Source organism: Nelumbo lutea, chromosome 5 (genome assembly GCF_056320005.1).
Source record: "Nelumbo lutea isolate HS-2025 chromosome 5, American lotus-T2T, whole genome shotgun sequence".
In the NCBI taxonomy this organism is placed as follows: Eukaryota; Viridiplantae; Streptophyta; class Magnoliopsida; order Proteales; family Nelumbonaceae; genus Nelumbo; species Nelumbo lutea.
In genome coordinates, this window is record NC_142688.1 from 55,624,020 (window position 1) to 55,690,543 (window position 66,524).

General features: G+C 34.2%; 2 protein-coding genes across 6 annotated transcripts; one reads left to right on the forward strand and one right to left on the reverse strand.

Moving 5' to 3' along the window:
- Window positions 1-21,060: 21,060 nt before the first annotated feature.
- On the forward strand, window positions 21,061-50,267 carry LOC148852529 (etoposide-induced protein). Of its 5 annotated transcripts, none has more exons than XM_088943061.1 (11): window positions 21,061-21,439; window positions 21,523-21,588; window positions 22,252-22,402; window positions 24,177-24,229; window positions 31,237-31,368; window positions 31,510-31,573; window positions 31,799-31,884; window positions 31,968-32,050; window positions 38,557-38,633; window positions 48,410-48,525; window positions 49,979-50,267. In XM_088943061.1, exons 1-11 carry the CDS (start codon window positions 21,321-21,323, stop codon window positions 50,016-50,018), a joined length of 987 nt encoding a protein of 328 aa, XP_088799187.1. In that variant the 5' UTR covers window positions 21,061-21,320; the 3' UTR covers window positions 50,019-50,267. The 5 variants fall into 5 exon arrangements, with proteins under 5 accessions (XP_088799187.1, XP_088799189.1, XP_088799190.1 ...); XM_088943063.1 differs by having other exon boundaries at window positions 21,137-21,439; window positions 31,799-31,863; XM_088943064.1 differs by lacking the exon at window positions 49,979-50,267 and having other exon boundaries at window positions 21,137-21,439; window positions 48,410-48,529.
- Window positions 50,268-53,037: 2,770 nt separating this feature from the next.
- On the reverse strand, window positions 53,038-58,321 carry RPL21C (Ribosomal protein L21). The gene is made up of 5 exons (XM_088944487.1): window positions 57,918-58,321; window positions 57,733-57,813; window positions 54,860-54,961; window positions 54,709-54,783; window positions 53,038-53,266 (listed from the first exon to the last, which is right to left on the reverse strand). The coding sequence occupies exons 1-5, from the start codon at window positions 58,245-58,247 to the stop codon at window positions 53,195-53,197; spliced, it is 660 nt and encodes a 219-aa protein (XP_088800613.1). The 5' UTR covers window positions 58,248-58,321; the 3' UTR covers window positions 53,038-53,194.
- Window positions 58,322-66,524: the final 8,203 nt, after the last annotated feature.

Here is a 66,524-nt window from a genome sequence, read left to right on the forward strand (position 1 = left end):
AAATAACAATAATAATAATTCTTCGACCCCAATAACATCATTACCCATCAAAGAGTCAAAAGTATTATTTATATTTTCCATTGATTTTTCTGATGTGGCTTTGGCTCCATAGGTCTACAGGACTTGGGGGTAGGGACAGTGAAAGGTGAATATGGGGCCCAATGGTCATCCATGTCACAAAGAGCTACAGTTTTCATAGGTCGCTCTTGCACTTCTTTAGTTCCATTTTGGGAGTAATATCTGAGGCCCACTAGTCTTGTATTGCCATTGAGGCCCACCAAAATACCAAGTTCAAGCTTTAAAAATAAGAAATGGCAGAGAGCCCCTGTGCTTGTTCACATGACTAATCAGTGATATTATCACATACATCTGTGCCAAACCATCAATGCCACAATGTATGATTCATGAATAAACTCGGATGGGCTCCCCCACGTATTGCTGCCACTTGAGATGTTCCCATTTCACGGGAGGGATGGACTGTGGGGCGTGCTCTATGGGGGAACTCATCCTGTCTCGGGATCAGCTGCTAGCAAAAGCATATTAGCACGCTTTTGATGAAACAATTCAGCCGTGCACCAGAAAACATATATCTTATTTGTCATTAAAGGGGAGATGTTTTCTCTATGTATGATTAAAATGCTTTGTTAGAGATATCAATGGGTCGGATTAAATGGTAAATCTAACTTGACCTGACTCTATAGGATTGGGTTAGGATCAATATATTCGGCTTTAGGGTTGGATTAGGGTTTTGATTCTTCAATAGCAATATATATATATATATATATATATATATATATATCAAGGCGGGTTAGGGAATTCACTTCCCATCCCCTTTCTTATTCTCGATCAAATATCACTATCAATCCTCGTCCCAACATGGGCTTCTCCATTGGGTCGAAGAAGTTCGGTACCCTGTAGGGATTGGGAAATTTTCCACCGCTACCCCAAACATAATGGTAAATTAGTAAAATACTACTATGTTTAATATTAATTTTTAAAATATCCTTAAGTTTCTTCCAAATTCCTAAAAACCTAGGATCCCATAATTCTATTTCTAAAATACTCCCAAGTTTCCATATCCAATTCCTAAAATACCTCTAAATCCCCGTAATCCTATTTCTAAAATACCCTTAAATTAGATGTATTTTAGGTGGTTGCCTCAATACAAGGGAAAATTAGGGATTTCCTATTCCCAATAGAGAGTAGATGCTCTGCCCAACTACCCCGATGAAGGTTTTTTTGGTAGCACCCTGTTGTTCTGACTACTTCCTAGTGTCTGATGACTTAGAGGTCGAGTTGGAGTATTTCTACTAGATAAAGGCTTGGATGTTGAACTGACTAGATTGAATTAGGAGGCTACTCGGGTGCTGAGTTGAGTAGCTCTTCGAAGAGACCTGTAAGGAAATAGTGTCAGAGGACTCGGGGTGGCTAACCCAGCAAGGTCGCTTTGATGCTTAAGTTAGTACTCTTGTAGTAGATTGCGAGCTAAAAATCAGAAAGTATGAGAAATAAAATGTACTTAATCGTGTGTCCCCTCCCATGTCATTGGGGTTGGTGCCTTTATATAGGCTTTGTTTGGTGTGGGTTTCACGCAACACATCCGAGATTTCTGAGAAGTCGCCTAACTGGTCCGAGATCCTCGAAGGTAACTGCCACGCACGTTGACCATCCTCCAGAACACTCGGTACGTGGGCCAACTTTCGAGAAAATTGGGAGTGTCGGGATATGCATATCGAATTTGTCGGTGAGCACAACTATCAGGTCGCCTCCTGGACCTTAATCAGGTCGGCAAGCCCTTGAGGGAGGTCACATCAGTTAGTGACGAGGTGCTAAAAGTTGGCCCTAGACAAAGTGCTCCTAGCCGGCCTAAGTTGTGGTCAAAGCCGTTAGGTCGGATTAAAGACGAACCACGATCTAGGACTCCAAATCATCGCTTAGGTGGCGTCCATGTGTCATCCAGTTGTTCCAAGGTGCCATGTGTCACAATGTGGCTGGAGGGCCAAATCCACCCTCATCAATTGCCCCCCACTCCCAAGTTGAGGGCAGCTCAGCGAAGGGAGTAGATTGTTCCTTTTGGCCCGAAATGATTGCTTAATGAGTTCATAGTCGTAAGCGTCAGTCCAATTTGCTTCTCAGGTCAAAAGAGTTCAAGTGTTTGCAGCCTTACGCAGGACATTGCCATCTTGATTTTCAGGGCATGAGAGCGAATTCATTTGCTCAAGGAAAGGTGGAGTAGGTACCCCAAGGACATCTACCTTATTAGGGATGTGACCATCAAGGGGTTCTGCAATTCAGCTAAGTACCTCAAGAGCAAAGCTTATCATACCATCCTCAAGAAGGGGTTCTTACTGCATGATTGCTTTATTAGGTCACTCCACCTAGGTAGACTTCAACACAATGTCACTCTAACTTCCAATGAGTTTGACATAGAACCTGAAACCGAAGTTAAGAGATCAGCCAAGTTTGCATCCGTTATGATGTTGAGAGCAAATTATTCTTTCCTTTGTTCTCTTTCTCGTGTTGAATGTGAACTACTTTTTATTTCGCCCATGCAAAAGAGGTGACTGGGTCATATGTGGTGCCAAGGTCTTTTATAAACTCGGCACCTAGTTCTTAGGCTCTGGGAGTGACTCACGGTCCACTCTCCTTATCCTTGATTTTGTCGATGTTGAAGGGGCGGCTGGGTCTCATGTGGTGCCGAGGTCCTTTATCAGCTCGACACCATAGTCCTTAGGCTCTGGGAGCAATTCATAGTCCATTCTCTATAATATTATTTAGCCAACGTGTGGCCTAACCAGTTCGTTTAAGTGGGTGATCATTCTGTTGTACCCGTAGATGTGGCTACTTCTACATCATCACTTGAGATTGGCTTCCTCGGGAAGGTGCTTGCAAGATCATGGCATACTACTCCTGGAACTACTGATTGTTTGCTTCTATTGGAGTCATGGGAGGCTCACCCTAAGGGGGCAACTCTACTGTCTACAGGTTGCCTACTCTCACGGGAACCATAAGGGGCTTGACCTACGAGGGTTGTTCCGCTTCCAGCTTGCTTCCAACTCTCAAGGGGTTATAAAAGCTCGATCTATAGTGAGGCTTCGTAGTTCGGGCTAGAGATAGTCCGAGTTAGATTGTTGAAGCTTGCCTAGGTTGGTTACTTGTTTATGTTATGTTTGTAGGTTTTGTCATTACTTTTAACATTAAATGATAAGTTGATGCCGCGGATGCACTGCATCAGCCCTCGGAGACGTTGGTCATCAACTCCTATGAGAAGTCATAGGGAGCTCGATCTGTAGGAGCAGCTTGACTAGCTGTAGGTTGCCCACTTGCGCAGGAGCCTTGAAAGGCTCAACCAGGAAGAGCATCCGCACAGTTTATAGGCCGCTAACTCCCGCGGGAGCCACGAAGGGTTCAACCTATAGGGGAGACCTCGCAAAGAAGGCTAACAAGGCTCACCCGAGCTGAAATGAGGTTGGCAGAGCTGCTTAATTGGTTGGCCATCAACTCCTACGAGAACCGTGAATGGCTTGACCTGCATGGGCGACCTTACTCCGAGGTGCTTGTCACTAGACTACTGGTTATTGAGGTCATTTTGCTGCTAATTGCTCGAATGCACTAATCTTCTTGATTGTCATGGAGGAGGGTTCTCATGTTCTTGCCCCCCAGTAATTGATTCTTTGTTCTCAATGTTTGTGCTGCTTAAAAATGACTTTGAGTTAGTAAAAAATGGAAATTAGAGAGTGAGAACTTAAATTTTTAAAAGGTGAGATCTTAGCTTTCTGGAAGAAGAGGCCTTAACCTTTTAGAATGTGAGAACTTAGTTTCTTGTAGCGTATTCCCACAGACGGCGCCAATTGATGAAGGATTTTTTGGCAACACCCTGTTGTTCTGACTACTTCATGGTGTATGATGACTCTGAGGTCGAGCTAGAGTATTTTTGCTAGATAAAGGCTTGGGTGCCGAATTGACTAGATTGAATTAGGGGGCTGCTCAGGTGCTGAGCTGAGTAGCTCTTAGAAGAGACTTGCAAGGAAACAGTATCAAAGGACCCTGGGTGGTTAACCCGATGGAGGTTGCTCCAATGCTTAAGTTAGTACTCTTGTAGTAAATTGTGAGCTAAAAATCGGAAAGTAAGAGAGCTAGAATGTACTTAATCGTGTGTCCCCTCCTATGTCATTGGGGTTGGTGTGTTTATATAGGCTTTGTTTGGCGTGGGCTTCACGCACCGCATCCGAGATTTTTTGGAGGTCACCTAACCGGTCTGAGATCCCCGAAGGTTACCGCTACGCATGTTGACCATCCTTCGGAACACTCGGTATGTGGGCTAACTTCCAAGAAAATTGGGAGTGTCGGGATATGCATACCGAATTTGTTGGCGAGCACAACTCACAAGTCGCCTCCTGGACCTTAGTCAGGTCAGCAAGCCCTCGGAGGAAGTCGCTCCTTGCATCGAGGCCACATCAGCTAGTGACGAGGTGCTAAAGGTCGGCCCTAGACGAGGTACTCCTAGCCGGCCTAAGTTGTGGTCGAAGTCACTAGGTCAGAGTGAAGACGAACCACAATCTAGGACTCCAAATCATCACTTAAGTGGTGTCCATGTGTCATCTGACCGTTCGAAGATGCCATGTATCACGATGTGACTGAAGGGCCAAATCCGCCCTCATCATACCCCAAACCCACCCTACCACTCAAGCCAGTGTAGGAGTAGGGTATCTTGGCTATGGGGTAAGGACAAAGAAGGGGTGCCCCGCCCAATTTCCAATCATACTTTAGATAATTATTGTTTAAGGATATTTAATAATCACTATTAATTTATTAACAAAAATTATTACCATTAAAAAATAGAAGTTATTAAGAAAATAATATTTAATAGAAATTATTGTTAATTAAAAGAAATAACTTAGATTAATGGGTATACTATTTAAGCCTCCCCTATAATCTAGCCTCAACAAAACCTCTATTGACATTTAGTGTAAAATTATTAAAATGCCTATATTGATTAAAATGCATCTCTTTAATTGGACTAAGAATTGTTCTACCTAAGGGTGTAAACGGATGGAATTCGAATTCGAATCAAGCAATGTTCCAAATTCAAATCCGATTAAAAATTTTGATATTCATATTCAGTTGGATATCTGACAGATATTGAAAGTCAATGTTCAAATTCGAATTTGATTAAATATTCAAATATTTGAATTGACATGAATCCAATTGATTAATTATTTTAGGTAATTAATAAATATACAAAATAAATTTTATTTATATAAAGCATATAAATATATAAATTATTTATATAACTTAAGTACGTGATATAAATTATATAAAATATTCAAATATTTTATATATTATATATAAGAATTAAATAATTGGTCAAATTCATATATTTATTGAATTGAATCAAGTAATATCCAAATTCAATTTGATTACTGAAACTGTATGAATAGGATAGTCAGATTTGACCGGTTATGATATTCAAATTATCTAAATTCAATTCAATTATATCGAATCTCGAATTCAATATCATATTTTCAAATACCGTTGGCACCCCTAGTTCTACCTAGTCTAAATGTCCAATAACTCCTTTTGCTTCATATTTGCTAAACAAATACAGTGCATCATACATGTTCAAACTAATTTTTTTTTAATCTACTTGCCGATTCCATCTTCTCGGATCAGCTTCTTAGCTTTCTTATTAATATCTACTAAAAGCTCTTCATCTCAATTCTATATCATATTGCATTTTTCATTCCATGCAACATTCACCCATGCAATTATTTTTTTGTCGTAAAACCCAAAATATTTATTTATTTATTTTTGTGAGTAGGCTAAAAAAGACTTCTACCTTCAATTCACTTCCAAGTATAATAAACGTTACATCTCTTCCTAGTGTTTGGTTGTTGGTTGGGACAAATGTTTAAATGTACAAATAGTTGACCCTTCTCTTTATTATGTATTTGCTAAAGCTTGAGTTGGCGTTGTTTTATGGAATGCATGGTACTATTGCTTCTTCTACCTTTATCCCACATAAGAGGGAAGACAAAAATTCTTTAATATTCTTCTTGTTTGTAATACATCTATTACTGTTCCTACGTGTGTCGCGAACAATTTTAACTACATCACTAGGGAAATGTGAGGAGCGATCACCCTGTTCTTTGTCTCACATGTTGAGATTTTAAGACATCATTTTATAAGAGTTTGAATCTGCTGATCACAATACATTGCTGGCCATATGATCACAATACATTGCTGATCACAAGACATCATTTTAATGTGTAGCTGGATGAATGCAGCCAACAATACTGCATTGTGGTCAACAGACCCCAACTCATTTTAAAGTGTAGATTGATTGATATGGGTCACTTGGTGTAACGATTGAGAAGTCAATCCTGTTAAAATGAAGTTGGATTTCTTATCATTTGTAGATCGGGTATCTTTTGTATCCAAATGATGTTATTCACCACTTAGAAGCAATTGCCAGTTTCCTTTTTTTTTTTTTTTTGAGAAATGCAATTACAATTACATTTTTTTTTAATAAGTACTCCCAAACATGGCCTTAGAATTAATATTGGCTTGATAAGGAAGAGACTTATTGGCTGCAACAAGCTTGAGTCCAATGGAAAAAAAGTGGCGATCATAATACAATGTACTTTCATGTCCTTGCCTCTGACAAATGCCAAAGAAATTCAATACACTGGCTCAGATAGATAGTCAATGGACTTCCTCACAAATAGAAAATTAATTTCTACTCCTCCCATTAATTATTTTGAGCTATTGTTCTATTTTTTTTTTTGTTCTTATATTGATTTTGAAGGTCTCCCATATGTGATTATTAAGAGTGGTAACATTTGGCTTTTCCATGTATCAAATGCAAAAGCGTTAAATGTTGTATTCATTATAGGCATTTTCAAAGCCCCAGGACTAGGATGATGTACACATTACAAAAAATATAACTTTTAACCATGGACAAAACCGTGGCTATATGTCAGAAAAACCGTAACTATATCTCTATAGCTATGGATAAAAAACCGTAGCCTATGTTCATGTGGTTATCACTATGGTAATTGTCCATAGTTAAAGGATGGATGCAAACCGCATGATCTTTTAGCCATAGAATAAAATGTATATAACTATGATTATAAGTTATTTGTAGCTATTATTCAAATCTATAACCATAGATTTTTCTTAAATTGTAGCTAAAGTCTTTGAAAAACCATAGCTAAATGCACCATCTATAATCACGTTTTTTTTTGTAAAACTAAAGCTAAATGCTTCAACCTATAGAAATGATTTTTTAAAAATCATGGCTAAAATGTGCAATACATAGCCACAATTTGTTGTAGAATCATAGCTAAATGCGCCACTCAAAGATTAAAATATCAGTAGTGATTAACGTATTGGACGACTCGGATACGCTTTGGAAACGCATGAATACGAATGAAAAATATGAAAATGCATGAAAACCCTAGGAAAATACCACAAATACAATAATCTCATTAAATTTAATATCAAAATAATCACAAATAGTATATAAATACATAGCAAATGTATATTTTAGTAATATATATGAAGAAATATATTATAATTAATATATATAAATGCATAGATATCATACAATTTATTTACAATGCATCAATCAAGAGTCTAAGGCACTAAACATATGCACCTATTATATTTTAATTATTATATAAATTATTTTTATTTTACTTTTTAATTTATAACATTAACAAAAAGTCAACTAAATATTAAATTCTCAAATATAAATTAAAATATTATTTAATCATTTATATAAAAAAAATCTTAACTTAAAGTATATAAAATTTGTTAAAATTTATAATATACATATCATATAAAAATTCATAATTTTTAATTATTAAAATAATTATTCATTTATCAATATTATATTTATATAACTTTTTTAATATAAAAATTAATTTTTTGAAATAAATGTAGATTAATGGATTTGATAAATTCAATTTAATGTTATATTCTTAAATATTTTATAAACAATATATTTCTTTTTTATAAATAATAAATATATTCTTATTACTTATCAATATTAATTAATAATTTGTAAAAATATATAATAATTTTAATATGCATATCATTTGCAAATTTATAAATTTTAAATTTTAAAGTAATTATTCTATTCTTAATTTTTTATTTGTATAATTTTCTTGATATTAAAAATCATCTTTTTAAATAAACATGGATTTAACATATTATTTATACTATTTTTGAATATTATTCTTTTGAAATTTTAGTTTTTTTGTATTCATTTTGAAATTTTAGTTAGAGTTTTTCCGGTAATAGATTTTGAAAAATCTTATATAGAAACAGAAGTTAATAAATTTTATTTTATTTTATTTAGCAAAAGGATAAATATGGATTAGTGACTTAGAATTGCATTTAAAGTGCATGACGTTAGGCATGTTCTATTGATTTGAGTTCAAATCACCTTGCTTTTACTTTTATAGAGAAACATTGTGTATACTTGGCGCATCTGTCAAGTATGACCACATATAAATCGTGTTTGTGTTTAAATCCGTGGCACCACCAATAACCACATTTTTTTGTAGAACTTTATCTAAATAATTCAACCTATAGTTATAGTTTTTGACAAATCATGACTAAAATGTGTGATATATGACCATGTTTTATTGTAAAACCATATTTACATCTATTGAATTAGTTTTAATAAAGCCGAAGCTAAAAGCATCAACATATAACTATGGTTTTTGATAAACTATAGCTAAAAGCTGAAATCTATTTAATCTATATCCACGTTTTTTTTGAAAAAAATGATAAAATACAAATTTCATTCATACATATTCCATAGCTAATTGTTCAAAAATAAAATAATAAATTAGTAGCAATTGAGACCACCAACTTAAAGTATTACTTGTTTCATTCATACATATTCTATAGCTAATTATTCAAATTAAAATAATAAATTAATAACAATTATTTAAAGTATTACTTGTCTTGTTCATACATCACACGTAAATTATATAATAATATTTAACAAATAATTATTTTATTATAATAACAAATTATATGCAATATATAATTTGAATACATTCATCATTCTACAAAACCATATATATTCATTGTTTAAAATGTATTACAAATATCAAATTTTCCTTAATACATGTTAAAGTTTATAATACAAAAGAAGTATCAACTATCTCCAATAAGCTTTAATATTGTTTGTTGCATGTTTAACCTATAAGGATAAACAAACAAAAGTCAAAACAAAAATTATTTTGATGATCTAATTAAATATACAATATACAATGAAAAAAGTGAAGAAAACTAGGTAATAAAATTTATTAGTAATTTGGCAATATAAAATAAATTTTGAAATTATAATTAAATGAATTTGGTGCACTTGTTTAACTACTTCCTCATGAGAAATGAGGAAAATAGATTGCATGGAAGTTATAATATTAATTTCAAGTTTCTTTAATTTCAGGTGTGTTCTACTTCAAATTTAAATATTTCTTTATAATTTAATAAATTTTAAAAAAGATGACATACACAAGACTCAAATGAAATGAAATGCAAATGTGATTGTTGGGAGAGTGAAAGGTAAAAAGATGGAAAATTTGAAAATTTTGTGGATGTGAAATAGGTTAAGGATAAAGTAAAAAATGATAGAGAAGAGAAGAGAGAAAGGTTGGTGGAAAGTAGAATTAAAAAGGTTTTAAGAAAAAATAACATTGACAAATGAAAGTGAATATTGATCAACTTGTATATTGACTATTGGCAATGGAGAAGTCTTTCGGTCTTATCTTTTTTTGGAGGGAATGGGTGGTAAAGAAGGCAATTGCTTTGAAAAAAAATATTATGAAATAATATAACAAAAGAAAATAAAATAGTTGTTTGGGCATCGTCTATTGTTGATTTTTTTAAATTTTGTCAAGTTTTTAATTAGGGTATTTAAAATATCCTTGAGAAAGTTTAGGATTTTAAAGTTATATTTTGGTTAGTTTATATTGAATTGTATTTAGGAGAATTATAGTTTCTTAGCTTGCCATAAAGCATTACCTTAATACTTGTTTAGGTTGTATCTTGTTTTCCTTTTAATGAATTTTATTTTACTATAAAAAGACTTATATGAAGTGGTTTTATTTTCTTATAATTTAGGATTGATTTTAAGGTTGATATGGGTTGGCTTATTATTTTATATTTTTAGACTAATTAGGTAACTTTCTTGATTATAAAAGTTTGGGTAAGATTAAACTAATTATGTATTTAGTCATAAGATTAATTGTAAGGGTATTTTGAGTTAGATCTTAAATTATAAGGGTTTGGTGAAAATAATCTAATTTTGGTTTAGGTTTTTGGCTGAAAGGCTTAGTGTAATCATATATATATCTATATATATATATGAAGTATAAAATCTTTAAAAAGAATAAATAAATAAATAAATATGAAATGCTAAAGATATTGGATTTTCAAGTACCTAAAACATTAAATTGTATACATTTTCATTCCAACTCGATTGCCTTTCAATCTATAAAAATTATCAAAAGAACTAAATCAAAAATAAAATACTATTATAATATTAAGTTAGAAGTATGTAAATAAATATATGTGCATATAAAAAGGTAACCTAAAGAATGTTGTAGTTTTGTACATCTCCTAAGGTCTTCAAATTTGCATGTCTTTTCATCAACAAGCAATTATTCTTTATAACTTTCTTTACCACTACCTCGCACCATCCATAACCTAATTCTGCCTAGAATTAAGAGATTAACTTGTGCCAAAGACTACACATGATAATCATTAAATTTTAATCATAATAAATTTATTCATAGATAAAATAGAATGATTAAAAAAACATGATAAATTTGAACTTCAAATGCAATACCTCAAATAATCTGACATGTTTTGTGTATTGGCATAATATAAAAGGAGTGACATTTATACCCTGTATATCTTATCAATTGGATAATTAATAACATTTATTTCTTAAAAATTATATTTATTAAATTATAATTTTAATATATTTTATCTCATGTGAATGTTCAACAAAAGGTGTTACTTAGCTGTCAACTGAAGAGTATAGTCGATTTGGGGTATTTGAAGGGATATTATCATTTTGACCTTATATAAAGCAAATTGGTTGAACTATCAATTTTATATATTCTTAATTAATATCTGATGTTACTTAATAAGTAATTAATAATAACATTTACCTGTTTTTCTAATAGCATATCTTTTAATTGGTCAAATTCTTTACCATGCTCTAAAACTAAGAAAACTCATATATCATGTTTCTAAACTAGGAGAGCTCTTTAGATGGATAATGTTCTTAGTTTCTCTTTTATGTTTATTATATTCTGTTGATTCTTTATCAAACAGATTGCCTTTGGCAAACTGTAAAAAGTGTAAGTTTGGGTCCTTATTTTAGAAACAAACTATATTATTTGTTTTTTTTATTGTTTTATTTAATAAAATTTCTCATTATTGAACAAAAAATGTATATTTGCATGATATATCAACCATTCAATGGCATTACAACATAAAAGAGAATATCAAATACAACATTAACAATAAGCTTCTGAATTCATAAATGAAAAAATATATATATTTACAAGAGTGCAAAATAAGGAAATGAATAATAGAGTATTTTCTGAAAAATAGTAATATTTTGAAAAGTTAATTGGATCCAAACCACGAATAACCAAAAATTAAGAGATATATCCATCAAATGGTATAGTTAAAGGATAGCATCATATTATTTTTGACGAAAGTATAATATCATTAAAATAAAGAACAACTATGTATAATAAGTTGTTGAAGAATTTACATTGAATGACCATATAAAATAATAGAAATATAGCTAATTTTTTTTTAAAATAAAAATTTTCATGCTTAGTTAAAACAGTGCTTAAATTTAAAGGATGACTAGTAGTTTCCCTAATTTAACAAACAATTTTTTTACTGATATCATCAAACTTGTATTAAAAATATAGCACCGTGAATGTACAAATTTGATAAATACAAGGTGTAAATGGTAAATACGACAATGAGAGACCAAATCTCTCTGCATACTCAACAATAATTAGTTTCTAAAAGTTTTCACACCTATTTCAAACCTTACAACACAAGAAACATATATTTTAGGAGCATGAGAATTATATCTAAAATAATTTACCGAATGACATAACAAAAGATTCTAACTAAATTTGAAATTGGTCTAGCTCTGAAAAAATTCTTTAAATTAAATTGACAACCACAGGAAAAAGGGATGGAATTATGTAACCTTTAGATGACATTGTGGGAATACAGTAGGTTGACCTAAGAAAATAATAAACCAAGCCAACATTTCCATAATATAGTGACATGGAAATAGAAACATTGTGGAACTATGTGTCCCCCAATACCGTTACATTGAATCCAAAGCAATAATAAATAAAATCAGCATTTTCATGGTAGGGGACCATTCTAACAAGAATCTGAATAAATTCTCTTCTTTAAACCAATTAAAAAGCATAAAAAACACAAAAAATCAATTAAACTAATAGAAATAGATCACCTTGTCTTTCCAGTATTTATAAATAAATTTGCTTTCAACTTAACATGTTCAAACACAATAACACAATTAATTGATTCTGAACAATAAGAAACATAAAATACACTACTAATATTGATTCTACAACTTTGTCTAGCTCTACAACTTAATACACAATACGGTGAAAGATTGACCTAGTTTAGATATCGTTTGGCATATCAAAATAAAAAAAAAAATCCCGAAATAATACACACTACAGTCTACAACGGTTGTCATCTTACTAGAAATCTTTTTGTTTGTTTCGCAATAAAGAGAAACTGTGTAGGAATCTTGACAATTATCTTATTTTTCCGGGTGTAGGGTTCTTGCGTAGACTGGAGGATAAAAAAAAATCATGGCATAGAATAAGACTGCAAGATAGAGAGAAGTATATTTTCTTGATAGAATGAAGGCAAAGAAAATTAGTGAAAGTGGGGATTGTTATAGTCTTTCGTTATAGAGTGAAAGAGGGGAGATGGAGAGACACTATGGTAGAAGAGAAAATTTGATGTAGAGGGATATTTTTGCGGTAAGCCTAGGGGTGATAATGAATCAGGCCTGGTTGGGTTTTGGACCTATAATAAGGGCTATGGCTTAAGGTTGGATCAGGTTCAAGCTTGAAACATAAGAATTGTCCGATTTTTGTCTGTGTGTGTATATTTATACTACTTTAAAAACATGGATAACCTAAAAAATATTTCTAAAATTTTTTAAGGACAAAATTTACCTCTCTACATTTAAATTTATTGATAAAAATGAGGGCAAATATGGTAATTGATTATTGCTATTAAATGAGTTGAAAATATGTAATTTCAAGATATTCAATGCATTCAATTCCCTCTCGTTAAATCAAACATTTAAGTTATTAACGTGCATTCATGTTCATTAAATCATATATTTAAGCCATTTTTGTTTCTTCTCATCATGAAGTCCTATTTATTAAATCCATACTTAATAAATTAATAATTTCAATAACATAAAAGTTTATACTTTTAAAATCTACCTAAAAAAATAGTATTTTCGTCTAGGTGGTGGTAGAGAATTAAACCATTTTGGGTCAAAAAGGGTTAAACCTTGTTTCCACAATTAAATAAATTAATTAAAAAATAGATAAAATTAAAAAAAAAATTGGAACATTTTTTACACACATATTGAACAATAACAATTATGCATGATAAATAAGAAATGTTTTTACTAATAATGGAAATGGAATGTTGTTGCCATGATTAAATAATAACATTCAAAAATAGACAAAATGGAAAAATAGAAATTAAAAAAATGTAAACATTTTTAAAATACATATTGAACAATAATAAGTATGAAAAATAAGAAATGTTTTTATTAATGATGGAAATGGAAGGTAAAATTTAAAACCAACTGGAAATAAAAGTATTTCCTTATTCTCTCTCATTAAAACCTATATTTAAAATATGTTATTCACATCACTAAATTCTTGCAATTAAATCAATAATATTATTTTTAATAGTATAAAATAAATATTTTGAAAACAAAACCATTTATTTCCTCCCCGTTGTGGACAAGCAATTCAACCATTAAATAATAAAAAATAAAATAAAATAAGTATGAAATGTGAGAAGTACTTTTATTAATGATGAAAATAGAATGCCAAATTTAAAATCTACATAGAAACGAAATAGTGTCATAATCAAATAATAAATTTTTTAAAACTAGAAAATATAAAGAATCACAAAAAAAGATAGAGAAAATTTTGGGCACATATCTAATGTTATATATGTATAATAATAATAATAATAATAATAATAATAATAATAATAATAATAATAATAATAATAATAAAATATTGGGTACATCTCTAATATTATGCATTCATTATATTGAACAAAAAATAAGTATTATACATAAGAAATAATTTTATCAATGATGGAAATGTAATACAAAATGTAATGTCAACCTAGAAGTAAAACTATTTTTCTTTCTAAGTGGTGGATTAGTGGTTTGGGTCAAATGATATCATAGACAAACAAAAATTAAATAAAAATAAAAATTTATTTTATATAATGTAAATGAAATATACAATTTAAAGAGAAATTATAGTCAAAGCCGGTTGTACATTTAAAATTAGGTTGCAGGGTGGTTTAGAAACCAATAAAACTTTGACAACTAGCTCTACATTTCAAATTATAAAAGCCCTTACCATGTCATTGAATGCTTATGTGGCTATTGTCAACATGGGACTCTTAATGCATATTGGACACAACAAAAGCCTATATTGAAAAGGTTTTCAGTTTCTCTACCATTCCCTTTGTCTCTTGACCTTCTTCCCTTCTCTCTCACTCTCATAGTCATCTCTCCATCTCCCACTCTCTCAACTTTGGTTTGTAGTTAAATCAAAACATCTCTCTTTCTCTCTCAATCTATCGTTCTCCTTTAGTCTTTCTCTTACTTTCTCTTTCGTTATTTTTTATTTATTTTCCTTATAAACTTATACAATATTAACCAGACCGTATAAAAGATCTAAAGGGACCAACTATTTGTACAATCAAATTATAAATTTCTACCAAATTGGTGTAAATTTCATAGCCAAGAGTTCTTGTAATTTTTTACCAAATTGCTGTAATGATTTTTTAATTACACCAAGTTGGACTCATGTTCTTTTATATGATCTAATTAATACCTTATAAGTGTGTAAGAAAAAAAAAAGAACGAGAAACGGAGTAGGAGAGAAAGAAATAATGGAAAAGATTGGGGAAAATGATATGTAGAGAGAGAATAAGAGAAATTGATATAAAGAACGTAAAAACATAAACAAAAAAACCATTTTTATTTATTTTCAAATTATACAGTCATTGAGCAGATAGAGACGACTATGAGAATGAAAGAGTGGGGGAGATTGAAGGAGGGAGGGAGGGTTCGTAAGATAAACTAAAACCCCTTTTTTTTTTCCAACCATCCAACATTAAATGACAATTTCGGTATAAGCTTTTTGTTGTGTCCAACATGGATTAAGAGTCCCATGTTGCCAATAGCCACATAAGTCCTCGATGACATGGTGGGAGTTTTTATAATTTGAAATATAGAGCCGATTGTTAGATTTTGTTGGTTTTTGAACCAACTTGTAGCCTAATTTTAAATGTACAACTGATTCTAACTATAATTTTTCCTAATTTAAAACTAATCCGAAAATAAAACTAATTTCTTATCTAGATGGTGGGTTAATGATCAAACTTTTCAAAGAGACCCATGGTGTCATAATTGAATATTAAATATTTAAAATAAGATAGAACACAAAAAATGAAAGTGTACATAATTTTGTCAAAAATATATTAGAACATTTCTAATGTTATATATTCATCATATTAAATAAAAATAATTGTTAAAATAGAAGTTATTTTTATTTATGATAGAAATGGTCTACAAGCATTTGAGTTTATTTTTAATAATATTGCTACTTTTATTTTCAAGTTATTAATATAAAGAAATATTTCTCATGTGCAATGCATGTGCTTTATTACTAGTATATATATATATATATATTCAAAGGCAAATTTAAAGCACTATACTTATACCCGGCCCCAATTTGTAGTTCTTATGAGGGCTAATGCCCTAGCCTACGCCTAAACATAAAACCTAGGTCAAGTATGAAAATTTTCAAATGGCTAATATGATCACCTTTATTTTGAGCATGGCTTTATACAATATTCAAAGAACTAGATTGGGCATTAACTCATAAAAGGGAGAGGTTCATACAGGCCAAGAGGCAAAGGCTGAACTATTTTTGCCTCTAGGTCGCTGGTCGCCAGTTCGATTGTACAGGTCAAATGGGTCAGACCATCCCACGTGTATTTAATGTATATATACATATATGTATATAAATATAACATATATATGTATAAATATATATTATCAATAAATAACATAAAAATATGTTTTAGATATGTTATATATATTTTATATTTAACTTATGTTTTTTAATTCAGTTTTTAATTTATAAAAATATTAAGAATTGCAATTTAAGGCAAAAAAAATAGTTTTTTCACAAAAAAATCAGGGTGAGGTGCCTACCACACCTTGGGATGCATAAATCTCAAAAAGTTACTCCAAAAAAAATCACCCTAGTCAGACATCGAAGTGCAAAGTTATGGCCTCCGAAAGTTTGCATGCATCGAGTGTGCAACCTGCGACATAGTGACCGAGTTGAACAAGTCAATGGTTAAACCATCAAGTGGTTTTTTATCAAGTCAACCTACAACCCACCTTTCCTAAATTATCTTTAATCATATTTATTTGCTAAATTATCTCTCATTTCTATTTATCCTCTTCCCCACTTTTCATCTATATTTATCTAGATAAAGTATAAAATAAAAAAATACAAAAATTATTTAAATAGAACAACAAAATTATGTAATAACATTAATACAAATTATAATTTTATGGATCATTTAGTTTAATAGCTAAGGGCCTATTTGTTTGCTATGACGTTTGACATCTAAAAGTGTAATAATTATATTTTGAGGTATATTAGTATTGGTGAACTTTTCTTTCCTTTGAACTCTAAATGAAAAAAACATTGTTTTGAATTTTAAAAATTGTATAATATCCATTTTAACCCATATATGAGAATTTTTGTTTGTTTATGTAATTCAATGAAAAATAAAATAAAAAATTATTATAATGATTAATAATTAATTAATAACAATTATTAATTATTAATAAATAATTGTTACTAATTAATTATTAATTATTAATAATTAATAATTAATAATTATAATTAGTAAATATGAATAAATACTATATTAATTAGTATTAACAATAGTTATTATTAATTAATTATTATTTTTTTTGTAATTTAATTAAGAACTGATATTGAAAACTGTTATAATGATTAATATTAATGAATAATTAACAATGATGATTATAATAATTAATAAATAATCATTAATTATTATAACAATTATTATTAGTTAATTATTAATTAGTATTAGTTAACTTTTAATAATAATAATAGTAAATTATTGTTATTTTTGCATTATAAAAAATATTAAATGTAGTATACAAAAATAAATGATTATTAATTGTTTAAAAAGTTGCCCCTTATGTGTTTCTATTTTTTAAATTTTGCTTATCAAAGCCCATGTATTGCGTGGGTGCCTGCTAGTTTTTGTCTATTTATTAAATATCTTTAAATTAAAAATTTTAATATATTTATCAATTTATAATATTTTCAAATAAATTTATAGCTACAAATAACTAAAATACATGGTTGTAGTTGTACATAGGTTTTAGCCACGAATAAAATATGGGGCTATAGTTGTAAATAGCTTTTACCTAAGCGAAAAAGATCTTTAGCCACACATTAAATGACTGTAGCTAAAGTTGAACTTTTATTGTTGTAACTTATAGGCACTAATAGCTTAAAACCATGGTTACATGTATCTTTTAGCCATGGACAAACAATTTGTAGCCATGGCCAAAACTGATGGTGGGCTCCGTTTGGGCTTTTGCAACTCGTGTGAATTAAGATGTCTAAGAGCCCAACTAGATTTATTCTACGAATGGTTTAGCTAGTCAAGAGATCATTTATAAAAAATCAATGGTGTTCTTCAACCATAACACTCATAGATGTCTAAGAGAGTAGGTTTCTTCTTATTTGGATATGAAACCCATGCAAGATAATGGAAATAAGTGGGTGTACCCCTACTAATGGGCCACTCCAAATGTGCACAATAGCAACTCCTTTTATAAGAACGAGGAAAACGCTAAATGGTTGGAAAATTTATCTTCTCTCTCAAGCAGGAAGGATAGTTTGATCAAAATATTTTCTTGAGACTGTACTAATCTACTACATGCAAACAAATCTTCTCCCAAATGACATTTGTAATAAGTTAGATGTCGTTTATAGAAACTTTTGGTGGGGTGATGCAAAGGAAAAATCAAAAGTTCATCTCACACCTTAGTCGACCATGATTAACTTAAAATAAGAATGTGGTTTTGGGCTTTATGCAACTAAACACTGAAATCAAGTATTACTAGCAAAAATTTGTTAGCATTTTCCAACAATTGTTGATTCACTATGGGCCTAGATTCTTGCATCAAAATATTTGAAGGATAAAAACTTCTAAGAGTTTGCTAACAAGTAGTTCTACAACTTGGATTGGGATGATGAAAATTAAAGCAATTCTCTAACATGGTACACACTTGTTATTGGGTAATGACTAGTTCATAGATTTCTTACATGACCCTTGGTTTGGCTAAGGGCAATCTCCATTCCCTGTCCCCAATTAAGTATTCCTATTAATCCCATGCCCACTTTGTCCTTGCTAAGGCAATCTCCATTCCCATCTTTGCCTGCTTAGGGAGGCTGGGTACTCTATGGGGATAGGGAAAATTGCCATTCCTATCCTTGCGTTGTGTAGTCCCACAGAGCAATAAGTTTTAAGCCAAATAAGCCCTAACATCTTTTGAGATTCCATGCATCGCACGGGGCCTTGGGAGGGAAAATGGTTCATCCTCCAAGTTAGTTTTTATTTTTGTTTTTGGTATTTAACCGCACGCCTTGTGGTCCCATATGGGCTATGATTCATTTTTCTTGAGCATAATGCGACACTTTTAGCGTCAATCCAATAAATCTTCTCCAAAGCCAATGGGAGACCCTATTGGGGTTCAAATCTATATCTCTTATGGGACTACCCAATTTACATACCAATTGAGCCACCACTTCGTTGGCCTCTAGGTTGGTTTTTAAGACATTAGTCAAAAACTTAAAATTAATAAAAAAGTGCAGCTAAGGGTAGCCTGAGCATTCTTGAAACGAAATGCTTATGTGGCACATTTTTATGGGGTGTTAACCTGAGGTGAAAAGTAAGAAACGTTTAAAGTAATGCCCAACCAAACAACAAAAGTAAGAAATGTTTAAAGTAAAGTTTTACAAATAAACATTTTAGGCAATAAATGACCCATCTATAAACTTCCAAGGAACCAAACCTATACTATATCTACTAACAATTTGGCTAAACTTTGTGGTATATATGAAGATTTTCAAAACTGAACCAGACAATGTATCAGTCAGGGGTCTAGTTCTCGGGTCAAGCGGTTTGACCATTCGAACCGAACGGACGGTCCGTTCTAACAAAAGAAGTTAAAAAAAAATGGTCAAAACCATTGGATGGTTCGAATGGTTTGAACAGTTCAACCACCTGGGTCAGCGGTTTGCTAGCCAAATCAACAGTTTTTGGCGAAATAGCTGTTTTGGGGTAAAACAGAACCAGTCACCTGAATGGTTCCTGGTTTTTCCGGTCCAACTGTCTGGTCCAGTCGGGTTTTGAAAACCATGGTATATATCATGGTCTTTGCTCTTGCCTTTTTTGGGAGAAAGGTTACCAGAAAGTTATCCTCAAATCAAATTCCCACTCATCATCTATCCAAGCCATAACTAATCGGCACATTGTTCAACCGGAAAATACTCTCCTATTTAGAAAAATCACCTCCCTCCTTGATAGAAGCTGATGTGTGCAACCTCAGTACTTCTATTGGAAAGCAATAAAGGTGCAGATATTCTTACACAGGTTTTGTCAATGTTCAGACTTCAATTAGATGGGTTTGAAGTTAGATAAATTTATCAATATGAAGAATCTTGTATTGGTCAGTGATAGTTTGACTCTCTTTGAGAGGCTTATCCATCCAAAACATCATGATGTCTGGTTCCTTCTTGGTGAGGTTAAAAGGAGAGAGATGAAGTACTTTGAACCAGTTTGTTTCTCTCATGCATGTAGATTTGAGAACAGGGTGGCCTAGCTCTGACTTCTGAGCTGTCCTCTGAACTCAATGCAGCTTTGATGGGTTTGAAATTGAAAAAAGGTTACTCTTATATTGGCCAGTGATAGTTTGACTCTCTTTTGAGAGGCTTTGCCATCTAAACAATCTTGTACATCATAATGTCTGGTTCCAACTCAGTGATGTTAAAGCATAAATGAAGCCCTTTGATCAATCAGTTTGTTTGTCTCATGTATGTAGATTTGAGAACAGGGTGGCCCATTTTTTGTCTACTAGCATGTGTAGAGAGAGAGAGAGAAGACTCTGGTTTCACCACCATCCAATTTGGTTGAAAGAGAGCACTGGAATGGCTGTACTCCTCTTCAGTCTGCCCTCTCTCTGTGATTTCTTAATCAAAGTTCATTTTCACCAAAAAAGAGGTTGCAAGGACTATCCCAGATTTTTTCTCATCAGAGCTTGTCTTCTCTCACAGTTGAGCTGTTTTTCAACAGGTTGACTCACATTTTTTATTCTCCGATCTCAGAAACAAAAAAAAAGAAAATATAGCTTGTGTAAGGAAGCTGAACAAGAAAGCGCCATTATAAATTCCCAAGCAGGTTGAGCATCCAATGCATGTCGTGGATCTGTCATTGGAGATTCCTCCACATGACAAAACTAGGTGGGTCCCACACTCAGTCTCTCTCTCCTTAGTCGGGAGTTAGGACCAGACACGTGTCGTTAGCATAAAGGTGGCAAGCTATGGAAGACTGAGAGGGCCCAGCGACAACTACCAATCCTGCGGCTCATGGTCCCGGCCAAAGAGCAGTTTCCCTTGTAAAATACTCTTCTATTCTGCCTTTTTTCTTTCTCTGATGGAAGAACACGGGACTGTAGATGTGATTTCTGATGGATGTGTATGATGCACCAAACCAAACCAAACCTCATACATCCCACAGGGTCACAACGATAATAAACGAAAATCCTGTTCTGTCGACACCCAGTTGGTTCCTTTCCATCTCTCTCTTCTGCTTTGATGGCAACTATGCCGTCCATGGATTCGTTAACGGGAAAGGTCAAGCAAGCCCTGCTACTCTATTTTGATGGTTTCAGGGAGGCCTGTTGTCTTCATAGGGTCGTCATCTTCTGCCGCAAGTTATTCCTCTTCCTTTCTTCTTCTTATTCTTCTTCTTCCGTTGCTGTTTGTTTGATTGAATTCGTGGGTTCTTTTCGGGTAGGTCGAGAATGCTTTTTATCCGAACTGGGCAGTGCTTTCTCTTGAATGGCTTGATTTTTTTAGGAAGGTAATTCTACTCCTCTCTGTTGATCCTTCAGTTTGTTTTCTCCCTCGATCCCAAGACATTATCTTGAACTTTTTTTCTTTTGGTATTTTATCCGATGAACCATGGATCATCATCATCATCATCAAATTGTTTGTAATTGCCATCTCGGTAAATTATGCTGGGCTAGTCAATAAGGGGCATTTTTCTTAACAATATAGGAAAAAATTAGGAATCATCTCCCAGCGCATTTGGCTATATATTCTGAAAATTATTTTCTCCAGGCACTTTACCAGTACAAGTAAAACTAAAACAATCTTTCACAATTGGGTACTTGAGTTGTGCACTGCCATATCTATATTCTTCTTTTTCTGGTGCTTCTGTAGATTAATCTCTGTAAGTTGGATAATGCTGTCTATATTTCAGTGCGTATGAGTGAAGCATGACAATAAACGGATTATGGTTGTTATCTTTATCTTTTCCTATTTAGTCCCTTTCTTCTTTTACTGAATGCTATTCAGTTTTCTTTTGGAACCCTATGCACAAATTCCATTACTTGTATAGATTTTTAATTCTTTTGGTCATTATTCAGTTGTATGTAAAGTTTATTGCACATGAAGTATCTTGGTTAAGTTAATCACAGTTGCAACCAATTTACTTAAAATTTTCAATTTATCTCTGTTGCAGCTTGTTTATTCTAAACTCAGTTGTCATCCCAACGATACAATGGATTTTGCCTGATGAATGCCAAAACTTTGGTTCACAAGATCTTTGCCCCCTTGGTGGTATTGTAAAACTATATTCCTTTTTACGTAATGGACTTATCCAACTATTCTATGTAAGTATGCATTGTTTTTCAAAAAGCTGCTTGAGTCATTTTATGATTTATCTCGTATTTCTTTTCACTATACATGGTATGTGCACATGGCAATGTGTGTTTGTAGGGCCTATTGGTTACAATCAGAACTTGTTTCAAAATTGCATTTCAATTAATCATTCTACAGTTTAGTCAGATTTTTATAGCTCAACTTTAACCAGCCAGTAGAAATTCTGGCTGCTTCTGGATCATAAGATATCTGAATAGTCCATTTGTTGCCTCAATTTCTTATTATTTTAATATATGAATTTCTTGTGATTATACAATTCTATAATATAGATGAGATAGTGAACATTTCTATGTTAGAGAAGGAATACCATGTAATTGGTCCTAATAGCTCATAATTAGCATTGCAGCTAATCAATGAAAAAAAAAATAAAAAATAAAAACAAAACAGTTTCAAAGGATTGCATCTGCATTAAAAGAAAATGGATATCAAAGATTTACCTAGCTTCATTACAGGGAGGCTAACCATCACAAGTCAAAGGTATATTGCTTCATAGTTGTTAGATAAGCTTAAGAAAAGGAAGAATTGTCACATACATTGTATTGATTTAGAAAAAGAATATAATAGAGTGCGTAGAGATTAATTTTCTGGCCATTGGTTAAAAAATTAACTCTTTAGCAGATACCTAGCAATCTGCTAGGTATAAATTCCCATTAAAAGAAATGGTACATGTTGTTGCGTTAGAGATAAACCACATATTAAGAGTGAGATGATAGTATTTTCAATGATAAGACTTAAGAGTAGGACCCAAGCAGAAATCCTCGAGTTAGTTAAGATTAAAACTGCAAATTGGGTGAAAACTTTGGATGATTTCAAAGTCTTTTCACTGAATGATAATTTGAGAACCTGGAAAGAGGTGGCACTATCGGCTATAGACAAGGCAAGGGCAGTGATGGAATGGTGGGGTGTCTTCAAAGATAAAGAAGGCAGAGTGGTGGCTCAATATTCAGGACCCTTGGAGCATAGCGATGCATTGACAGCTGAACTGGTTAGTCTACTGCAGGGGTTAAGGCTTGCGAAACAACTAGGCTTTCACAATATAGAGGTGCAAGGGGATTCCCAAGTAGTCATCTCATGGACCAGAAATAGCTCCCAGATTCCTTGGGTATTCAGGTATAAATTCAGGGAGATTGTAAGCCTAACAAGGGAACTAAATGCTTCCTTTAAGTGGGTAAGAAGAACAGCAAATGGAATGGCAGATTCTCTGGCCAAACAAGGGGCTGTGAGACGGCAAATGTTTTGGGAAAATCTGTAATCTTTGCTGATTTGGGATGGAACTTACACCCCAGATCTTGTAATTCCTAATCTTTCATTAATAAAATTCCTTTTCTGCTGATCAAAAATAAAAAAGGATTGTATTTGCATCTACATCTCTTTATATATAGTATGGTGGGACTCATCATCATTATCTAAGCCTTATCCCAACTATATGGGGTTGGCTACATGTGTCCTGTTTCACCATTCCATTCTATTTAGTGCAATATAGTATATTGGGGTCAAATAAGATTATTTGGTTTTTACCACTGACTAATTCTTTTCACTACATTTAAATTGTTGTCGTGATGAATTTTCCATGTAAGGTAGGTAGTGATTTTTGTGGTATTTCTAAGGTGTCCTTTTTCTTTCTTTATTGTATTTGTTTAGTTATGTTTTTGTATATGCATTCTCTTCCGATCTATTTTGATTTTTTGGCATTCTGATTCTGTATGATTGGCCTTTCCCTTGCAGATCTTTTGGTTTTACCCACTATACGTTTTCAGCTTTGTTCTGAGCAGCATCTGGTATTGATTGTTTCTTTTATCCACTGTTTCATGCCATGTAGCAATTTTTTTGCAATTAGTGTTTCTGTAATATTATTAAATCATTATTTTGGTATCAATCCTCACTTGTAAATATAATGCCTTTGTTCTTGATGTATTGTTTAATTGAAATATTGCTATGTTGTTGCAAGTTGCAAATCAGCTGATACATGAACCTCTTTCCAACTTGTAACCAAATTTTTAGCTACCACAGAATTGGTTATGTGCATTGGCTTATTTTTTAGCTAGTTTTTTTGGAATTAAATTCTCATAAAAGAAAAATATATGCCCATCCATTTGTCTAATAGTCCAAGGTAAGTTGCATGTAATTATCAAAAACGAAGATGATATAGGTAGGGGTTAACCGAACTGTGGGGCTTTTTTTAGGACCGAACCGGTACTACCAGTTTTCCAAAAGCCGGTAACCGAAACTGAACCAAAACCAGTCGGTTAACTGGTTGACTGGTTTGGTTAACCATCGGTTCGGTTTGTCGGTTTTTCAAATTTTTATAATAAAAAATTATAAATATATATAAAGTATTATATTTTAATTAATAAATAATATATCATATATTATAAATATATATATATATATTTATATACAATGCATATTTATTAATTTATAATATATAAAAATATAAAAAATATATGTAATATACATAAATATATAAAATATATATAATATATGTATACCGGTTGGTTCGGTTAACCGCCGGTTTTTTATATTGTTTAACCGAAACTGAACCAGTACCTTTGGTTTTTTAAAAACACCGAACCGAAATCGAACCGGTCGGTTCGGTTAACCGATTTTTCGGTTCAGTTTTGGTCTTTTTGGTTTTTCGGTTTTTTTTGCTTACCCCTAGATATAGGTATGGAAGCAAGGAGAGAAACCATGGAAGAAGCAAGGTGATTAAAATTTTGGTATTTTTGAGTTTTTCAAATTTAATTTCTAGTTTTTTTATTGTTGTATAAGTTAAAGATGCACCCAACCCCTATCCCCAAGCACATTACAATGTAAAAAACTACCCCCACCCCAACCCAAGAAACAGAAATTGTTTCTTAATAACATCTGACACCCAATAGTATCCCCCCTAATCCAATCTATTAAAATTATTTTATTCATAAGATGCTCATTAAACCTCACAGTTGTAGACCCAAAACACCTCTTTCTACTTACACTCAGATGAAGGAAAATGTTTTCTTACAAGAATGAGAGAGAGAAGAGAGAGGAGAGAAGAGAAGGGGGGGGGGGGAGATGTGTGATAGTCAAAAGATTAGGCTAGCGGTGCCCAACTTCTCTTTTATATTAATATGATGTAAAAATATAAAAAAAGAAAATTACAAGTAGGTCCCTAGCGGCCACCCTAAACATAAAACTTAAGTAAAGAAAAGAACATGCTGACAACAGTCTACGCTGACAACAATCTAACAACAAGAATAGACACTCAATCCAACAACACTCCCCCTCAAGTTGGGCAGAATATATCTATCATGCGCAGCTTGTCGCATAGTTCATTGTGCCTCAAGTATGGAAGCCCTTTTGTGAGAACATCAGCAAGTTGCTCCTTGTATTTGACATAAGGAGTACAAAATTCTCCCTTTTCCAATTTTTCTCTTATGAAGTGCTTGTCTACTTCAATGTGTTTGGTCCTATCATGTAGGATAGGATTGCTAGCAATGTTAATAGCTACCTTATTGTCACAGTAGAGGGACATAGGATTGTGAACAATAACCCCAAGTTCCCCTAACAGGGTTCTTCAGCCACCCCATGCGCCATAGCCCTATACTCCGCCCGCTTCAGCACTTGACCTTGCAACTACACTTTGTTTCTTACTTCTCCATGTCACTAGATTTCCTTCTACAAAAGTACAGTACCCACTTATGGATTTTCTATCATTCACAACACCTGCCCAATCAGCATCTATATAGGCTTCCACTCTCAGATGATTATGTTTGCTGAATAGCAATCCTATTCCTGGATACTTCTTCAAATACCTAAGAATCCTCTCTGCTGCCTCCATGTGTGGTCTCTTGGGGGAATGCATGAATTGGCTCAGGACCCCAACTGAATAAGCAATGTCTAGACGTGTCATGGACAAATAAAACAACCTTCCCACTAACCTTTGAAACTGTTTTACATCTTCTAGTGGTTCACCATCACAATCTCCTAGTTTATGATCAACATCACATCCATAGGGGTATCTGCTGGTTTTGCACCTAACTTGCCTGTGTCCTGTAACAGATCAAGGATATACTTCCTCTGAGAAATGAAGATGCCCCTTTTTAAGCATGCAACTTCAATTCCTAGAAAGTAGTTTAGGGGATCCAGGTCTTTTACTTCAAATTGAGAGGTAAGGAATTCCTTCAACTTTTGCATTTTTGTGCTTCGGTTTCCTGTAATGATGATATCATCCACGTACACTATCAACACAATCACTTGTTCCTGACATCTCTTCATAAAGAGAGTGTAATCAGACTGACATTGTTTGAACCCTACTTGCTAAACTGCCATATGAAATTTATTGAACCATGCTCTAGGAGATTGTTTTAAACCATAGAGAGACTATCTTAGCTCGCATTACCTTATTTTCACTTCCTTTGGCACAGAAACCTAGGGATTGAACCATGTAGACCTCCTCTTCTAGATCACCATTTAAAAAGGCATTCTTTATATCCAATTGATGCAATTCCTAGTCAAGGTTTGCAGCTAATGATAAAAGAACTCGAATTGAGTTCATCTTAGCTACTGGAGCAAACGTTTCATCATAGTCAACACCATATACTTGAGTGTACCCTTTAGCTACCAGCCTTGTTTTTGTACCTTTCAATTGTCTTGTCTGCCTTGTGTTTCACTGTAAACACCCATTTACACCCCCATTGGGTCTTTCCCTTTTGGAAGATCCACCAACTCCCATGTTTGATTCTTATGGAGGGCATTAATTTCCTCCTTCATTGCATCTATCCATTCAGGGTATTTTAAAGCCTCTACTACATTTCTGGGCGTGGGGATGCTATCAATTGCAGATAGGAAGGCATAGTGAGAAGGGGAAATGTGATAATAGGAAACATACTAGGTAATGGGGTGTTTGATAGTGCATGACCTGACTCCCTTTCTGTGAGCAATAGGAATGTCAAGGTCATCCACAACCGGAATGGGAGCTAGGGTATCAACAGGTGAAATGGAAGGTGCTGGACTTACCTCTTGGGAATCTGACATTGTTAGTTGCTTAGTGTTTGGTGGTTCCACATCTTTCACATTGCTAATCTCTATGGCGTTTACGTTGAAAGACACGAAAGGGAGCAGGATCCGAAATAGAAGGCAGGGAGACTTGACAGACCTACTTATCCTCTTCCACATTACTCTCCCCTCGAGGAGAAGCAGGGAAGAACGATTTGGACTCAAAAAACGAGACATCCATGGAGACAAAGAACTTATGACCAACAGGATCAAAGCACCGGTAACCCTTTTGTGAGGAGGGATACCCCAAAAAGATACAAGGAATAGACTGAGGATCCAATTTACCACGCGATGGAGATAAGTCATGGACAAAGGCACAACAACCAAACACCCTCATAGGAATGGAGAACAAAGGAGATTGAGGAAACAATAAGTGATAAGGGGCCTCATACTTTAACACTCTAGAGGGCATGCGGTTTATGACATAAGCAGCAACTAGTACAACCTCAACCCAAAAGCGTTTGGGAACATTCATATGTAGCATCATCCCTCGGGCTACCTCAAGGAGGTGTTTGTTCTTTCTTTCTGCCACACCGTTTTGTTTTGGTGTTCTTGCATACGAGCTCCTATGAATGGATCCATGAGAAGCAAAGAACTCGTTGAGCTCTCCATGGAAATATTCTTTTGCATTGTTTGATTAAAAGATCTAAATTTCAACATGAAATTGTGTAAACACCATCCTTTGAAAATCTCTCACAATCTTTGGGACTTCATCTCTGCTACTCATAGGAAATACCCATGTATAATGAGAGAAATCATCAACCAATGTGATAAAGTATTTATACCTACCCTCCGAAGTTATTGTAGTAGGCCCCCAAACATCAGAATAACACAATATGGAAAGGAAAACTGGATCTTTTATTACTTGAATGAAATATTGTTCTATATTGTTTACTTAATTGACACGTTTGACAATGGAAATCTAACACCGAACAACACTTAAATAAAAAAGGAAACAAAGACTTCACTATTTCAAAAGACACATGACCTAGCTGATTATGCCACAGAAAATTGACTCATTTGATTGACTATGTGACTCTAACAATGACACCGAGAAACCAGCCTTGTTATCGAGAGTGTAGAGACCATCCACTAAGCTTCCTCTACAAATCGTCCTCGCAGAAGTTAGATCCTAGAAAACACATGAATCAGGAAAAAAAGTTACATTGCAGTTTAATGAGTTTGTGATGCTACCAATAAACAGAAGATTAATGGGAAGCTAAGGAACATGCAAAATGTTATTCAGGTTAAGTCCATGAGGGAGGAATATTGATCCTTGGCCTGCAACGGAGGAGAATGATCCATCTACAAGTCTCACTTTATCCCTTCTTGACAAAAGGTTATAAGACTGGAATAGGTTTGGCTTACTGGTTACGTGATTAGAGGCCCCTGAGTCAATGATCTAGGGGGAATTAGTGGCAGTGGATACATGGAAGGTAGAGCTTGTATTACCTGATGTAGATGCAAATGAAGTAGAAGGGTTACCAGTAGTTAAACTATCCATCTGGCGCAAGGTCCTACCATATGATTCCAAATGACTACGGAAGGAGTTCATGATATCTTCCTTGGGGTCAAAACCAGTGAAGTGCTCCTGAGTAGTATCAGCTGACACCCCAGTAGACCGAGTTTCTTGGGTTGCCACATTTGCTGCATTGTGTGTTGTATTAGGCTTCTTTTGACCCTGTACCTTATCCTATTCTTGGTTCTTTACAGCCCACTTTGGCCTCCCATGGATCTCCCAGCATGTGTCATGTGTATGTCTTGAACGTCGGCAATGGGTACAGAATAGCTTGTCCTTATCATCAACTTTCCTGGAGTCATTTTTCTTTCCCATATTATTACCACCCATTGCAACTAATGCTATCTGTTGCTTCCCCTCAGTTGTAATCATCACACTCCACCTACTTTCCTCGGACTGAACAAGGGCATATACTTCTTGGAGTGAAAGCAGCTCTTTACTTCCTAAGATCTGAACTCTAAGTGGTTCATATACGGGGTTTAGTCCCAACAAGAAGGCAAAAACCCGCTGCTGAGAAACCAGCTTCTTATAAGCTTTAGCATCATCATCATATTTCCATTCTATAGCCTTATAGTGATTCAATTCCTTCCATACTGAAGTAAGGGCTGAATAATAGGCTGATAAGCTATGGTTCTCCTGTTTACAGGTTGAGGATTCAGCTTGTAGCTGGTAGATCTTGGCATAGTGCCTTTGCTTAGAATAGGTGGTTTTGGCCTGTTCCAAAATCTCACTTGCAGTGTCTGCCCACATAAAGTTCTTCTTCACATCAGATTCCATGGCTGCAAGAAGCCATGACATCACCATACTGTTTTCTTGTTCCCACTGATCATGTTCGGCAGTCCCACTCTTGGGTTCTTTCACCCTTCCATTTATGTAACCAGCTTTTCCCCTCACTGTTACATAGAGTTTTACACCTTTAGCCCACTTCAGGTAGTTCAGGCCGTTTAAAGGGGTGATTGGCATAGGGAACATCATACCTTCAACCCCCATACCAGCCATACTATGGGTTGATGTAACTCCAGATGAGGCAGAATCATCATTCGCCATTGGCAAAAAACAGGTCACAAGTCAAAAGACAAGGGCTGCAGGTAACAAGACCAGTCCTCACACAAGGACTACCTCTCACAGTTACACTTCTGAGGTCTACTGGCAGCAACTAAACAGTACAAAAAATTAGTCCAGAAATAGTTCAGATATAAAGAGAACACTGCTGTAATCTACTACCAGTCCAAACGAATTGAAAAATAGTCACTATTGGACTACACACTTCACACACCAATCAGTCACAGCCCATACCTGTCACAAAGGGGATCTCACACCCCTGTACAGCACCTGTACGAAGGTGCAAAAAAGAACACGACTAAGCCTTAACAGCATCAGCCAACAAGGAGAAAAAAAAGGCTTCACAGCATCAGCCTCCTCCTACTAGGGTTACCTTGGTGCTCCGACCAAGGAAGAACCCCCCCCCCCCCCCCCCCCAAAAAAAAAAAAGAGAAGAGATAGTTCTGATCAGACTATTATGGTTTCTTGTCCTTACTGTTCAGAAGATCAGAAATCTGAGTTGAAGAAAAAGCGACTCCTATTGCCCAGATTTGTGCTCTGATATCATGTTTTCTTACAAGAATAGACAGAGAGATGAGAGAGGAGAGAAGAGAAGGGGGAGAAAGATGTGTGAGAGCCAAAAGATTAGGCTGGCAGCGCCCAGCTTCTCTTTTATATTAATATGATGTAACAATATAAAAAAAGAAAATTACAAGTGGGTCCCTGGTGGCCCACCCTAAACATAAAACTTAAGTAAAGAAAAGAACATGCTGACAGCAATCTAACATCAAGAATACACTCAATCCAACAACAGAAAACAACTCTTTTCCTTCTCTCCTCTAATTCCAAGAGGATTTTTCTTGCATATTCCTCACCTCCCAAGAAGAATGCCCGTAATTTCTTGCATGCCTCAACTTCTTTTTAACCATAGTACTAATATCATTTCTCTTATCAATCTTATGCACTTAATCCATTGGAAGTATTTGAATATATAAAAAATTTGGCATTTTTATTCATTCTTCCCATTGTATCACTATTTCAGTCCTTGAAGCAATGATTCATTTCTTTTTTGCTTCAGTTTCTAGCTACTTTTGCATGGTGGGCTTAAGATGCCATGATGTGCTACTGTTTAAAATGCTGCATTTTTTTTCTTGTACAACTTTGCATCTCTGAATGTTTATTGTAATCCAGGTACAATGATATAGCTAAGCATGCTTTTGTTGCAATGGGGAAGCATCATTCTGCCATAGCAGAGCTATCTATTGAGACATTACCAAATTCACAGGATTCATTACATGCAGATAAATGTCCTGGCCTTGGGGGGTAACTATCGTAACCTCATCAGTGGTTATTATTTTATAGAACAGAGCCTTTAGTGCTTCATCCCTTGTGACGATTTCCATACAGTGAAACATTGGATTCTTAATATATGCTCAATACATGTTCTTTCTTTTGTTAAGACAGGGTAATAATTGGAATTGGAGAACAGATCTATTCAGTTCTTCTGTTGAGTTTCTTCTTCCTAGAGGTGCATTATTTTTATATAGGTTCATTCATTGTTTTTTGATGTGTGTGTTGTATTTTTTTTTTTTTTTTTAATATCATGGATTCATTTTCATTTAGTGGTATGAATAGGTAACAAATGTACTGAGGTTTTATAAGAAGGCATGATGTAAATGTGAATGAACTCATCATAAAACAATTGTTGTTGTACAAATACTGCCTTTGATGGTATTTGGGTATTATAATGCAGGTTTTTGCTGCAGGGTTGATACCCTACATTGGGAAAGTTCTCAACTTTCTTCTTCTTTCCTGGATGTATGCCTATTACTGTTTCGAGTATGTGGAGAACTTTCATATTCTGTTGCATGTCACCTTTATGCTTTCCTAGGTGACAAGTTTTTTTCTCTTTTACTGCTTAGGTACAAATGGAATCTTGCTGATGTTGCTTTGGATAAAAGGCTTGACTTCTTTGAATCAAACTGGGCCTTTTTTGCGGGTTTTGGTAATAAAAATATCTTCTCTGGAATCTCTTTTACTGCTTAGGTACAATGGAATCCTGCTGATGTTGCTTTGGATAAAAGGCTTGACTTCTTTGAATCAAACTGGGCCTTTTTTGCGGGTTTTGGTAATAAAAATATCTTCTCTGGAATTGACAACATGATAATCATAAACTATAAGTTTAGCAAAGTATTGTTTTCTGAAATGCTCTAGTTCTCTTTGCATGGAATTAGGTTATAAAACCCCAAGTACTTTCTACAAAATCTCCTAGGGTAGGGGCAAAAATATTAACATTGCTTAAAAATGCAAAAGGACCCCTCCCAAGCTATCTTGAACCAATATGGGTAATGGATTTTTACAAGTATAAAACTGCACAGTTTGCTTTCAGTTTAAACACTAGGATAAGCAACCAAGAAACTTGTTCTTTATTGTGGTTCTTAAGCCTCAGCAGTTTTAATCTTGTAGTTGATAATCAAAAGTTGAAGTTATTTTATGGGATCTAGAAGGATTTATTTCAGAGTTATCAGATATCCTTTTGAATGTTTATAATTATTATTTATTTATTTTCTAGAAGATACCGGCTTTTAATATTAGTTCATTATTTCTTTGTTAGATTTTTTTTCTTTCAAGAAAGACATATTTTAGTTGCTTTAAAGAGTAGTCTTGTAATGACTTATGCATACCTCTTCTAGTCCATTTTTCTTAATGAATATCTGAGTTCATTCTGCTATTCTTATAAGTTTATGTTCTTATGTGGTAGTGAGGTTCCATCTTCCTGTTGTCCTTGGCTGGTGAGACTTCAATAGATATTTGGTTTCATGGGAAGATTCTTATCAATAATTCCTGCTATAAGCCTATATATTTGTTTTTTACCAGTAACAGATCAATGAGAATTTTATTACTGAGAAAAAGAAGTCAAACAGAATACATAAAACTTGCTAAGCCAATATAGCTAGCAACAGGTATAAATGTGCTCGCCCCTATGTAAGGACTCCAGTAAGAGTCAGCCTTGTTGGTTTCTTCCCTAGCTAGGAAAATTAGCAAAGGAATTGGTCAATCTGAATACCAAAGGCCTAGGTTCCCTTATGTGGCAAATATATAACCAAGGCACCATCTTTTTATTAATCATCACTTGTTAGCCTATTTATTCCTTTTTCTCTTCCTTTTGCTGTTTTAGCATTTCATCAAAATATGCACCCTGTAAACTAACTGGAATACCCAGTAATCTGCTGCTCTTGGGATGCATCCAAACAAGGTGTTCAAACTACCAACTATTTAACTTCTTTTATGTGGTGAAGATACAACCAAGGAACAGATCCATCCCCTCTTAACAGCCAGCCATCAACCTATTTGTTCCATTTTCTTTTCTTTTTTATTCTTCTATTTTAGTGTTTCATTAAAATTTCAGCCTGTGCCCAACTGGAATATCCTGTAATCTGTGTCTCTTGCAGTTCAACCAAATGAGGTGTTCAATCTGGATGTCAAAGACATAACTATCCATATGTGGTGAAGATATAGCCAAGGAGCAGATCTGTCCCCTCTTAGCTACCACCTATCAGTCTATTTATTTCTTTTTCTTTTTGCTGTTTTAGTGTTTCATCAAATCTGCAGCCTCTACCCAGTGATAGCAAATAATGTAAGTCCATTTGCAAGATAACAGTACCTAGTTGCCTAGGTGATAACGATTTTATAAAATAAAAAACTAAATTTCAGCTAGTTCCCTAGTTTTATATACCACTCAGCATGCATATTAATTAAAAAAGAAAATAGCAATTCCTTTTAAGAACATTAAATTTCCTCTCAAAACTGGTGAATTATCATATCTAAGACAATAGTATTTTAAATATTTTAAGTTCAATATTTCAAAAATAATATTAATATAATAAGAATTTAATAAAACAATTTCATATCAAATTAGCAACCAAAGAAGGCTATAATTTTACATGATAAAATTTTCAGATAGAGAGTAAGTAAAAGAGAAAAAGGGAGAGAGAGAGAGAGAGAGAGAGAGAGAGAGAGAGAGAGAGAGAGAAGGATGAAGGACAGGGAGGGGTCCTACCAACTTAGGATCTGGTGGTGGGCTTTGTGGGGTGAATGAGGAGCTGTGGGTGCTGAGAGGGAGGGAGGGAGTGGATCTGGTGCTGGGCTTTGTGGGGGTGAATGAGGGGCTGTGGGTGGTTAGAGGTGAAGGATATGAATGGAGAAACAATTAGAATGCTTTCTGTTACCAAAGAATGAGAGAGAAATTAGAAAGAGAACTCTTGCTGTTGGGAAAGAGACAGATTGCTTAAAAGAAGAAATAAGGAGAGAGAGAGAGAGAGAGAGAGAGAGAGAGAGAGAGAGAGAGAGAGAGAGAGAGAGAGAGAGAGAGAGAGAGAGAGAGAGAGAGAGATCTGGTGGTGGGCTTTGTGGGGTGAATGAGGTGAGGGGCTGTGACTGGTTAGAGATGAAGGATATGAATGGAGAAACAATTAGAATGCTTGCTATTACCAAAGAATGAGAAAGAAATTAGAAGAAAGAGGAGAACTCTTGCTATTAGGGTAAACAACAAAGAGAAAGATTGCTTAAAAGTAGAAATAAGAGAGGGGGGGGGGGAGAAAAAACTTCTGGTAACAACCAGAAGTCACTAAACCAATCTTTATTTCATCAAATCACTCTCCTTTTAACTCAAATTACAATGACTCTATTTATAGACTCAACTTACGGATGTCCCTTTTCAAAATCTAATTTGGACTAGGAAATTGACCTAACACAACTCCTAATTGCTTTAGAACTAAGGCAAATCCATAACTAACCCATTAGAAAACTTAAAATAAGGACTCAAGCTTCTAAAAACTCAAAGTGACACTTTTCTAATCCGACTAAAACTACTTAATTTAAAGACATCAGAAATTACTAAAACTAATAAATCATGAGCTTATTAAAAATAGTAATTATGAGAATTACTGTAAATAGTATCCCCAGAGTTACCATAAATAGTAATTTTGAATTAGCAATAAAAATCTAAAAAACAGAACTCTATTCTTAACCCACAACTAGAAAATAGAAAACAGAAACAACACCAATATCCAATAACCCAAAAATAAAATTGGTTTGTTTCCCCATGAATTCTTTCCTTTCTTCTGCATATGCATTAGAGAGAGAGAAAAAAACTCTTTATACTTCATTTTTTTTTTCTTTATCTCTTCTCAAAACCCTTGGATATTTTAAATTTTGATAGTCAAACTTTAAAACAAAGTATAATTACACATATTAGTAAGATCTAGCAATATTAATGATATTATAATATGTTGCCCACTTTGTGATTTTTTGTCACCTAGGATTAATGTTTTAAAAGCGCAAGGTGCAAGGTGAGGCACACACCTTTTTAAGAAAGGCGCAAAATTACAAAAAAATGCAAAAATTTCAAAAAATATTAAACATAATGTTAATAAAAAATATAAACTTAAATTTTAAAATAAATGATTTAAAAAACCTATTATCTAAAATTAACATACATAAACATAACATGTAAAGTGTATTCAAATGAAAATTTAAAAATAAAAGCAAACATATAAAGCATTTTCAAGCATGTAAAACCCATAATCTCTTTTTTTCCTTAATTGCATTGCTTCAACTAGTTAATATGATGTAAAACATATTGCATTCTTGATTCTATGAGTCACCTTTGTATCACGCCCTTCGAGGCAGCTGTTAGACTAAAAAAAAAAAGCAAAAAGCCCAAAATTTTTAAAAGGCGCACACCTGGGCTGAGGCGCAAGGCGCATCAGGCGCACCAGGCACGCACCTTTTGAAAGGGGTGCGCCTAGTACCTAGGCGAGGCGCATAACCCAAAATGCGCCAAGGCGCACCTGAATACTATGTTTATTTTTATCAATAACAGAAAAATATCAAAGAAGTAAGTACCTTATTTCTATAAGTCAAGGTATCCAGGCAAGGTGCCCCACCAAGGGCACCAAGTCACCTAGGCAATGCCTTGAATACTATGTTTATTTTTATCAATAACAGAAACAGAATTCATTAATTATCAAAGAAGTAAGTACAAACAAATGAAAGGGAGAGATAAACTCTCTTATCTCTCCCTAAAAAGGAAATAGAATTACAACCATGCCCAAAATAATCAATTCCTTCCCACCTCTTATTTAGCCAGAGAATCAGCAAAAGAATTAGCATCTCTTTTAACCCATTTTAGAGTAACATCCATGTCTTGCATCAGCCGCTTAATTCTTCTCTTCTCATAGATGAACCCTCACCAACCCACTTCCCCTTCCTTTTACCACCATCTAATGACTAGTTTTGAGTCTCTCTCAATTGATAACCCCAAATATTCAACTCCTTTGCTTTTTGAATGCCCTCCAAGACAGCCAATATTTCAGTTCTCAAAGCATCTCTCACTCCAATAGGACCCAAGAAAGGAGCAATAACTTTCCTTTCCTCGTTCCTAAAAACTCCAATGCCTGAAGGACCTGGGTTTCCTTCACTTCTACCATCAAAGTTCAACTTAATGAAACTACTGGAAGGCGGAGACCAAAACAAGCCTTGATTGTTCCTTAGGAGGAGTGGAATCAGCAATTTCCTTCCACTTTCTCATCAAATCACCAGCTGGAATATCTTTAAACAGCTTCAAAGTCTTTACCTAATGAACCACTCTGATAGAAATGGCTTCAATTACAGCCTCCCTGTTCCTTTCCTTATCTAAAAAAGTTCTTTGATTTCTTTCTTCCTAGAGTGTCCAGCATAAAATGGCCCTTGTGCATCTCCAAAGAGTTCTTCCCCTCTTCTTTTGCCCTCCAACAAAGGTATAGGAGAACAAGCTGAACAGAAGAAGGGGGGGGGTGTTCCACCTCACCCAGACAAAGAGAAACCATTCCCAAATTGCAGAAGCAAAGGGGCAGGGTATTAATAAGTGGTAGCAAGACTCACCGTTGACTTTACAAAGAGAGCACTAGGAGGGGGAAAGACACCAATTAGGTCTTTTTCTTTGCAGTAAATCACATGTGTTAATTCTCTCCAAGTACACTTCCCAGCAGAAGCCACCAACTCTAGGCGGAATAGGATTACTAAACCTCCTTTACTGAAAAAGACCCAACCATATTAATACTCGGCTGTATTAAATGCAAAAAGAATGATGCATAGGTAAAGGAACCCGAGGCTGAAGGGATCCAAATTCTATTGTCCCTTCATGAGGGATCCAACACCACTCTATCAAGGTCTTGAAGCAAGGCCATGACACTATTTAGTTCAATCTCAGGGATGCCTCTTCTAAAACCCAAATCCCAGTTCAGACCAAAGCTAGAACTGGAAGGAGCCAAGAAAGAAGAGAAATCAGCTTCTCTCTATGGATGGAGAGGGCAAAAAAGAAGGATATTGTTCCTTTAAAGGTGAATTGCTCAGCCAAGAGTGCTCCCAAAATTTAACCAAATTACCGGAACAAGGATTATACTTGATGAGAGGCAGGAAGAAGGAAGGATGGCATGAATGGATTTCCAAGGAGAAGCTCTTGTAGACCTTGCTGAGATTCCAGAGTCCCACCCACCAGCTGCAAGCCCATGAATACTAATGACCACTTTTTCCCACAATTTACCTCTATCCAATAGCAACCTCCACATCCACTTCCCTAACAATGCATGTTCCTCTCTCGAATATTACCAAGATCTAGGGGTGGCCACAAGCCGAGCTTCTCACAAGCTATTCGAGCTCAGCTCGTGAAAGCTCGACTCGGTTTAAACTGAGCTTTAAGTCGAGCTCGAGCCTGATATATAGGCATTTGCTAATCGAGACGAGCTCGAGCCTAGTGAAGCTCAGCTTGTGAGGCTCGCGAGCCTAATTGAGCCTAATCAAATTTTCAATCCTTTTGGTAACCTCCATTGGGATCCTAAAAATAGAGAAAATAGATAGGCAGATTTGGAAGAGTTGACCTAATTAAAGTCATCCTACTGCCCAGGGAAAGATAGTTTTTCTTCCAAGAAGCCAATCTTTTTTTGTAAATCTCTCAATCACAGGGTTACAAAAATTGCTAGCTCTCAAATTGTCGCCCAAAGGTAGTCCCAAATAGGTCATAGGCCACTTGGAAATCATACAACCTAAAGCGTCTGCACCCTCTAAAATCTCCCTCTCCTCTATATTCTGCCTCACAATACAGCTTTTATCCAGACTGATCCTCAGATTGGACATTTGCGCAAAGATTTTCACAATTTTGGTTTGGTCAAATGATTTTATCTTTATTGCAGAGCTAATACAAACATGCCTCTATTGCTGTAACCAGAAGTGCATGTGATATTGTTGTGTTCATATTTTTGTCTGAGTGATTGTTCTTAACACCCTCCCAAAAAAAATTTCTGTTTTTGTTTTTATTTTTTTGGGGTGGGGGTGGGGGTGGGGCAGACACCTTATGGTGATGTCAAATGGAGGTTTCCATTACAAGCATATATTTAACCATGATCCTTTTCCTTTTGGAATGACAAGGTGATAATTTTGATATTTATACCTGATGGCTCATTACCTTTTCAGGAGGCCCTTGTGTTCTGGCAATTTTCTTTTTCCCTCCTCTTGTGAGCTATGGAGTTATGGCTATTCTGTTTCCACTGGTATGTTCTAAGCCTTGTGTTACCGCTTACATTACAGTTGCAAAAGATGGCTGTTCTTTCTATTTTTCCTATTCCTGCATCTATGTACTTGTTCTTAAATGACTCTATGCTTATTAGGGTATCCATGAATAGGTTAGGTTATTTCAACAATATGTCATTTCCCATGTGAAAGTTTGAAGCTTATTTATATTCTAGTTTAGGTAATAATTATCTGTTAAGTAGCAATTCTTAATAATTATATAGTGATCCAACCTCTCTATTTGAATGGTATTGCTATCCAAATATCTAACTCTTAAATAATCAGAATTCATGCTTGATCTGTGCACTATAATAAGCCAAACCATGAAGCCAAATTCCTGGGTAAATGTTTCCCAGGAAAATGATTTCCTGAAACGTGAACTAGGCCTTACTAGTAAATGTGCATGTGCATTGAACGTGGCAATTTAGGTAATTGAGGTATGGTATAGTGGTGCATTTGTTGCCTTTCAACCTAAAGGTCCAGTTTCAAATCTTCTTACACAGTTTATATCAATATTTTCAACCTATGGTTGAACTAGACTATTGGACTGATTGACCTGTTAGCTAGCCAGGTTTCTAGTTGTTCTTCTTCCAAACCACCTTATTGTGAAAAAAAAGACTTGGTCAAGAACCTGATAACCTGACCAATTGACCACTAACCCATTTAACTTGATCAACAGGTCATAGGTTAAATATTAATTCTATTTTTCTGTTTTTTATTTTTTGTATTTTTAGACATTTCCATCATTGATAACAATCATAGGTTGAGTGGTTTACTTGTTTGACCTGGATGGTTAAACTGCTGAGCTACCACCCAGAAGGTAATGCAATTGGTCTTTAAAACTTTGGTTTCTTGTCAGTTTTTTCAACCCATTGTCGTATTGGCTTGTCAGACCAGTCAGCTAATCATCTCACCCAGAATCCAAGTCCATTTCATTACCAAACTGCTTTCCTGGAAAAAACAGTTGACTCAGTCAACAACCTGATGACCCAGTTGATTGAATAATTGAATCATTCAACTCAGTCAATGGGGTAACCTTTTAGATATTAATTTTTTTTTTGTGTGTTCTTATATTCCATTTCCATCATTAATAGAAATGATTCTTATTTATCTCTCTTGTTTTGGTTTAGCATGATGAGTATAAAATATTATAGATGTGCCCAAAACATGCCCTAAATATAAGAACTAATGAGAGAGAATAGGATGGACAGAAAAGTTGAAATTCAAAACACACTTTCTATCTTCACATTAGAGGGGCCAAATTCAGAAATGGGTATTTTAATCAAGGAAAAGTCCAGAAACACTGAAGGTCCATTCAGTGATTTAAAAGATGCGCCTAGGCACACAAGGCACATTTCACAGTATGCCTTGCCCACGCTCAGGTGCAGCCCCTTTGAAAAGGCACACATCTAGTGTACCTAGGCATGCACCCGATGTGCCTTGTGCCAGCCCAGTTGTGCACTTTTTCAAGCACAGTGATGAACTGGTGATGCCCCCCCCCCCCCTTTTGTTGGTGTTTCCACATCCTTCTTAATACAAGAAATTCTTCATCAATTAACATTTGATTCCTAACCCTAAAATCATAAAACATCTCTTTATATATGAGGCAAAAATTTAGGACCCTTGCGTGGATTTGCTTGGGTTTGCCTCAAGGGGCGTTATGGAGGTAGAGGGCCAATTTCATTGATTTAGGAATACAAGATGCTTAACATCACATCAGCTACCTGAAGTAATGCAATTGGGACTTGGGAGAGACAAAAAAGATTGAAAGTTTGACATGCGTGAATTGTGGAGTGCTTTAACATGTTTTGTTTGATTTTATTTCTACACTGACTTTGAATATGTTTTCTATGTTATGTTTATGTATTATAATTTGATCCAATAGGTTTTTTTAAAATACTTGTTTTCTTTTAAAATTCAAGTTTGCGTTTTTCTGAATTAATATATATTTTTTTAATTTTGTTCACTTTTTTGAATGGCTTAAAAATTCTGCACCTTGCTTCAAAAAGGCGTGCACCTTGCCCTTTAAGTGTAAATATATTTTAAATATTTAAACTTTGTAGGTCCATAGGTTTGGTCTATCCCTAACTGTGCCTTGGCTAAGCCCATTATAGCAGTGCTAAGTCCAGCCTGGTCCCGCCCAGCCCATGATCAAAGGTCACCCCAATTATGACCCTAAGAATTTATCTTTTGTGCCACAATCCTCCATGGTGATTTCTCACTACCACTCCAATTTCTGTATCCCCATTCTTTCCCAAAGAAGCATCACAAGTGATTTTAATTTTATATGGCATAGAGTCTTCCATCAAACCATTTTGATACATGTCTTCTTCCTCCAACTCACATCATGAATCAACATATTGGTGCTGAGATAGTTTGTGAACATGTTAAATGCCATTTCCAATATTCTTTGAGGTCTAGGCTCTTCTTTCCCTTTGAAGATAAATTCATTTGAGACAATTTTCTGATAAAAGCAAGGCTATCTTCTCCTGATCGCCATCATAGTTGTCAAGGTGACACCTAGGCGGGTGCCTAGGTGACGCCTAGGCGAGGCGTTCTTGGAGGGTTGCCTCTCCCAAATGCCTACGTATTTATTCATATTGTGGGTTTATAGTATTAATATTGTTATTCTTATACTAGTTTCCTTTTGTCATTTTCTTATTTGTTTGGGTTCAATGAACCCTTTAGGACTTTAAAACCTGAATTGACAAGTAAAAAATAACTTGATGATTTTATCCAATTGACACACAAGAACAATCAATAGGACTTCTGCTTCTTAGGACCAAAACAAGGGCTCAACCCTTATGTTTTGTTTGTTTTTTTTTTCCTTTCTTATTTTACTACTCATAAATATGTTCACTTTCTATCTATTGATATGGGGTTTATACTTATTTCATGAGAATTATGGTTAAAGATCACTACTTATTACTATGAAACCTAGGGATCTACCCTAGGATTTATATTTTTTATTTTAAAGAACTCTTCGCCTAGGTGACTAGCTGACAAGGTGCTCCTCTATTGCCTAGCTTCGCCTTGGTGCCTTGAAAACTATGCTCACCATCCTTTCTATGGTTCCGAGTCTTCTAACTAATTTTGCTTGTTACAGAATAAGAAGTAAATAGTAGGGAGATATGATGTTACAGAATAGGAAGTAAATACTAGGGAGATATGATTTACCTTGATTGTAGGACTGATTCGTAGGAATTTAATTAGTCTTCTTTCCTAACATAGAATTTGTAACTTGTATATATACATACGAGATTGATGAATACATATAACAAATTCTTCTTCTTCCTCTGTTTACTCTTGTTTTACATGGTATCAAAGCATCTAGTCTCTACCTGCCCTTTCGTTTTTTTTCCTAAGTAAATAGTAGGTAGAGGAAAAGGAAAATTTTTGGGTGTTTCGGGTCACCTCCTTGGAGCAGTTTTTACACTCACCCCCCATCCAGGAAGAAGCGCCGCCTACCGATCGGAGGTTCTACAAAGTCCGGCAGTCAGCAGCCCTACGCATGTGTCTCACGCGCCGCCTGAAGATTCTACCACAGTAACACGCGCCAGAGCATGGAGGCGCATCTGTCGCCGGAAAAATTTTCAGTCATTGTCTTTTGGCTCGCCTCATCCTGTAATATATTTGTGCTTTGTTACGTGCATATCCATTCTGGTGTTTTCAACAGGTGTGCTTCGTTGATTTTCGGTGTTCAAAATATTCTGTTTATTTGAATTTTGAGATTATGGCAGACAAAAAATCAGTAGTTATGTCGGATGTTGTTCCAGTGATGTCAAAAATAACTGAGCATAAGCTTAATGGCTCTAATTATCTGAATTGGAGTAAAACTGTTCAACTATATTTGCTGAGTATTGCTATGGATAACCATTTGATTGATGACCCTCCTAATGATGACTCGAGAAAGTCTTAAGTAGTTGAGGGAGGATGCTCGTTTGTTCTTGCAGATACACAATTCCATTGAAAGTGAGGTGGTTGGTTTAGTCACTCACTATGGATTTGTTAAGGAATTAATGAACTATCTAGAGTTCTTGTACTCCGGAAAGGAGAATATTTCCCGCATTTATGACGTGTGCAAAGCCTTTTACAGGGTGGACAAAGGCGATATATCTCTTACAAGCTATTTCATGGATTTCAAGAAAACATATGAAGAACTTAATATGTTGCTTCCGTTTAGTACTGATGTGACTGTTCAACAAGCTCAGCGAGAAAAGATGGCTGTTATGAGTTTTTTAGCTGGCCTACCTTCTGAATTTGAGACTGCTAAATCTCAGATTCTTTCCAGTTCAGAGATCTCTTCTCTATAAGATGCTTTTAGTAGGGTCCTTCGTACAGAAAGTTCTCCACCTGTTCAGCCTAGTAGTGCCCTTGTCAGCCGCAATAATACATCTGAATCAGGGAGACAACAATACAGGAGTGGTAGTGGTAGAGGATCCAACAATTATGACAAGTCAAGTAACTATGACAGGAATACTAATACTCGTGGACAGGAGTTAGGAGAGATAGTGTCATTATTGTCATAAGCCAGGACATATGAAGCGGGATTGCAGGAAGTTGCAGAATAAGAAAACTCAGTCTGCCCATATTGCATCCACCACGGGTACTTCTGAGAAGTCCGTTATGATATCTACAGATGAATATGCCAAATTTGCTTAGTACCAAGAATCATTGAAACCTCAATCTACTCCTGTTACTGCCATCGTCGAGTCAGGTAAACCCAATACATGTCTTGTTTCCTCCTCTTCAAAATGGGTCATTGATTATGGAGCTACATATCATATGATAGGTAATTCAAGTCTGTTTTCTACCTTTCAATCACATAAATATACCTCTTCTGTTACTTTAGCAGATGGGTCAACATCTTATGTTATTGGGTCTGGCACAATTAGTCCAACACCATCACTTCCTTTATCATCTGTTCTTAGTTTACCTCAGTTATCATTTAATTTAATTTCTATTAGCAAACTCACTCGTACCCTTAATTGTTGTGTCTCATTTTTTCCTAATTATTGTTTATTTTAGGATCTTATGACGAAGAAGATTATTGGTAAAGGACATGAGTCTGGAGGTCTCTACATCCTTGATACATAAGTTCCAAGATCCATAGCCTGTTTTGGAGTTGTAACCCCTTTTGAAGCACATTGTCGGTTGGGCCACCCCTCTCTCCATGTGTTAAAAGCAAATTTGTCCTCAATTTCAGAGTTTGTCGTCATTAAATTGTGAGTCTTATCAGTTTGCTAAACACCATCGTCTTAGTTCGAGTCCTAGAGTCAATAAACGAGCTAGTGCTCCTTTTGAGTTAGTCCATTTAGATGTTTGGGGTCCGTGTCCAGTTGAGTCCAAAACTGGGTTTAAGTATTTTGTTACTTTTGTTGATGATTACTCTTGTATGACATGGTTATATTTAATGAAAAATCGTTCTGAGGTGTTTTCTCATTTTTCTGCTTTCAGTGCTGAAGTTAAAACTCAATTTAATGTTTCTGTACAAATATTGAGAAGTGATAATGCTAAGGAGTACTTGTCAGAATCCTTTCAAACTTACATGCTTCAGCATGACATTCTTCATCAAACTTCTTGTGTAGATACACCATCTCAAAATGGGGTTGCTGAACGAAAAAATAGACACCTTCTTGAAACTACAAGAGCTTTGTAATTTCAAATGAAGGTTCTTAAACCTTTTTGGGCTGATGCAGTTTCCACAACATGTTTTTTGATTAACTGTATGTCTTCGTCTATCTTTCAGGGTAAGACTCCTTATCATGTTCTGTTTCCAAATAAAACACTGTTTCCTATTGAGCCTAGGGTATTTGGGTGTACATGCTTTGTTCAGGATGTTCGTCCTTAGGTTACCAAACTAGATCCAAAATCTTTGAAGTGTGTTTTTCTTGGGTATTCTCGTGTTCAAAAAGGGTATAGATGTTATTGTCCTACTCTTCATAGATATCTTGTGTTAGCTGATGTTAATTTTCTAGAAGATACACCTTTCTTTCCATCTACTCCTCATTCAAGTCAAGGGGAGGATGATGATTTGTTAATCTATACTGTCACATCATCTGTTTCACATCTTATTGAATCTGCTGCTGCCAGGCCTAAGCCACCTACAGTACAAGTTTATTCTCGGCGACCAACCCCTCCGGATCCATGTCCTGCACCAGCTCCTTCGTTGGCAGATCCAGTCTCAACTGATTCTGTTCCTTCGTCATTAGAACCAGTCTCTAATGATGATCTTCCTATTGCTCTTCGTAAAAGTAAGCGTAGGTGTACTTATCCAGTATCTTCATTTGTGTCTTATAATCATTTGTCGTTCTCTTCTTGTTTTTTTATTGCATATCTTGGTTCTATCTCTGTTTCTTAGACTGTTAAAGAAGCCCTTTCTCACCCTGGATGGTGTAATGCTATGATTGAGGAGATGAATGCTTTAGAGGACAATGATACTTGGACCTTGGTAAATTTACCTGCAAATAAGAAGGCTATTGGGTGCAAATGGGTGTTTACAGTTAAAGTCAATCCTGATGGGTCCATTGCCCGATTGAAAGCCTGTCTTGTTGCTAAAGGATATGCTCAGACTTATGGAGTGGATTATTCTGATACCTTTTCTCCTATTGCTAAACTTACTTTTGTCAGGTTGTTTATTTCTATGGCAGCTACTTATAATTGGCCCCTTCATCAATTAGACATTAAGAATGCTTTTCTTCATGGGGATCTTCAGGAGGAAGTTTATATGGAGCAACTGCCTGGCTTTGTTGCTCAGGGGGAGTATGGGAAAGTTTGCTATCTTCATAAGTCTCTGTACGGGTTGAAGCAGAGTCCTCGTGCCTGGTTGGAAAGTTTAGTCAGGCAGTCGAGAATTTTGGTATGAAGAAAAGTAAGTCTGATCATTCTGTTTTCTTCAAGCACTCTGCTACTGGCATCATTTTGTTAGTTGTGTATGCGGATGATATTGTCATTACTAGGAGTGATACTACAGGGATTTCATCCCTTAAGTTCTTTCTCCACACTCAGTTTCATGCCAAAGATTTGGGAATGTTGAAATACTTCTTGGGTGTTGAGGTAACAAGAGGCAAGAAGGGAATATTCTTATCTCAAAGGAAATATGTACTTGACTTGTTGTCTGAGACAGGAAAGTTGGGAGCTAAGCCATGTAGCACTCCAATGGTTCCTAACTTGCAGCTCACAAAAGATGGTGAATTATTTGAAGATCCTGAGAGATGTAGAAGATTGGTTGGAAAGTTGAATTATCTTACTGTAACTCGTATAGATATTGCGTATTCAGTTAGTGTGGTGAGTCAACACATGTTCTCTTCAACAGTTAATCATGGACAGCTGTAGAACATATTTTGTGCTACTTAAAAGGAGCACTTGGGCGAGGAATTTTGTATGGCAATCATGGTCATACTAGAATTGAATGCTTTTCAGATGCTGACTGGGCAGGATCCAAGGAAGATCGAAGGTCTACTTCAGGCTATTGTGTATTTGTTGGAGGGAATCTGGTTTCATGGAAAAGCAAGAAGCAGAATGTTGTCTCACGTTCGAGTGCAGAATCAGAATATAGAGCTATGGCCAAGTCTGTGTGTGAAATAATGTGGATATATCAGCTTTTGACTGAAGTAGGTCTTAAAACTTCAGTACCAGCCAAGTTATGGTGTGATAACCAAGCTGCTCATCACATTGCATTTAATCCTGTTTTTCATGAACGAACTAAGCATATTGAGATTGATTGCCATTTCGTTCGTGAAAAGATTAAGCAAGGTTTGATTTCCACAGGTTATGTGAAAACAGGAGAACAACTGGGAGATATCTTCACGAAGGCTCTTAATGGGGTCTGGGTTGATTATCTTTGTAACAAGCTGGGCATGATTAACATCTAGGCTCCAGCTTGAGGGGGAGTGTTACAGAATAGGAAGTAAATACTAGGGAGATATGATGTTACAGAATAGGAAGTAAATACTAGGGAGATATGATTTACCTTGATTGTAGGACTGATTTGTAGGAATTTAATTAGTCTTCTTTCCTAACATAGAATTTGTAACTTGTATATATACATACGAGATTGATGAATACATATAACAAATTCTTCTTCTTCCTCTGTGTACTCTTGTTTTACACTGCTCTACTACCCAATTAGTGAATAGTGATGGGTCTTGTTCCGAATGTTTTGGGTGGTCTTTGCTTGTGAGGTTCCATATTTGGATGGTCAAGTTGCATTTCATAAAGATGTGATCAATGGTCTCTAACTCTTCACCACACTTACATAAGCTTTAAGATCTCAAATAAACTCCATCTGTTCATTCCTACTAGAACTTGGAAAAATGAAAATTGTGGAAGTGCCTCCATTGTAAGAAAACTCAATAACTCCTAATCTGCCCAATGAATGATCAGAAATTTTAAGCATAGTTAAACTATGAATAGAAAAAACAAACTCTTGGGGTTAGACCCATAAGTAAGTTTTGAAATGACCAAAATATCCGATGAAGAGGTTTTGGCTATTTGTGTAGTTATTTGAGTCAGGAATTAGAAGCTAGTCAATCTTGTGAATTCTTTGCTATTAGGATTAGAATTTTCTTTTCCAAAGAAAATGATTAGAGTTTTCTTTTCCAAGGAAAATGATTAGAATTTTTTGTTTTTCCTTTTATAACTAAGCATACGTCTTAAATCCTTCATGTTTATAGTTGACAGTTCTTTTATCTTTCAGATTAATTTTCTTGGACTTTTGGTCCTTTTACTTGGTCCCCTACAAATAGAATTCCTTCTTCTTGATTTCTCTCTGCACTCTGTAGTTATTTAATTAGGTCGGACCCATAGTTGCAATTGACAGAAGAATTTGGAGTTGTATTAATCAAGGTTCAAAGAATTGATACTCTTGATATGCCTTTTTTGTGTATCAAGAGTTTCTTTTGATGGAAACTATTTTTTTGTTTTTTTACTTTTTGGTTTGATAGTATGACAGGGGGCCTGTCAGCCTGTCAAATCAATAAGTAATGTTTGAAATCATTCAAAGAATCCAACTCCTTTTACCCCGAGTATTGGTGACCCTGAAATCCAATACAATGCGCCCCGTTTCGGATGCATCATATTGATACTTTGAACCTTGGTGTTAATTAGTCATGTTAAAGCTTGATACCTGCTTTGTTCATTATGGGAAAACTGTGCCCATACAATGTTATTATGGTATTCTATTTGTTACTTTGCGATATTAGCTTATCTCTGCAGAAATCTGTGCCCATACAATGTTATTTAAAGATATGCCGAGATGTATATATGGTATTTCATGACTTTGCTTTTCTTTCTTTCAGCATAATAGAATGTGAAAAGTATTTCCATTATTTTCCATGTAACGCTTTGGTTGAAGCATACGACTGCTTGGACTTTGTGTGTGGTTTACATTTTAAGCTGATTTATTTATTGCAAAACAAATATTATGCTTTACTGTAGCTAGTGTAAGGGCGTTATATAAGTTGACATAATATAATCAAGTTTAACTTCTATGACCTGCACCAAAACCAAGGCAAGTATCTGCTTTATAATAGTTTAGATATTTTAATTCACTATGTCATGTTCGTTAAAGTATCAAGAAATTATTTTGTCCATACATTATTGTCATGGATTTCTAGGCAGTTTTTTCTTGCATTGTTATTATGGTTGTTTTTCTCTCTTCATACCTCTACAGTTTTGTCATCTCAGAGAAAGTTGTCATACAGTATTGTATTTTGTTGAATATATTGTGGTAATATTGGGCAATGCGATATTGCAGTTTGTTGTGACAGCAACAGGCTCTGAGGCAGAGAAGGTTATCAATTCGAAAAGAACAACATGGCGATGTGCAGGATTAGGGAGGCTTCCAATATTTTATGCGGCAGATACTTTATCGTAAGTTGCTATTTGGTTTTTTAAACTTATTTGCTAGTGTAATTCTTTGCGAACAGTCATAACCATTATATAGAAATAAAAGGTCTACTAACAGGCAGTATGCAACTTCCCTACACAACCTACCCTAGTTCGGTTGGGCCAATCAAAACCATCCACTGACTAGGGGTAGGGGACCCTGTGGATCAACCACTGTTTAATCCTCAGCCATGCATCAACCCTACACCCCACCTTGTGTTGGAATTCACATTGGCTCCCTGCATGCCCCATAGCACATCCCGATTGTGCATTGGGAACATCTTCTGTACTTGTCATGGGGAGATGTTCTCAATGCACGGTCAGATGTGCTGTAGTATGCATGTAGGGTGTTGGGGGAAGCCAATCCCAACTCCTTGTATCGGTGGTTTGCCCAACTAATATTAACCATCCGTGGTTAATTAATTAATATAAAATCTATCCATAAAAAGGGATGCTTTTGAATATGGAAAGGACCTAGGCGACAAGGCACCCTTTGAGGCTCGCCTCACCTAATTGATAAGCAGTTTTGTACTATGTATTATAAAATACTTTTTTATTCTTTATTTTTTGACATTATAATTATAAAATAGACACTATTAAACTAAAATGTTCATTTTGTGTGTTTATATACTAATTTCTTTTTCTTATTTTCTTATTTGTTAGGATTTAATCAATATAAACATTGCTAAATGCCGAATTGAATCCTCAAAGACTTCAAAACCTGAACCAATAAGTAAGGAAGAACTTAAAATTTTGTCCAATCAACATGTTTTCTTTTCTACTACTACTACTACTACTACTATTACTACTACTATTTTCTTTTCTTCTTTTCCTATAAAATAAATAAGGGTTCAGCCCCTATATATTTTGAGTTTTCTTTTCTTCCTCTTTCTTCTAATGAACATGTTGATTTTCTATACTTAACATGAACTCTATACTTATGAAAATTATGAAAAATTATTAAGGAAATATGGTTATGGTACCTAGGGAATTACCTTAGGATCTATGTTTTCTACGTAAAAAAATCCATCTCCTAGGCGATAAGGTACCCCCCTGTCGCCTAGCCTCACCTTGGCGCCTTGAAAGCCATGGAAAGAATTTTGTTGGTTAAAATTTGTTCCACACTTCCATTATATAGTGTAGGAAGAGGAATGCAAGGAATCCTTTCTGATGTCCAAAACAATTTGCCACACGGAAGATTCCTGGGTCAATTAGGAGGTGTTCGCCAATATGCATGTGTTTTGGCCTATTTGCATGATGCCTTATGAGAAATAAATCCATCAAGAACCATTTATTTTTCCTCAGCTATCAGCAACTTGCGTCTGGTAGCATTTGTCTGGAAATTCTGAATGTAATTCTCTTTTGTACTGATGAATTCAGAACTTTAACCAACAAAATGAATCAGTATCAAGATTCACCTTCTGCTGTCATGAAACAGGATGCGAGTCTTGTCACTGTTAGACGGGAAGGTACTCTGAGGAATTTCAAATATTGTGGCAATCAGGATAGGTACGAGTTCATGGTCAATCCAGCTCTATGCAGTCATTCCTCACAGAAGACACTACAAATTGGGGCTCTCTAACAACCACCAGCTGCCCCTGCCCATTCTGTATATTTGTGCGTAAAAGTAATTTAACTACGATTTACGTGTAAAGCAATTTGTTCGAGAAAACAATATGTACAGGTTTCCTATGATCAGTGTGAAATGTCAACGAATCATAACCCAATAACCTCTCTCTTTACAAATGCCACGCATGTTAGCATGTAGCTGGACGTTGAGAATCCCGTTAGCTAACGAACCCAATCCGGGTTGGAATGGGCCACAAGTTTTGACCAACGGGCTGGAAATTCTAGGCCCATATTGTAAATCATCCAGGGTTGGGCCTGTCCCGGTAGGTCCAATGGACCGTTATTAGCCCAAAGTTTGTCATGTATTGAGTATGTGTGAAGTACTGGGTTTTGCATGAAGATCTGAACAGCCCGAATCATGTTTAGCAGAAGTGTGTTTTTTTATGCATTTTTCCGCACGAGAATAAACCGGGAAAGATGCAAAAAGCTTCATTTGGAGTTTACCGAAATCAGCCTAAAATGGGTTTTTTTCGTGTCTTTTCGGTATTTCGGCTTTTGACGGTTAGATCTTTTATGTGCTAAACGAAAGTAGACTGAAAATTGGACTTTGACTTATAAACAACCGAAAGATCATATAAAAAGACAACCCCGCATTGGTAGCAGCCTCATGCACTGGCCTGCCTTTTTATCGATACACCTAATCCGGCGTATTAAGGTGTACAAACATTTTTGAACCCTTCAATCTGGTCTGAGTTTAAAATTGCTTTAACTCTTTTTTTCTTTACTTTCCGATAAAGACAAGTGTCTTATAGTAACGTAGGTCCTATCTAAAGAATGGAGATGAGTTCTACTTCAGCATCCAACACGAATATTTTTGTCATAATTAGTTATGTGTAAAAAGGAAACATGCTCTTTCTCATGCAAAGACAAGTGTCTTATTTGGAATAGCCTTACTCTTTGCTCCTGAAAGTCTGAAACTAATGTTTTCAACCCGTGTTAAACCTGCTGGTTAGACTGGTCGGCAGGTCATGAGCCAAATATTAACCATTTCAAGTGCTTATTTCATATTGGGCACTTGGTAATCTTTTTCTCCAATAAGCTAAGCATTTGTGACTATTTTGTCCTTCATTTTTTTTTTCAAGTTTTCAAAATATACTTTTATGAAAGTACTTTTATTAAATTACTTTTATAAAAGCACCTTTATGAAAACACTTTTACAAAAATATTTTAATAAAAACATTTTTATGAAAGTGCTTTTGTAAAAGTATTTTTATGAAAATATTTTTACACAAGCACTTTAATAAAAGCACTATTACGGAAGTACTTTTTTAAAATTCAACTAGGGATAATTATACAAGTGGTATTTTAAAATTCATCTAGAGATAATTTTGGAAGAAAAAAATTGAATAAGTGCTTATTGTATAAGCACTTAAAAAAACTGAAAATTTGGGCTTAAAAAATAAGTCATTGTTTTTAAAATAAACACTTATTTCGGGCTTATTTCCAAACACCAATAAGTGCCTGATGGTGCAACCCCTGTCCAAATAAGCACTCCCAAACATGTCCTTACTTTTGTTTAGTGCAATAAAACATTTAAGGCATTTCTAATTTAATTTTCGATTTTTTTTTGTAATTTTTATTTATATTTTTAAATATTTTTTATTTAATTTATGACATCATAAGTTGACCTATTTGATCTAGACATCCTCTTAAAGCAGTAATGCTTCTAGGTTGGTTTTAAAAATATTTCTTCAAACATACAAAATACTTTCAAAAGCAAAATTATGCTTTCATCTTTAGGCTGATGTGGACCATGCACTTTGTTGCGTCTAGAATGAAGAATCTCCTATAAACCGTCTTACAAGCACTGTTGTAAAATTCATAGTTTCTACAGATCATATAAACCTACATTTAAAAAAAAATGGTCCAAAGTACAAATAAAAATGAAAAGAAATAAAACAAAGAAAGATGAAATGAGCCCTATCAATCCACTGCAAGAAATCATGTTCTTGAAACGAGAAATTTAAAAACACGTTTAAAGATGAAATAAAGCACACAAAAAAAAGAAAAAAAAGAAAAAAACCAAGAACATAGTTGATGTGCTCTTTTGTTTTGAAAAAAATAGTGTGTTTTCAATTTTCAAACCAATGGTACAACCAAGTTTTCTTAAAATCATAACATAGAAAACGATCAAGTGCAGCTTGGAGTTTCCAAAACGTGCGGTTTAAAAGTTGCAATGGATCAGTATGACCAATTAATTTTTTTTAAACATCTCAGTTCTGCATTGTTTCACAGTTTTCTTATCTAGGCAGTGAAAACATACAACTGAGATGATGCCTCTAGTAATTTTCTACATCATGGGACGCACCGCGATGATCCATCCTGATCCTCTAATGGAGTTGTGGTTTATCGTGCCATACACTTTCATGGGCCAGTGTCAAGCTTTTATTCGGTTTTCAGCATCAAGATTGAAACAAAATCCATCCTGGGTAAAATTATTAAGTGCCCATTTGGGAGGACTTTCCCATGGCAGCTTTTGGCTTTGTGAGAGCCACACCTGGACGGCATATAAGCAATGTAAGGTGAAAATAGGTAATACAAGCTTCTTTGGAAATTGGAAAAGCTAGTAACAGTTTCTTGGAGTCTGTTTCTGTTTGGGAGGGCAGTTCAATCAAAACTTCAGCCCTCCCAAATGAGTCCGAAGGATAGAGCTTTGGGTTAAGTATTAAGGCCTTTCAAGCTTTAGGTAGCTTTTAAGCCTAAAAGAGCTTTGGGATAAATATTAGTAGCTTTTAAACCCAGGCTAGCTTTGGTTGATATCTAAGTGTATCCATATCTTTCCACCATACCATATCCATGTGTATCCAAAGCATAAGCTTACAGATACAATATTTGAAACCAATGCTGGAGGACATAAGATGAAAAGTATGAAAAACAACTTCCCAATGGCTTTACTAACTTGCCAAAACAAGCCATGTCAAAATAAATTGTCCAGCTGCCAACGCAAACTAAATACAAATTTCTACATTTTGCAATGGAACCCCATTTACAATAATCTAGAAAATCATAAATCGCCATAACCCACCTATGAGTCCAGTGTAACAGCTGGTGAATCTTGATAACCAGTGATCCCTGTTATCCTTATCCGTGTAATTGGCTGCAAAAGTACTTCTGTAAGTCTGCTTTCTCATCAATTGGAATGCAATAGCAATAATAAAAATGAGAATAACAACAAAAACAATACAAGGTGGAATTAGAAGATTAACAAAGTTTTTCTATCACGGAATATGAATCATCCATATAACTTTACATATCTTTGATAGCCTAAAAATAGTTTCTCCCAACAAAAGGGTAAACTGATATTTGAATTTGGACAATACAACCCATTCTAATAGCATTTTCATGAAAGCTTCAAAAGAAATACGTAACGTTAATGAATTGTTGATCATTTTGTTGCTCAATCTCCTTGAGAGTCTATGAGCTTCAATTATGGAAGCGGCTAAAATTAGGGCTTCTTTTGGGAGGTCTAAGCACAACACTATGCAGAGGAGACAACCTAATTGGTGCATTTCTCCATATATCTGTTTCTTTTGTTTTGCTAATGGAGAAGCTATTTACCACTTGTTAATCTCTTGCCCCTTTGTAACAAGTTTATGGGAATGTTTTTTCTCTTTTTTAGTATAGATGGAGTCCTACTGATTTGGATAGTCTTTTCAAACCATCATTCTTCACTCATCTAAAGAAAAGAGGGAGGACATTGTAGAGATGCATGAGGGCACCCACTTTATGGACAGTGTGGAAGGAGAGGAGTGAAAGAATTTTAAGGGGAAGATAAGATCTAGGCGTGCAATCATTAAAAGCATCACAATCAAGGTGATCCATTGGGTGAAAACATTGATAATCTTCCACAACATACCTATGGGTGACATACTGACATCTCTAGCAGATGGCAATAGATAGTAGATTCCACTAGCTTTAAAGTTTGCATTCCATCAAAACAGAACCCTCCAACCACAAATCAGATTAAGTTAAATTTTGATGGCAGTATTTTGGGTAACCCAGGCCCCTCTGGCATAGGAGCCTAGGAGGGGTTTGTAGAGATGGCAATGGCTCAATTAAAGCCTTATACCCTGGATAGATCAGCATTGAAGACTCTACTAGAGCAGAATTAACAGCTCTATTTTCAGGGTTAATAATAGCAAAATCTTTGAATCTCAACAACTTAAAAGTGGAAGGAGGCTCAAAGGTAGAGTTACATGGGGACATTGAAATGTCATGAGGGAACTACAAGAGTTAGGAAGGTGAGGAATTAGCAACTGTAGTTAGGTCCATAGATCAGCCAATTGTCTGGGTGATGCATTATCAAGGTTAAGACAAGGGGTCAATGCATCTAAGTTGTTTTGGAGACAGCTAAGGGACAATCTGTTGTTACAGAGCAATATAGGGGGGGGGGGGGGAGGGGGGGAGGGGGATAAGATAGCAGGGGCTATCCTAATATTGAGGGGCTATAAACTACATTATTTTTCACTTGTAATAAAATTTTAGTTATCCATAAAAAAATATATGTAATAATAGCAATAATGAAAATCCCTGTAATACCTGTCTGTGACCAATATTCCTCCGATAGTTCTTTCTTTTCTTGTACTTATACACAATAACTTTACGATCCAGCGTCTGCATGATAAGGGCAGAACACATGAGGCTGCAAAGAAGTAAAATGATGCAACTCAGGCAGGTATCAAGTGCCTACCTGTTCTTCAACTACAGCATGGACAGCTGCATTCAGTACAACTGGTTTTCCAATGTAGGTGCTCGTTTTGGTTCCTACCAGTAACACTTTGTTCAGAATAATCTGCATCAAAAGGATTTGTGTTATATTTAAGGATCTCAGTTTATGCCAGGACAGAGGGAAAATGAAGGGAAAATGAGAGAATAAAAAAGAACTGCAAGATTAGTACCAAATAAAGAACTGCAAGATTGGCACAAATTGCATATTGTTTTAGACAAAGACAATAATGAAGCAACTAAAATCCATACAATCTTTTAACTTAATGCAAAAGGTTTTAAAATACAGTAATAGTATGGAGGCCAAGGACATGGGAACTAGGTAATATGCACAGAAACATTTAATCATATCTCACTAAATAGAACCAGGCATATGAAGAAAACAACCTTTGAGGAATTACCAAAAAAAAAAAAAAAAAGCAAGCAACCTTTGAGGTAACATTCTTACACCAAATTAACAGGAAGTGCTGGTTCTTTAGAATTTGTTAGATAATTGCAGAAGGATTTAATGATAAAATATCCTGAACTTTCCCACTCCCACACTCTTCTATCAGCTCTTCCAACCCACTCCCAATCATTCAAGTTTTTCCTAAACTGAGGAACCCAAACTACATTCCCATCCTGTAACAGCATACAATCCATGATCCAAACCTCTTTATCTGTAGCCAGGTCAAAAGAATTGGAAATGCATCCATCAAAGGCTTGCTTCTAAACCACACATCCCTCCAAAACATCACCTGATTTCCATTCCCTACTTTAAAACTCACATCCTTTATGAGAATAGAGCTTAGGCTTTTTCAACTCCCTTCCAAACAGAAGAGCCATGAGAATGATTGGAGATTCCTGGGTCTCAACCAAAATTCGACCCTTTGAACATTCTCTATTTCTCAATCCATAGTTGTCAAGGTGAGGCCTAGGCGATAAGGCACTCTTGGAGGGTTGTCTTGCCCAATGCTTAAACATTTATATGCAAGACACCACATAATTTTTTATATTTTTCTTTTATGTTATTAATAGTAGTACAACAGATATCATTAGACTAAATAATTCATATTGTGGGTTTATAGTACTAATATCATTATTCTTATACTAGTTTGACATAGGGGTCGTTTGATAATGACTGAAGTTGCTGAACTGAAAGGCTCATAGCTTTGCCTTTTAGTTGATAAAATAAATAAATAGTAAAACTTTCAAGGGTATAGTGATCAATCCAATTCCAGTTTCAGCCATTAATGAACCCAAGACCTCCTTAAAAACTTGTCACTAAAAGACAAAGCAATAAGCTTTTCAGTTTAGCATCTTCAACTGTTACCAGACAGCCCCATAGTCTTGAGCCCTTTAAGACTTTAAAATCTGAGTTGATAAGTAAAAAGCAACTTTAAGTTTTTATGCAATTGGCACACAAGAATAATCAATAGGACTTCATCATCACCATCATCATCGGTTAGGACCAAAACAAGGGCTCAGCTCTTATGTTTTTATGCTTTCTTTCCTTCTTAGTTTTCTTCTAATAAATATGTTGATTTCCTGTCATTTGATATGGGGTTTATACTTTATACATATTTCACGAGGACTATGGTAATTATTAGTTAATGATTACTGCTTATCACTATGAAACCTAGGGAACTACCCTAGGATTTATATGTTTTTTTTTATTTAAAAAACTCATCGCCAAGGTGACTAGGTGACAAGGCATTCCCTTATTTTCTTCTCAATACAGATTTGAATAACCATGTCATCGATGAACAAGCTTCCATTCTTGTGTTTCATGTTCTCACCTTGTTCTTCTCATCCTTCTAGGAGACTTACACATCTTTTCAATGAAATTATCTACCTGGAATATTTCTTAAAGCCTTCAGAGTAAGTCCATTCATGAATAGATAACATGGACCCATAAGTACATGGTCAAAGTTGTGATTTGATGGTCATTGGCCAGCTAAAATAGCCCTTGGTTGGCTAGGATGAACAGCTTATTCAGATAAGTGGTTAAATCAGATAATGATTCTTTTTTTTTTTGATAATCATCAGGTAATGATTCATCTTGTTTAGTCTCTTCCTAGGGGAGGGAATAATAGAGATTGTCTTGAGCAGAGGCTCTGGGTCTGAGATTTGGCAGAAGGACATTAGGACTGTTCCGACTGTAGTGTATCTAATAGTCTAAATTTTCTGTACCTCAGGTGCAGCAGTAGTCTACATTCTCCAGCCTACTTGACAAGTTCTTGCAGGCTATTAGTGGGTCTCTCTCTATCCATTTTATGCTTCACTAACTTCTAAGAGAAAACTTTGTCTCGAAAATCATCTTACTATCATTTCCCTTCCAATAATACTTTTACTTCGCTTCTAACAAAATATCTATTGACATAGATAGTTTCAACAATTTCGGACTTCCCACCTTGTTTAAGTGTCTAATCCGCAAATGCATAAGATAACTACAACTACGTTCCTGAAATGGTGATGATACTTTCCCAGTTTCCTGTAAATTTTCAGCACCTATAGTTACTTATTCTAAAGCAACTATACTTACTTTATATAAGATAAGCAACTAAGCAAACAACGATAAAGATTCTATTTTGTTTTTCACTTTCTTTGTGATTTCCATAGAAAATGTATCAACCTGCCAAATTGAGGCTTTGAATTTATTCTTAGTTCAAATAGTTAGAAGCTCCTTCAATTCCCTCATATTGAATTGGACCATTGTACAACACACACACGATGCAAGAAAACAGCAATTTTATATTCTAAAGAACCAGTCATAATCCGATAACTTATCCCGTGATTGTAGAACTAAGAAGATACAAAATAAAAAAAAAAAACAGAAACAAATGTCAAATGGCATACCTTATCATTCACATTAGCACCTTTAAGCCTTTGTGTATAGATGTACCGTCCCGGGAAAACAATATATTGACGACCTCCAACCTAAAAATCGGAGAAACGGCGCAAACCCAGATCACGAAACACAAAAATAATTGAAGATATCATTTGGGTACTGACAGATTACACGAAATTTCTGCTTAACTCACCATGACAACAGCAAAAACCTCTTCACGTTTTGGGACATCTTTCGTGTTCTCGACAAGTTGAGTCGGCTCAGAATCTGGTTCAGATTCGACGACGGGTGCATCAGTTTCAGAGAATTTGGGAATGGAAGACAATGTGGACTTACGGTAGACGATTGGAGAAGGCGAACGGGGAGAAAAGGTGAGTCTGTTGGAAGCAAGAGAAGAAGTAGAAGGGAAGAAATTGAGGCTGGTTTTGGAAAGAAGGAGAGCCGTTGGGTTTTGCTTCTGCATAGCAACTGTTGGTGCCCATGACGAGGAGGATGAGAAGAAACCAAGTGTGGTGGACGCCATTTTTGCTACCTTCAGAGCTATCTGCTCTCTTGCTCTTCCCTTCTTATAGTAATTAAGACCCGTTTGCAGTTTGCGCCTTTGGGGTAACTTTATCCTATCCATTCCATTTATTCTGAATGACACATATGCCCATGTTCTTATTGGGTAAATTATATAAACCCCCTGTACTAGGGGTTAGTGACAATTACCCCCTTAACTTTCATTTGCCACAATTAGGGGTGGCAATTTTTCAACCCAACCCTCTCAAATTTCACTTTTACTTTGGACAAATACATCTGGCCGTTACATCATATGATATAATGTATTAAATTACCAGATATCTATCCGAACTTTTCTTATTTTCTTTTTGACCTCTTCCATTTTCTTTTAAACCTTAATTGACCCAAAAATACTTCCATTTTCTTTCAATGAAACCATTCAAAATAAGACTCCGGATCTCCTGTCCATAATAAATTTGCCTACATCTACCCACAACACACTACCCCCGGACATTGGGAACATCTCCCTGTGCAGAATATTATATAGGAAGATGAGATGTTCTCCATGTGTGACTGCGATGATATGTGAATTGATGTGGGCAGAGTTATTGTGGGCAAGAGATCCGGACTCCAAAAATAATAAGATCATTTGACTAATATAGAAGTACAAGTTTCTTTAAATTCTTGATGCTAATCCATTTGTATTTTGAGAGAAGGGGTGGGGTGTAAAATAAACACAAAAAAATGGGAAATTTTGGTATAATTATGTAGAACTATAACATTATTTTCAAGAGAAGAACTTTATTTTTCAAAAAGAAGATTTCTTTTTAGATCTATGGAGAAAATTACTACAAGAATGCCACAAAATAGTTTGAAAAATGCCCTTTAAATACATTCATCCACTAAAACCCTTAGAAGCTCAAGTTCATTTCATTGAACTACACAATAATTTTGGTCTAGAGTTCATCATAATTAAAAAGTCCAATAAAAAAATCCACTCAAATGAATCTCTCTTCATCTTAAAATAAAGAAACTTTGCACTCCTTTCTCAAATAAACCAAGAAAAACCAAATGGAACCTTATATTTCTATAAGAAAAAAACCTCTACCATTTCATCTGAATATTAAATGCAGCCAGAAATTTGTAAGGATCTATTAGAGTAATCAAGAGGACTCCAATTTATACTTAGAAAACTGATCAAATCATAAATCGTCTAAATAAATAAGAAAATGGTAGTTTGGACTTTGGAGATATAAAAATATTTAAATAGTTGAATAAGAGTTTTTTTTTTGAAGTTAAGTGATGAAACTCGAAGAGAGAGGATATTTGTTGTAAAGTGAAAGTTCGGGGGTAATTGTCATTAACCCCACAGTATAGGGGGATCTTTTTGACTTACTCTTCTTTATTTGTTTGGACTAATATGTCTTCTTTAGCCTTTGTTAAAGGTGTAAAACAGGTTGTGCCATTTATGGGTATGCACATCCCGCCAACTACAATAAAATAGTATATATTATACTATTTAATTTCAATTTTATTGTATTTCTTAATTTCATGTTATTATTTCATATATAAACAATGGTATACATCAAAACTCATATAGAATAAATTTTTAAGACTTTTTTTTTGAATTTATTGTTTATCTTATTAATTTATTTTAATTTTCATTTTTTCAAATTTTCTTAAAAAATCATGTTAGCCTGCGGCCCGTTTAAGCTTGGGCCTTAGGCCATGTTGGACTTCCCTCTTAAGGAATTCATGTTAGGAAAGCATGGCCTGCTACAAATGCGAGTGGCTTGCAAAAGTGGGTCATGCCAGCCTAGCTCGACCCACAACACACCTCTAATTAGCCATTGATGGGAATGGTTTGAATGGGCCCAAGGACTAGTTGAGGTGAGTTATTGGATCAGCCATTCATGATTCAATCCAGATTCCTAGGTTGTGGCTATCAAGCTCAACTCGCTAGTAAATTATGAGACTCGAACTTGAGCTCATGCTCGATTCAAGCTAGAGACTTGAGCTCGAATTCGGCTTGAGTCAAAAGCTCGTAAGTTCAAGCTTAGCTTGAGCTCAACTATGAGCAAAGAGTTTTATAAAAATAAAAAATTATACATATAAAAATATTTTTTTATTTGACATATAAAAAACTAAGAATTATAAAACTAGTTATTATTATATATATAAAAAATATAAATATTATATATATAACATTTTTATGTTATACATGTTTATATATATATATTATTTTTGTACATATAATATACATACATATATATATATATATATATATATATATATATATATATATGTATATATGTAATGGAGATTGATTAGGCTCGTGAGCCGAGCTTGAATAGCTCGTGGCCACCCCTAGCGGTAATTATAAATAAAAAATAAAAACAACATTAAAAAAGTACTTGTTTTATCAGGAAGTTTTCAACTATCACATTGGAATTAGAATGAGTTTCGCAACATTGTATGATTGGTAAAGGTCTTACCTAGGGATGGCAATTTCTACCCTACTCAGTAGGTACTTGCCCCTACCCACCCTAAAAGGGGTAGGTTTTTTTGCTTGAAGGATGGATTTTGGGGTGGGGACAGGTTTTGGAATTCTACAACCTGTATAGGTACGGGTAGGGTATGGTATAAGGATAAACCATACCCTCCCCAACCCATACATTATTGGAAAGCATATAAACTTTATGTATTAGGTGTTTAATTTAATAATATTTTGAATTTATGTGAAGGATAATTAATAGTTTATGTATTAGGTGTCTAAACCCAACCCACCCTATCCTTAAATGTAGGGAGGGTAGTGTTAGGGATGGTTTTGCATTTTCATGTGCAACGAGGGTTTGGATTCTCAAAATCCAACCCCACTATGTGTTTTGGGGTGGGTACAGGTTGAGAGGCGGATAAGGTCTAGAATTTACAAAATCCTCCCTGAACCTGCCCCATAGCCATCCCTAGTACTACCATCATCTATCATCATCTAAGTTTTGTCCCAAGTATATATTGGGTTGGTTACATGAAGCCTGTTTCATAATTCCATTCTATTTATTGTCATATCCTTTGTTAAATTATGGGTATTTAAATTATTACTTGTTATTTTCACCCAAGTCCTTTTGATATGCCTATAGTTGATCAATTCTCATTCAATTTGTAATAAATCATATTTTTTTTTTATAGATGTTGTCATTGGTTTTCTATACACATGACAGAATCATCTCAATTTATTCTCATTTTATCACCTATTGGAATTACTCTTAGGTTCCTTTGTATGACCTTATTTCTATTCCTATCTTTACCACTCAAAATCTATGCTGCATGAATTACACCATGAAGTAAAAAACGTGAACCTGTGATAAAACATGCCACAATTGACATCTTTAATGTTGTAAAAGTTTTGATGGTAGATATATCTTGTGAAACATGAATGAAGGAAAAGTAGACCATGTGATGTCTTTAACATGATTGGCTTAAATCTTTATTTAACATGTAACAAATATTTATAAATGCATTATAGTTGGACTCATCAAGTAACAATCAAATTTCATAATATATTACTATAAATGTCTAGAAAATAAGGATAAAGCCAATATGAATCAAAATTTTACTTAATTGCTGAAGAGCTCTCTATAAATAGATTCTTGGTTATCAAAATAAACAATGTATTAGGCCTTGTTCGTTTATCAGTAACACTTCCCTGAGTAAATACACTTACTCATTTTCTTTTTGTCATAATTTTTTCTTTGTTATTGTTTTTTCCTTGCCTCAACCCATGCTCTTTTTGTAGGAGCATTTTAGTCTAATTCTTTCCCTCATAATGAGAAAGGGAGAAGGGTAAATCTTTCCTTGGTAAGTGACCAAAAAACTTACCATGGGAAGTTTATTTGTGGTGGGACCCACATGATCCAAATGAACATGAGGAAGTTGGTCCAATTGCCCCCTCCAAATTGTCAATAAACAAACAAAGCCTAAGTATCACAACAATTAAAATTCTAAAGCATGTGTTATTTCTCCACTATGTATATTTTTGACAATTATAATATTAGCTTATTGTATAAGAAAAATTAATCAAAATAATAAGTATAATGTAATTTTATAGGTAAAAATTGAAATATTGTTTTAATATTAAATTTGACTTAAATTCTTCTAGCATACCCAATTGAGAAATTGTACAACTAATATTATCTTATATCTTGGCCTGTTATGAATTATTGTCTTCGGTTTTCAATCTAAACAACCACTTGTTCTTAAGTACTCTCTTGCATTTAGGTAATTCACCAAATCATGTGTGGTTATCAACCAAGAAGTTCATCTCTTCTTACTAGATAGCAATTTTTATAGATTTTTTACATTTCCTTTATTTGTAAGCATAAAGAATTCTTCAAGTAGGTACTTCTTTGATGGTTGTTTCTCTCTAATGACTCTTATTGGTGACTTTTGAGGGGGTTGTACTCTATTCATCATTTTGTATCTGATGAGCATTATCATCTTTATTTTCTTAATTTTCATTTTCTTCCTTTATATCACCATGCACTACTTAAGAAGTGATTGGATCCAATTCAATTAGATCATTTATGCAAAGTTGTTGATGCTCAACTTTTTTAACATTTTTAATTGTTTTGTCTTCAAAAAAGACCACATCTCAGCTTCTAACAATATTTTCTCAATAAGATTCCATAACCTACAACCAATTTTTTCATTTACATATCACAAAAAAATACACTGCTCGGCTTTATCATCAAGATTGAATCTATCTTTTTTTTTTTGAAACATGCACAAATGTCTTACATCCAAAAAATCTCAAATGTTTATAAGAAACATTATTTCTTGTTCATTAACGGTGTTGATGGAGAAGGATTAATCAAATAATGTAAAGTATACATTGCCTTTCTCTAAATACCTTTTAGTAATTTTGCATTTGATAGCATACATCCAATTCTTTCCAAAATAGTTGGATTCATTCTTTTATCTGTACCATTTTGTTGTGATGTCTTGAGAATGAACTATTTATGTATAATGGTATGATTTCTACAATAATTTTCAAATGATCTAACATGTATTTCCCACCATTGTCAATGCGAATGCACTTAAGAGATCATTTTTGTCACCTTTCAACCTTAACATGAATTTACTTAAATATCTCTAAGACATAATTTTATACTTCATAACATATACCCATATTTTTCTAGATGCATCATCTATGAAAATAACAAAATAAGAGGCACCATCAAGAGTTTTAACTTTCATAGAAACATATACATTAGAATGAATTAATTTTAATACATCAGTTTTTTTGTAAGATTAAAGTTTTCTAAAATGAAGCACTATATATGTTTCTTGCCAACTAAATAACAAACAAATTGAGTTAAAAGTGTACCTATCTTACTAGAGAGAAGTTGCTTTTTTGTAAGAATTTGTAGACCTTTTTTACTAACTAGCGGGGACCCGTGCGATGCACAAGATTTATTAAGTGAAGGCTAAACAATAGAAATGACCTGGTATATATATATATATAATTTTTTTAATACGGCAAAGTGGAAAATTCTCATATTTCTTAGTCTAAAATATTTTATATCATAAATTTAATTTTATTATTTTTTAATAATGCCACTATGATTTTATAAATTTAAATTTAATTTTTTAAGTTTAAATATTTTGAACTAACCAACCAAACTAGGTTGATTTGATTGGCTAAATAGCCTACAACCAAACAGAACCAACCCATGAACACTCCTAATTTTAGCTAAATTAATAGTTTAATATGTCTCTAATAAATAATAATAGTTTAATCTCTAATAACTATTGAAAATTTATTAAAAAGTACACAATTATTGAAAATATATTGATAATGAAAATATAATAATTACAAAAAATACAAAAAATATTAAAAAATATATTAAATTAGTTAATAAATAGTATAATCTCAAATAATAGTTTAGTATCTAATAAATATTAATCAATAAATTATAACAAAAATACAATAAATACAACAAGTACAATAAATTAAACTTAAAAATTTAAACAATAGTAGTTTAATCTCCAATAATTATTGAAAGAATTCTGTTAAATAAAAAACAAAATTAGATCTATACATAATTATTGAAAATATATTTATCACAAAAAACAATAAAAAAATAATTAAAATATAATAAATATTAATTTTAGTATATATTAAAATAAAAAATATAGATTATGATTTTAAAAATATTATTAATAAATATTAATTTTTTTTGAAATAAAATTTCTAGAATTGTTAATTAATATAAGTGAAATTAGTTATTTACAATATTACTTAGTTATTTAAATAATCGTACCGTTTAAATTTTAAAATATTAATTATTTATTGAATTTAATAATCCATAATGTTATAATTTATAATATTATTACATAATTTTGTAAAATATTAAATTATTAACATATAAAATACTTAGTTATTTAAATATTTAAATAACATATAAAATATTTAAAATTTTCGTTATTTGAACTTTATTTCTATTAAAGTTATTACATAATATTAAATATTTTGTTATTTAAGTTATTTAGTTCTTGAAGTATTTAAATAATATTTTACTTTTTATTGTTAAATCTTTATTATTTGAATAGAATTTAAATTGAATAATCCAGAAAACCCTAATTTATATTGTTAGTACATAATTCGGTGATGCATTTTTTAAAAACATAAAATTATTAATAATATAAATATTATTATATCGATTATAATTATTCTTTGTGTTTTTAATAAATATTTAATGTTATTATATATAACTTTTTAGAATTTTTAAATAATTTTTAAGTTTTTTAATTCAAACTTTCTATAGATAGATATAGATAAAAGGTGGGGGAGAGGTTAACTAGGAATTAGAGATAATTTAGGAGAAAGTGGGGGATAATGGGGAGGTAGTTTAGGAGAAATTTTAGGAGATGATATTATTTAGATTATTGGGAGTGTGTGTGTGTGTGGGAGAGAGAGAAAATCTCATTGGTTGTTTTTAAAAAAATGACATGGAATAAAAAATAAAAGAGAGAAAATGAGAAAAAATCTAAACCGTTGTGTTTCAGTGTGTGTGTGTGTATCTATCTATCTATCTATCTATCTATCTATCTATCTATCTATCTATATATATATATATATATATATATATATATATATATATATATATATATCACCACTACAAAAGTGAGCTTGGGTTTTGTAGAAATTACAATACTTTCCTCTTAAAACCACAAGAGAGCATTGGGAAAATTTTCAACAACCATTACCAAAATGACTTAAGTACCCTTCATCTATTTTTTTTTCATTGAAATTATGTTACATCAAAGATTTGGAACATGCTCACATCTTTGAAATCAATTTGCATCTAACATTTGTCTTCACATGTACATGACCTTTTCTCATAATTTTTAAAGTTCCATTTTGTCCTATATTCACCACACTAAAGTTATCAGATTTGTAAGAAGTAAATAATTCTTTCCTTTTCTCCATAATTGAAGTGTCATTGTTGAACATTAAGTTCACAAGCTTCTTAGACAAAAAACTTTGTTTTCCACTACTTTTCTTTCATTTAACTTTCAAACTTCTTCCAAAGAGTGTGCCAAGGTTTTTATAAAAACATAGTAGAAGATGCTATTTTCAATCCATTGCTTAGGCTACGTTTGGAAGAGGTGTAACGTTTTACACTGAACCATATATATAATGACCGTTGCATTTTGAAAATCGATGTAAAAAAATGTAAAGTTTTACATCGATAAAATCGATGTAGTTTTTACATCGATTATTGATGTAAAACTTTGAAGGTGGTGAGGTTTTACATCTATTATCGACGTAAAACTACACTCCATCCAAACGCACACAAAACTGAACCATAGTGTAGTTTTACATTGATAATAATTACACTCTTTTACCAAATGCATACAAAAGCGAACCGATGTAAATTTTACATCAGTTCTTGATTTACATCACATCCAAATGAAGCCTTAATGACATCTATAGATTTTTGGTTAAGTTTCTTCTATTTTTCAATGGACATCCCTTCTAATTAGACTTTTTCTCCTTCAATTGATTCATATAAGCCACTACAAAACAATAAATCTTCCTTTATTGACTTACAAATAGTCAATTTTCTTTTATTCAACATAACCATATGATTTGTACCAGCATCCATGATTTATCCACACAAAATGCTTCAATCATGGCTTTAATATCACTTTGTTGGGGTTAAAATCCCTTATAACAATGTGCAAATCAATCATGTAAAATGAAAAGGAGAAACAATAAATGGTGTTCAACGAGGCA

Excerpts from the sequence above, each read along its gene's own strand:
- LOC148852529 (XM_088943061.1), top strand. The coding sequence starts at position 21,321 with ATGGCAACTATGCCGTCCATGGATTCGTTAACGGGAAAGGTCAAGCAA. Across the intron at positions 31,574-31,798 it reads TGAGTTTCTTCTTCCTAGAG|GTTTTTGCTGCAGGGTTGAT; the intron begins GTGCATTATTTT and ends ATTATAATGCAG. Across the intron at positions 32,051-38,556 it reads GGCCTTTTTTGCGGGTTTTG|GAGGCCCTTGTGTTCTGGCA; the intron begins GTAATAAAAATA and ends TTACCTTTTCAG.
- RPL21C (XM_088944487.1), bottom strand. The coding sequence starts at position 58,247 with ATGGCGTCCACCACACTTGGTTTCTTCTCATCCTCCTCGTCATGGGCA. Across the intron at positions 54,784-54,859 it reads ATGCTGTAGTTGAAGAACAG|ACGCTGGATCGTAAAGTTAT; the intron begins GTAGGCACTTGA and ends CTTATCATGCAG. Across the intron at positions 53,267-54,708 it reads GGAATATTGGTCACAGACAG|CCAATTACACGGATAAGGAT; the intron begins GTATTACAGGGA and ends GTACTTTTGCAG.